Source organism: Lepidothrix coronata, unplaced genomic scaffold, assembly GCF_001604755.1.
Source record: "Lepidothrix coronata isolate B3197 unplaced genomic scaffold, Lepidothrix_coronata-1.0 Scaffold142, whole genome shotgun sequence".
NCBI classification, from domain to species: domain Eukaryota; kingdom Metazoa; phylum Chordata; class Aves; order Passeriformes; family Pipridae; genus Lepidothrix; species Lepidothrix coronata.
In genome coordinates this window covers 2,032,744-2,102,354 of record NW_016690322.1, presented here as the reverse complement: position 1 = coordinate 2,102,354, position 69,611 = coordinate 2,032,744, and the positions used below count along the sequence as shown (strand labels likewise).

Here is a 69,611-nt window from a genome sequence, read left to right as displayed (position 1 = left end):
AGAGTGTCTCATTTTCAAAAATAACGCTGTCACTGCCCAAGTTGTTCCCATAATGGATGTACAACGAAAACAGGAAAGAGCTCCTAAAATTTTGCCCAGCATGTCCTCCGACACCACACTTCAAGCAGGTATGAGATGCTAATTTGGAGTAAAATTAATCCTTTTTAATGATGAAGACCTTGCAATGATGCTCTCGAGCAACTTTTAAGTTAAAGAACCTCCGTAATACAGAGTAAATTTTAAAAAACGCACTTAAGTGACTTTAAACCACCACTATGGGTTTAAGCAAGCCCAAAATACAAAGCACAACAGAAAACTATATTGAAAATAAGTGTTTATTCAAGCAGTAACAGTACAAGACGCCACATAACTTCAAATTACTGTGCATAAGGTAAATATTCAGTAGTTTTGTTGCATTATAGTTTTTGGTGAAAGCAGACATCGTAAGTAAAAAAAATACCTGCTAGTCTATGCCAGTAAGGTTAAAGTACCTTCACAGTGCACACGAATATCACTGTTCATGTTTTATAAAGTTTGGTAAACACCATGGCAATAACAAACATTGCTGACAATCTGCAACCATAACTGTTATCTAAAAATAGTCGGGGCTTTTTTTTTTCTTTTTAATATATACAGTTTAGTCTTATTCTTTCCATTCACAACCTCCTGCTACAACTCCAAGGGTACAAACCACAAAAAAACCCCCAAAAAACCGGAAAATTTCCTCCAAGCCTAACCACCCACAGGCATTTTGGTATGTGGCAGAAGGCACTGAAAGAAATAATTAAATAACGAAAAAAAAGGTAATAAAATGACAATAAAACAAATAACGAAGGTATGGTCTGTGGGAACACACCCCACGCCACGCCGTGAACCGTCCCCACGCTGAGCAGCCCCGCGGCCCCCTCGCCGGACGCCCCCCGCCCGGACCCACCCTCAGCCCCCGCCTCGCCCAGCCCGGCCCCGCCGCCGCCCCCTCAGGGGAGGAAAGGTGGGCGGGAGGGGCCGGCCCGCCGCCGGGGCGCGGTCAGGGCGCGCGTTCCCCGCCCCCGCGGCCCGGACGGGGCCCCGCGGCTGCCGCTCGCCCGCGCCCCGCGCGTCCCGCCGGGACACTCGCCTGGGACGCGCCGCTCAAGGCGCCGCCGCCGCCGCCATTTTCTCGCCTCCCTCACGGGGGAGGCGCCGCGCGCGCGCGGGGCGCGGCCGCCGCCGGGCACGTGACGGGGCCCACCGCCATGTTGGCGCTGCCCGTGAGGGGTCGGCGGTTTGGGAAACGCGGTGTTCTCAATCAAAATAACCTACTCATTTCCCTGTATAACAAAATAGAGACTCTTTCAAGTGCATCTTACATTTAGCAGCTGTTGCTTCGATGCTATGGGCAGCTTCTCGCTCTTAATCGCAGCACAAGCCATCCAACTTTCCTTTTTGAGGCTCTGCTTGCTTCATTCCACCCTTCCTGCCACCTATCAGCTCGAAGCACCATGTGAATATGAGTTAAAACGGTATCTCTGGTCTCTCCTGCATCACTGATATATATATGCACTTTCACAATACTTACAGGGTTTGGATGTATTTGGATGCCTGTGAGAGGTGCCTTCAGGATAAATCCTGTGTAACCTCCCTTGCCCATCACCATAGGTACTGTGGCAGCTGCACTGGGGGATCTCAGAATGGACTTTTGGAATTCCATTTGGAATGGAAGTCCATTTGGCATGGACTGTGTAGGGAGGTGGTGGAGTCACTGTCCCTGGAGGTGTTTAAGGAAAGACCAGACATAGCACTTGGTGCTCTGATCAAGTTGACATGGTGGCTTTCGGTCATCGGTTCAACTCGATGATTGCAGAGGTCCTTTCCAACCTAACTGATCCTGTGATCCTCCTGAAGGGGATGGGGATGTGAGAGCCAGGCTGGGGGATGCCCCAGCAGCTATAGGATCACCGTGAGACAGTGACCAGCTTCATACCAGTGCAGGGAGGTTGTGTTGAGGGGCCCAGTCTCCATCACACCCACAGCTCTGCATGTGGTGCTGTGTGGTCATTCAGGTTACTGTCTGGGGAACAAAATCAGGCTCATTCCCCAGTGTGCAACAAGCCAATAATGACACACTTGAGAGCGACATGGATTATTTATTTCAGAGCTGCCCAAGCCCAGATGCTTGGTGGTATCCCACAAATCCAGCACACCCCACCGGACTTTCCACACAGAAGTTTGGAGTTAGTCACTTGCCAAGCACAGCCCCTCTATTAGAATCAAAGAATCCCAGAATGGCCTGGGTTGGAGGTACCTTAAAGCTCATCTCATTCCACCCCACTGCCATGGGCAGGGACACCTTCCACTAGACCAGGTTGCTCCAAGCCCCATCCAGTCTGGCCTTGGACACTTCCAGGGATGGGACAACCTGTGCTAATGCTTCCCCTCTCTCACAGGGAAGAACTTCCTCCTAATACCCAATGTAAACCTCCTCTTTGTCAGTTTGAAGCAATTCCCCCTTGTCCTGTCACTCCAGGCCCTTGTAAATAGTCTGTGTCTTCCTTGTAGGATCCCTTCAGGCACTGGGAAGCCGCAGTTAGGTCACCCTGGAGCCATCTCTTTCCCAGGCTAAACAATCCCAATTCTCTCAGCCTTTCCTTTTAGAAGAGATGCTCCATCCCTCTGATCATCTTGGTGGCCTCCTCAGGACATTAGGATTCATTATTAATTTCTATAGAAAGTACGTAATCCCAGCTAACTTCTACACATGCTCTAGGGAAGGGTCTGCACCTGGCCAGGGTCTTTTTGACCTGTAGGCATGATTTTTGGTATTACAATAAAGATAGTTCAGCTATAGTATACAGGGACCTTGAGTATTTTGCCAAGTTAGCACTGTATGCATAGACATCAACATCTTGATTTACTGCTTCCTTAAAGCTTGTTGCTTCCAGGATGTCCTTGACTAAGGGATGAATCTGCTGCCTGTCCCACTGATGAGTTCTCCTTTCTTGCTGATTAGGCTTGAAAGTATACAAAGATCTTACATCACAGAACATCCTGACTTCAGATAATTCTAACATATTCCACATTTTGCAACAAAGTGAGCATGGCTGCAGGGACAGGTACTGCAAGGTTCCTGTGGGAGTGGTAGAATTCAGGTATGTGTTGCTTGGGCCTGTGACAAATGAGCTTTATTTCTTTCATGCTTTAGCTACAGTAGGAAAATGGAGGATGTGGTAGATGCTGCTTGGAGAGTGCTGTTGGGAGGTGAATCACAAAATAGTTTGGGTTGGAAGGGATCTTTAAGATCATCCAGTTCCAGCCCCCTGCCATGGACAGGGACACCTTCCTGGTTCCCATGGTTAAGGTCAGGGAATTACCTGCTTATAGTGCTTCTCCATATATGGAATACCTGCTGCTCAAGGACCTCAGCAGCTCCAGCCAGGGCACTGCTGGTGAACTATTAACTTCTCTGAGGAATGTGAAACAGCCTTTTCTCCCTGTTAAGCGAGTTTTTACTTCCTTCCTATATAACACTGCCTCAGAGCTTTCCCTGCTATGGGGAAGACTAACCCTCCCCCTAAATTAACCATGATTCATCAGAATTGAATTATGTCAATAATTCCAGTCTGAAATTAGCAGCTCCTGCATACTACCAGGCATAGATGAGCAAAGCCCAAACTCTGTGAAGACAAGCGGTCGCTCCACCTCACAGACCTAATTAAAATTTTACGTGGGACATCTTGATAAACTCATCCCTCTTCATGAAATATATTTCTGTGATGAAGCAACGTCTTCTGTATCTTAGAATTATGCAACATTATTACACAGCCTTAGGTATACCGGTGTTTCCAAAGCTGTTGTATTCCCAAGGATACAGAAAGAGTGGCTCCGTGCAGTGAAAGGCAGAGAACTGCTACCTCAGACAGGAGTGCTGGTTCATGGCAGTTTAAATATTTTATACAGAACCAGCTGTATGAATGAGAATGAAATGCTTGACCAACTGCTGATTGGACATTTAGCCTCAAGCTGCACCAGGGGAGGTTCAGGTTGGATATCAGGAAGAATTTCTTCATGGGAGGGGTTGTTAGACAATAGAAGAGGCTGCCCAGGGAGGTGGAGACCCAGCAGTAGGCAGAAAACATGTTGGAAGTCTTGGTGCAAGACACGGGTGAGTTCAGGTAGACCAAGGTACTTCCTGTTGTACAAATAAGACTCTGTGGATGCTGGGTGGAGCAAATAACTTGCTTCTGGGGAACAAAGAACTGAACAAATCCCTGCAGGAAGGTCAGGTAGCAAAAAAAAAAGCTGTACTTTGCAACCACAACTAAAGTAAAGAAAATAAGGCTCTAAGTTGTTTTATCACAAACATGAGGAAGAGCCAAGTGCATTGCTTTGGAAGTGCAGCAGCCTGTAACAAAAAGCTGAACTCCAGGGTGCTCCAATACTGATTGTAGGGGGCAGTGGGAAAAAGGAATTGTTTTACTGTTACAGAAGAAAAAAAATGTTCTCATTTTCTTAGGACTGCCGGAAGCATCCCTCAGTTCAGGAAGTGTTGGGCAATAAATGTGTGTTGTCAAAGTTATTGATGTTAAATAGGCAGAGCTGAGAGGAAATGCTGCTTGCAGTGATAAGGTGGCTTATGATTAACAGCTTTAATCAAAATACCTTTTGTTAACCACCCTCTTTACCCTCTCAGTTAAAACAAATCCTTCATGTTACTTTTCTAAAAAAAGTATGTATGGGAATTAAAGCTTTGCCTGAACTGACCATATTGTCTTGTGGGGAGTCCACACTGCATGGAGTCTTGAGAATTCCAACAGAAAACACTTTGGTCAGTGGTAATTGTAAGAAATGCATTGCCATCATTTCTGAACAGCTCCTGCTGCCCATCAGCTCTGCACTGGCTGCTTTTGCCACGGATTTGTGTTAACATCCAGAATTTTCTGTCACCTCTCAAATCAGACTGGGATTAGCCACAACAGTGGAGGAGTCATGGTGTGAACTGATTGCGAAGGAACTTAGTTAGATGTGTCCAATGCTTTTATTCCTGGCATTGGGATGGTAGTGATGGGTTTGGTTTCATGGAACAGCTCAGCTGGAGCCTGGCCCACAGATGGAGAGCTACTTCCAGCCAGTACCTCTATAGGCATTTCTGGCTCTTTCAGCCTTAAAAGAAGAACAACTGCAGAATGGTTTGGGTTGGAGCACTAAAGATCATCTCGTTCCAACCCCCTGCCATGGGCAGGGACACTTTCCATTAGACCAGGATACTCAGAGCTCCATCCACCCTGGCCTTGAACGCTTCCAGGGATGGGGCAGCCACAGCTTCTCTGGGCAACCTGTGCCAGGGGCCTCACATTCCTCGCAGGGTAGAATTTTTTTCCTAATATCTAATCTTAACTCTTTTTCAGTTTAAAGCCAGTACTGTGTGTCCTGTCACTCCATCCCTTGTCCAAAGTCCCTCTCCAGCTCTTTCGGAGCTCCTTTAGGCACTTAAAAGGGCTTTCAGGTCTCCCTGGAGCCTTCTCTTCTCCAGGCTGAACATCCCCAGCTCTCCCAACCTGTCTCCAGAGCAGAGGGGCTCCAGCTCTCGAAGCATCTTCACGATCCTCCTCTGGACTCACTCCAGCAGCTCCACGACCTTCTCGTGTCCAGGATCCCGGAGCTGGAAGTAGCACTGCAGGTGGGATCTCCCCAGAGCAGAGGGGGAGAATCCCTCCCTCGCCTGCTGCCCACGCTGTGGGGATGAGCCCCGTCGGTAACTGGGTAAAACGAGTTTTCCTCCTTAGCTCCCTGTCCCGGCGCTGAACATCCAATACCCCACATCCGGCTGCGCTCCCGCCGCGCCGGCGCCGCGGCCCCGCCATGCCCCGCGCAGGGCCGTACCAAGTGCCGGGGAGTTGTGTGTGGATCGCGGTGCCGGCCCCGCTCCGGGGGCGGCGAAGGGAGCAGAGGGACCGTCCGACGGGTTCGGACCTGCCCGACTGGGAGCGGCGGCTGCGGTGGCTCCGCCACTGCGGCCCCGGTTACCTGCGTGCCGCCACCCCCTCTCCCCCCTCCGCTCCGGCGTGGAACATCCCTCCCCAGAGGTGTGGAGTCCCGCCGGGGAGAGCCCACGCAGCTCGCGAGGGGGGCACACACAGGGCGCTGTCACCCGCATCCCTGTGCAGCAGAGCTGCCGCCCAGCTCCTCTCAGAACGACGCCTCCGGAAAAATCCCACGCTCCCCTCCGGTGCCGCTCCGCGCGGTTCCGGGCTCCCCCCGCCCCGCTTCTCCTGCGCGCTGCCTCCGCCCCCCTCCCGGCACGTAGTGCCGCCCGGCGCGGGCGGGGCGCGCTGAGGCGCGGGGGTCGCGCAGCCGCCGCCGCCCCGGCGCCGCTCCCGGCCTTGGTCCCTCCCTCAGGATCCCCCGGCCCGGCCCGGGGGCGATGCCGACACAGCGGGACGGCACCGCCGGCAGCACCATGTCGGCTCCGGGCGGCCTCGGCGGCAGCCTCGGCGGGGACGGCGCCCACCAGGTCCGGGTGAAAGCCTACTACAAGGGGTGAGTGCGGCGTCGAGCCCCGCGGGCGGGGAGCGGGGTCCGGGGTGCCCGGCACGGGATCCCCCGGACACCCCTGGCTCCAGCCCTGGGTATCCCCTGACTGCAGGGGAGGAGGGAGAGAAGGTAGGATGAACCCTCTACGACCGTCCAGCCGTGTTTACATGGATTTCAAGTGCAGCGCTTGTGTCCGGAGGAACCTCCCCTCCGAATGTTGGGGTCTGGGGGGAGCTGGATCCTCCCTCTTGCTGGGATGGCCTTCCCGATGAACAAGGATGTACCTGAGCAGCCTCTTTGCCCTGCTCACCCTGCTTCCCTTCATCCCCAGGCCCGGCTGGCAGAAACAACTGCATATTCCTTCATAATACACGGCAAAATTCATACTTCGTGCGTTCAGGGTCCAGCTTTTGGTCCTGGTTGCTCTGTATTAGGTGATGTCCAGATCTAGAAAAAGAGGATGTTTGTATTAAAATCTGTTTCATAGGTTTTTAGGCTGTTTCCCAGGGACTGAGTGACTTGCAAGGGAGCCTATGAGTGGTAACTAAGATTATTATTATTATGTACCATCGATTATACTTCTACTGTTAAAAACAAAGCAAAATACTACAGGTCTGCAGAATGGAAATTTGAATTTTGTTGGCCTAATTCAGTGTCTCTCCAGCAATAGCATATCAGGCAGAAGAAATGTTCTGTCCTGGGCTCATGGCCCCCTATTAAATAGTAACAGTTACAGGACTTAAAAAGTTTGAGTGCAAGGGTTGCCAGTGGTTCATTGAGCCATTAAGTCTGAGTGGAGGTGATCTAAGCAGCAAAAAATGTAGATTGCATTTTTGGATTAAGAGTGAACACATGACACTTGACAGCTTCCTTGCAGTTATCTGTGTTCAGCACAAGAAGGGGTGCATTACTTCTTCAGTATTTACTCTCTGCTATCTCTGGCCCTATAATTTTAAGGAGAGGTATAGAAACCACACTGAGCATTTGGCATTTGCTGCTGTGTTTAGTTTCTGGCTTGTGTCTGATTTGGGGCTTTTCTTGCCTGAAGTCTGTAGAAGTTACTCTAGAGACTGGCGTAGTCTGTGGCCTTAAAGGATGTGTGAGACTCTGTCGAAGTAATAGTATGTGAAATTCTCAGCTCTTTGTTTCACAGTCTCTTTAATCTACCTTTTCTTAAGGAAGTGGAGATGCCCCTGGCTATCAGCTGGCAGAAGCATTCATTTGGTCAGACAGTGAACTAAAAGGGGAATTGTTCTGCGTTAAAACCATTTATTTTTCTTCTGCTGGGTCAGTTTTAATCTTGATCATTTTCACGTGCAATCACATGAATTCTTGCTTTAGCAGAGGGAGGCTGTGGAGCAGGAAGGGAGAAAGCAGCTCAAGGGTGTGGGAGTGAGGAAAAAATCTGCTACACTGGGCAGAAATGCTGGCTCATGACCCTGGTAATAATTTCAGAGATATTGGAATGTTTCTTTTGAGCCTTTGACTTTTTCTCTGTTAATGCAGTTATCAGTTTAATAACATCACTGAGTCATGGAGGGTGTTGGTTAACCACTGTGAATACCTACAGACTAACAGGCTGAATGCCTTAGTCATGATTTATTTTGAGATATAAGCAAATTATTCTCTCCACTTTCTTACAACAGAAGGTCTCAAGCCCCTTTTCAGACTCGCGTTATCAAGTGGGTATCAAAGCCAAACACTTTATTTGCACTTACCCTGGAATGACTTGGAGACTGAGGATCTGAATGCTGATATCAAAGGCACCTTTTTCCCCTTTCCTCAAATAAACCATCTCGAGATTAGAGCTGGATCGAGGATTTAATGGGAAATAGTGTTAATCAGGAAATGTTAATCTCTCTTAATTTCATTTTAATAGAAGTATTTAAGTGGGTTGTAGAAGTTATTGGGAAAGTCTTGCTGGGAAGGTCTTTTCATCTTCCAGGAGGAGTTTCTGGGTAAAGAAAAAACCAAAAACCAACAGCCACTTAGAAGCACAGAGTTGTTCTTGAAAGGTTTGTGAATCTGATAGTTGGGATACTTGCCTGGGGAAAAGAGCTGAACCTGAATTCCTAAAACATGGGTCTGGCCAGGAGCCCAATTGCTTTTCTCAGCCAAGACAAAGACTTCACACAGGACCCTTTGAAGAGTCTTTGTTTCATTGAACTGTGCAGTGCTAATTCTTTATCTTAAATTCATGAAAGATGTTAAAACAGGAAGGAAAATTTTCCTGAAAATGAACAGAGATCCTGAGAATAAGGGGGTGGGGATTTCCCGGAGACTTGGGAACTAGGGCAGTGGGTTGAGTCTGTCCACGTATTTCCTTCTCTCGGGTGAACTTTGCTTATCTTTCTCATAGGGCTGGTTGTTTAAAACGCTTAAAATAATGTTACCATTTGTAAAGAGTTAGTGTGATTTGTGCAGTGTGTGTGATAGAGGGTCCTCAGGGAGTTTTTAGGAATTTATTACTCTAAAAGTTTACATAGTTTTTTGTTGATAGAGTGACAAAAGTATAGCAGCTCCATGCTTATGGCACTGATCAGCATCTGTAATTACACCCATTTCAGCTCTCTGATGATATTCAAAGTTTGCCTTTTGTCTTATCTCATTTGTTGTAGATGCTTTTTGTCAGGTCAGCACAAGTTGTTATATCATTAATACATGTTGTAACAGCAGAGAACAGGTGGGAATAACACACTGCTTGTGCTCGAGGAACCCTGTAGAATTCATGCTGTTGATTTAAAAAAAGAAGCAAAACCAATCAAGTATAAGAACCATTTTTCTGTCATGATTAGAAATCCTAGCTTGTATTCTTTCAGTGCCTGACATAGGTTTTACGCTGGTTTTAGCTGTGTAGGCTGTAATGTAGGTTAGATTTTTAATAAAAAAGCAGTTACCAGTGCTCTGCCTGCCTTCAGTTTGACTTGGTTCGAATGAAAAATACTCCTGACAGTCCTCTCATGATACGTGTTAAACTTGCTTCTTTTCTTAATTTTAATGTAGTTGCATGAGTGGGAAAAGAGAGGTGAAAAAAATTGAATTTTAATTCTAAAATCAAAATGTACCTCCATAAGGATTTCCATAAAATTAATTTCTAGAGGATTCTTGAGTTCTTGCATACTTTATTGTTCTTTGTCTTGAATGCTTTCTGACCAATTCTTCAGCATAATGTCTTGGGTTGTCTGTTGATGATCAAGGAGAGTGTTCAGCATAAGAAAGCTTTGGTCTAAGCCTATGGAGACACTTTCATCCCTTCTTGCTGTTTCAACACTGGTTTACTTTTGCAAAAGTACATTTTTTCCTGAAAAACTGATTGTGTGGGATCAGGTATTTGATACCTCAGACCTCCACAGGGGAAAGAAATGCTTTAAATGGTTGTGAGTGTCAGTGCCTGTCCCTTATGGTACAGAAATGACCCTGACACAGCAGAATTCCCCAGGAGTCCTGTGTGGCTTCATTTCAGTGGTCTGTAATTAGACATTATCAAAAGCCTTAATGACTGACCCAGGTGTGTGATAAATATATGGGTATGTAGATAATATGTATAATGTATCTGTATTTCCACATACATAATATGGGATACATTAGGCTGTTTTGCAGATGTTGCTTGTGGAACCTTTTTTATACTTAATATCGTCTTTTTCTTTTAATATTGCTCTGAGCTAGGGTTCTCTGAAACAGTGATCAGTGTTTGGTATAGCAGAGGAGATCTTCCAAATTATCTGATAACTGTCTGATACATGTCCTGTTGGAGTTATTAAGATAGTAATCTAGAGGATTTGCTTAAATTCTAAAATAATTAAACTAGCCTTTATTTGAAGGACTAAAATGTGAATAAACAAAGGAATGGTAAACTTTAGCACCAAATCAGTGGAGCTGCCAAGTAAGCAGTGCCTTATTTCCTTCCCGGAAAAACAGGAAATACAGGTTAAGGCTTTGCCTCCCAACACGGAGCTGCTCTGTGGAGGGTGCCCGTGTGTCTGTGACAGTAACACGCTGTCAGATCCACCTCCGTCAGGGACATAGACGTTGGAATTGGGTTCCCAGTTATTGCTGGTTTTAGGGAGGATGCAAAGCGAGACCTTTGTGTTGCACAGAAGAGTTTGCTGTGTGGAGTGAGCAAGCTGGGGCTTTCAAATGGAGCCTCGTTTGCCCCAAATTGCTGTATTGTGCCTAAATACTGGGCTCCAAATGTTTTGGTTTGCATCTTGTCTCATGTGGAAAGGTGAGGAGCAATTCCTCAACCAAACCATGTAGCAACTTTTTGACTGCTTTATTCAGATTACTGAAGAGGTATGGTGTCTGTCCTGGACACCTCTGTCCTATTTACTGGAGTCTTTCCTGTACCCGAACCAGCTGATCGTGCTCATAAATCCAGAAGCAGACTCGCTGTTCTTCTGGAGTGCTTAGAAACTGCTGCTTGATTTTATTCCTGCTGCTGAACCTGGAGGAGCCTCAGGCCAGCAGTTTGTTTATCGTGTGCTCTCTGCACTCTGGAGCGTCGTTCTGGTTCCCTGACCATAACTGTTACATTAAGTCACCTCCTTGATCCCACTCTGCCCATGCACAAGGTGATTTAAAGACATTTAACTTGCTGCATATGTACACTTCATTCTGGTAGGAAGCTTGATATGAATTTTGACCAGATGAAAACTTTGGTTATTTTTTTTCACCCACCAAACAGTCCTGGGAGCTGGCACCCACTGATGCAAATCCAGCTAGCTGAGGTTTTTATGGGAAAATTAGTCTTGTAGCTCAGACATTGGGTTTAAATGAGGTGTTTGAGGAGGAGTGTGTTGTAAACAACCTTCCACCTTCCTCTGAACTGTATCTCCCGACTCCTTTGTTTAAGGGACTGAACCCTGAGTCACCTGTTCCCCTTTAAGGCCCAGACAGTACCAACACAACTGGTCAGCATTTTATGCTAACATATTAAAAACAGGTTAACTCACTTTTAATCTCAGTTATCACAGAAATACCCATTCTGCTTAACAGATAAATTTGAATTCTAAGTATATGGCTCTCTGTCAGCCTTCCCTTCATAGAGTGAAACACCACTCTTGTTTTAAAGGCACTTTCAATATTTGAAACATCCTCCCAAATCTCCTAGAAAACCTGTTTAATATTTGTCATTAATTTTTTATAACATCTACACAATCAGAAATTAGTCAGAGAAGATGGGTATGTTTTTACATTTTGATATCTAATAACAAAATAACTGTTACAGAGCAAGTAAACCCAAAAATATGTTATTAACAGTATTCAAAACATTTGCAGCATTTCATTCTTGAGTTTCCATTGGTGTAATATATCTGATTTCTCTGTATGGCTAATATCTGCTGCAACTCACTTCATAGTTATTTGAGCATTAAATCTTAGTTTCTCTGAAGCAGATACCTGGAGGATTAAATGTCAAGTAATAAAAATCACTTGGAGCCTGACTTTTCTATAGGAAGGGAACCTCTGTACTTCACTTTAACATTTTGGAGGGAGGCTGCATCAGGGGTGGGTTTTATATTGGTGGCATATGAACAGTGTTAGAGGTGATGGTCAAGTGCTGCATTTTGCAGTGTAATTTCTCAAATCTGTTTTTCTCTTGCTCAGGGACATCATGATAACCTATTTTGAACCTTCCATCTCGTTTGAGGGACTGTGCAGTGAAGTTCGGGACATGTGCTCCTTCGACAACGAGCAGCTGTTCACCATGAAGTGGATTGATGAGGAAGGTAAAGCAATGCTCATCAATATGCTGCTCAACTTTCCAGCTTTTCTTTCCCTTTCATCTTTTCCTTTCCCTCTGCCTTCTTATAGAGCATAGAAATAGTAAATCTGACTCCAAAAATAATGGTTATCCAGTGCCTTTGTAAGTGCAGCTTAATGAAAAGGTGGTTGTTTCACACTGCTGAGTGTGTAACTTTCTCTCTTTTTAAACCAAGTAAGATCTCAGTGAATATCAAAATGTTAATTTAATATTGGGATTTCTTATGAAGGGAACAGAAAGTACTCCCTTATACTGCTGAAGAAGACCATGATTCCCTTTACATCTTACATTTTTGAAAAACAGTTCAACTGACATTGAATTATACAAATAGCAGTATTTGTCTAAAATATTGGTGCAACTTAATATATAGTTGAGTTGTATGTGTAACCAAAAACATTATATCTCGAGTGTTATCAGCTGTTACTTTAACAACCTGAAGTCTATTAACACATAGCTTCTAACAAAACCTTTTCTAAATATTAAAAGGGAAATTACTTGTCTGAATGATGTATAGTTGCTTTTCAAAATGCAATAACAACTTTAGCTGAGAACCTGTCATCTTTAGCACTTACAGTATCCATCTTAAAGTTTACCTTGGATGAAGAAAGTCCGGAGACTGTTCTCCCTGTTCCTTAGGAGATGTCATCCAGTCGAGCTGTATGTGTACAGTAGTATTTTTTTTAAAGGTTATTTGTAGGTCCTATTTTCTCTGTGCAATCAGTTTATTCTGCACATAGTTTTGAGCCCCAGCAAAGACACATCTGGGTTATGGGATGGCTGTGGAGTTGTTTTAGCTGATGCAGTACATAAAGGGCTGCAGTGTGCAGTGATTTGTTGGCCGTGGTTGGTGTTTGCAGGCAGCCATCAGCATAAAAGGTGCTTATAGAACTGTTTCCTCCCTTTCAAAATTGGATGACTGCCAGTTTATTTGGAGCTGAAAGCTAAACATGGACCAGAGCTGATTTTTGGAAGAGCCCTGTAGGCAGGTGTGTTGAAGATTGTGTGGGTTTGGGAGTCTGAGCGGGGTGGGGGTTTTTATTTCCTCTCATTGTGCCACAGTTATTTACACCAGGCAGATGCAGTACAGTAAAATGAAGTGTTTATGACTGATCATACAGCAGAGCTATTGGAGTTGAACATTTACTTCACAGTAAGCTGGCTGTGTTGTTTTATCATGAGGAGGACAATGGACTCCTCACTGCAGAGGAAGAGTCTGCAGTGTCTGTCATAGTAAGAAGTATATATTTTAATAAAAATTTTGTGCTGATTCAATAATTTATTTGAAGTCACAGTTTGTTCTGTCTCAATTTCTGCTCTTTAATTAGACATAAGTTAAGAAAAAAGGAATGCTGCAGTTTGACTGAATTATATTCATATGTTCACAAAGGAATTAATTTTCACGAGCAAGCCGTGTTTGCTTTAATCACTTGACTTACAGTTTAATGTCGGTGGATAAAAAGTTAATTTGGTGATGAGGAGTGTATTTAAAAAAATCCTTCTGTCTTTTTTGTGAGTAATTCTTGCATGAAAAATGCATGGTCTCTTGCCCAGACCCTTGCCTCCTCTCTCTCCACCACTCTGAAGTGTTTTCAGTAGATATTCTTTCTAGAAACCTGCTTTGCTTTCTTGGAAAATTCCTGTATCACATCCTCTTCACTAAAACTGAAGTTTGCTCTTTAATAGTAACATGAGGAAATGTGTGTTGTGGGCTGGTTCGTGTTACACTATTGCTCATGCTTTTTATATTATAAGACAAGATAAGGGATCTAAGGCATCACTGCTTCCTGACTGAACTGCCCGTTCATGTGTGTGACTGAACTGGATTTACCTGGTCAGTAAGGCTTTTATTTGGCATATACTAAGTGTGGTTTTAGCCTTTGCAAGCTGCAAGCATCATGTGTAACTACTCCTGTGTCATAGAGGTAATGGCACACAAAGACAGATCTAATTTAGTTGAGTGGAATCACTTCCAAAATTCTCAGATGCTACTGGAAAATAGAATTAACTTGATTTGTTTTTAGACAAATTTCTATTTTATCTGTATATGACTGATTCATCTTCCCTCTGTCTCCTGAAACATCCTGTGCATGGGCACTGGCCTTGTGTGTGTCCTCAGTCTGTTGTTTCTTGCTGTATAACTCAAAAGTAAATATTTTCCTGTGTGTCCCAGCTGTCTTTGACTGCAATATTTGTACTGCTTGAACTTGTTGAAAGAGATGTCTATCAACTTCTGTTCCTGGTTTGCTTATTCTTGAGACCCTCTTTTGCTTCTGCCAAAAGGAAACACAAAGCTGTTTGTACAGATGTCAAAAACAAATGAAGAAAAACTGGTTTGTTGATTCCAATAGTGAGTCTGAGTAAATAAGTTGTTCCTTCTCTTCCCTGTGCTCTGCACGATGTAAGTTTGTGGAGTGGGTGGGCAGTGGGATGTTCAGGTTGGCCAATTGTAGGGAAATGGATGGGAAATGATGGCAGGTGGCTTCAAAGTCTCATCTGAGGGATTATGATGTGCAGAAAACAATAAAGGCAGAACGCTGCAAATGGACCATTTACATTTATTACTATTTTAGCAATAGAAAAGAATGGACAGAATCACAGAATGGCCTGGGTTGGAAGGGACCCTAAAGTTCATCCAGTTCCACCCCCTGCCGTGGGCAGAGACACCTTCCACTATCCCAGGTTGCTCCAAGCCCTGTCCAACCTGGCCTTGGACACTTCCAGGGATGGGACATCCACAGCTTCTCTGGGCAACCTGTGCCAGGGCCTCCCCACCCTCACAGGGAAGAACTTCTTCCTAATACTCAATTTAAACCTATTCTCTGTCAGTTTGAAGCCATTCCCCCTTGTCCTGTCATTCCAGGCCCTTGTAAATAGTCTCTCTCCATCTTTCTTATGAGCTCCTTCAGGTACTGGGAGGCCACAATAAGGTCACCCCAAAGCTTCTCTTCTCCAGACTGAACAATCCCAACTCTCTCAGCCTTTTCTCACAGCAGAGCTGCTCCATCCCTCTGATCATCTTGGTGGCCTCCTTGGACTTGCTCCAACAGGTCCATGTCCTTCCTGTGCTGGGGGAAGAGACATTAGAAACAAATACATTATGATACATTAGAAACAAAACAAATTAACTGGAAAAACTTCTGTGGGGTGAGTTTAATAGTGAGCTTAAATAGTTAACAGACTGTTGCTCATTAACTTTCAAACCATGGTCTTGACCAAAGACTCAGAGCAGTAAAACCTCCAGAGTGGATCCAGTTCAGCTGAGATGGGAATTGTCCTGCCTTCTTCCAATTTACCACTTAAGGACATGAAAAGTAGTGTTTCTTTTAAAAGTTGGAAGTGTTATATGGCAACAGACTTGCTCTGTGGGGTTTTGGCTAGAAAGAATCTTGTTCTGCTCATGGTGGAGTACAAGCAGGCAGAGATAAATCCCTTGTTCTTGCACAGAACATCTTGTGTAGGTGGAGAGAGGGGGAAAAAATTGAACTAATAACTAGAAATATTTTCTTTCTTTGGGGCAGATGATTGAGATTCAACATTGTTTTAAAAATGTTTCAGTTGTAATTGTAGTATTATTTTGAAAAAGGCTTACTGTTTTAGGGGGACAGTTTTTTTATAATGTTACTAATCTGCATCAGACACCAAAGAAAACACAGTCTTGGCAGAGAAACTCTATCATCAAGTATTTGGCATGTAATTTAACCTGCACCATCTCAAATGGTTGACAAAACTGCAATTGTTTTATAAAAAAGAAGAAACAAAACCAGCCAACCCACACTTTTTTTCCTGCCTTGGTGCCCTTTCTTTAAGGAATTTTATTTCAAAAAAGTGAGAGTGTGAAAGTAGTAGTTAAAAATCAGAGAAATGGGATATTGTGCTTAGATTATGTTATTTGTCAGAAGTTTTCATTGAGGTTTGAGGAGAGACTAGAGGTGTAACTGCTTTTGCACCTCTGGTTAAATTCTTGGCAGTGTTGAAGCAGCTGTGAAAATAGAATTGACTCCATTCTAATTAAAAATCTGCTAAATAAAATGTAATCTCAGAAGGTTTTTAGGTGCAGGACCATAACCTGCACCCCCTGTACTGAGATGATCTATGCCCATGCTTGTAGCAGACCAAACCAGTGATGTTTTGGGATGATGATCTGCTTGCCTCTTGGGAATATCTCATATTTTTATTTCCCCTGAAAGCATTTAATATGAATGTATTTTCAGATGTACTCTCTGAAGAACATTAAAAATAAATACTACCACAATTGAGAATGTTGTTCTGCTTTGTTACAATAATTATCTCAGAACCAACTGTGAGGGAACTGTGGAATGGCACAGAACAAATTGGGATGAGTGCTGTGTTGTTCTGTTATCTTTCCACAGGAGATCCATGTACAGTTTCTTCTCAGCTGGAGTTAGAAGAGGCCTTTCGGTTGTATGAACTAAACAAGGATTCAGAGCTTCTGATTCATGGTAAGGGGAAATTTGCTGTATTGCTGCTCATGTTTGTACCTGTGAAGAGTGGAATTCTGACCTTGCATTATCTGTGCCTTTTGCACGTCCTCCTTGGTTAAAGCCTGTGGTGGAATTGTGTCAGGGGGATGCTGATGACCTTGCATTGTGATTTTAGCTGTTCTTTATTAAATTAAGGGGGGGAAAATAATCTGCTGGTAGTTTATTGATGAAGGACAATCTTCCTGACAGACTTCAAGGTCTCTTCATTCATTCAGCCCAAGTGCCTGCATACACTTGCTGGCAGTGAATGGGAAAAGGGATGCAGTGCAGTTTATTTGTTTGTTTTATTTATTATATTTATTTACTATCCTGCACTTTGTTATTGATGAGTGGTTTAGAGCAGCATCTATATTAGGAAAAAAGTTAATAAGCTCCACTTGTGATGCCAGATGAGTCAAAGGTTTGGCTTTTCTAAAACTAAATGCTTCAGTTTTAAACCCAATACCAGTTTTAAACCCAGTAATATCGTGCCCCTGTTTGATGTGGAATTGTTCAATTTTTATTTTTCAGGGTTATATGCCTATTTTGGCAGCTTCTGCAAAGTATTTTTCTTGTTGTTTGTAAGTTCTTGCAAGTAGAATGTTGATCTTGGTTTACCAGATTAGAGCAGAAGAGCAGGGGATCATTGTGAAGTTTTGTTGTGTTACGTTACAGTGTCTTAACATGCTCCTGCTCTTAAAAGGGTGCAAAAAGTCTAGTTCACCATCAGCCCATTTGAAAGGAAGAGGAAGCTTTTCAGCTTCCCTCAGGGAGTTTTAAAATGTGGAAGAAGAATGTAATCTGTTTGTAGATGTGTTTCACTGGGTTTCTGTATATTACGTTACTTTTTGATCTGCCCTTTCTCCATTTATTTTGGTATTTGATAAGCTTCTGATTAAACTGGCACCAGGGCTGTCTCTCCACAGGTATACTTCTCTTTGACAGTTCTGAAGCTGAATAAACTGTAAAAAATGGGTATTGTTACTAAAGCTAAATGAACTGGAGAAAAAAAGACATATTGTCAACATCATATGTAGCTGTTGGGTCACTGTCATATAATACATTTATAGCATTTGGAAATCTTGACCAACTGTGAAGATTGGTCACATGAGAAACCAGAATCATTATTTTTTTCTGGGTACTTTCTTTAGGAAATAACTTCATTTATTCTGCTTTTTGCTCATATTTCTCGTGTATGTAGGTTTTGTTGAAATGCAGTCAGTGTTGTCCTCCCATATGGCTGAATGCCTTTCAGGAGTGTTGTATTTAACCCAAAGATTTATTTTCTGTCTGAAATAAAAATTCATCAGAAGTTAATGTCTTTGTTGCAGTGTTTCCTTGTGTACCAGAGCGGCCTGGCATGCCTTGTCCAGGAGAAGACAGTAAGTGGGCATTTTATTTGAGAAGTACAGAAAACCAGTTCAGATTTCCTGTTTTAGCAGATTCTGATATTCTATGTTTTGGCATCCCACACTTATGAATATTAATAATGCAAATCTGTATAAATTAAATATTGAAAAGGAATAGAAAGTCTTGCTAAACTTAATGTTGTTTGTCACTTCTGACTCATTGTTAATAAGCATTTCACATTCCTGTTAACTATCCATGTCACTCTGCTTTCCTTGCTTTTGCCTTTTCTATCGTGACGGTTTTTTATCCTATTCCTGTCTTTTTGGGAGTTGACAGATTGCTGGGTGACAAATGTAAGGCTTGTAACCAGTGGTAACCAGTGGTAATGACTTGTGTCACCATTTACAGATCTGTGGTTAATTGATTTAAAATGGATCTTTAGGTACTATCAGGAGGATTCTCTGAAAACCCCTAAGTTATGTTAGCTGATGTTCTAGGCATTAGAGGGGTAATTTCCCCTCAGTCTTAAAGTTTTATAAAAGAGTGTGTATATGTTATGCACACTCACATCTGTCAGCTTGGTGTCCAAGTCTCTGACAAATGTAAATGTGCAGTTAACTTGGGCAGAATGTCTGAAAAAAATGAGGTTGCAGGCTGAATCAGGAAGAGATTTGCAGCTCAGCGTGGTTTTGTATATCTTAGTTTTCAGTTTTGTTTCCTGATATGCCTCAAGTAAGAAAAAATAAAAATAATAATTAAAAAAAAAAACCCAGACAACCAAACAGTGTCAGCTTTAGATCTAAAACACTGGAGGATTTGTCAAGCCATCATATAAATCAGGACATGCTCCCAAAATTCACATCCCTTCCTCCTTCCCCTTCTCCCACCGTTCCTCCCTAAGTTTAGGTAAGGCATGTGCATACTTTGCACACCAGTGTTTGTATTGTTTGGACAGCTTTCCTTCTCTTGACTCACTGTTCCTTTTAATTCTGGAAAATCAAAATCAACTGCATTGAATGGGATATTCTATTTCAAATTTTTCCAGAACTTCAAAAGATACTTGGAACGTTCCTCTGTCTTCCTGTAAGGTGCAGGAGTGAAACTTTACTCTGCAAATCCCTCTACACAGAAAGGTCCATGAGCAGCTGTTGTAGTTCTGTGTTTGTATTTGTATGGAGATAATCCTGTGTTTTTCCTCTTAGAATCCATTTATCGCCGAGGCGCCCGCCGGTGGCGAAAGCTCTATTGTGCAAATGGTCACACTTTCCAAGCCAAACGATTTAACAGGGTGAGACTCTTGTTGGGTACTTAAAGCCATGATACAGGGATGTCTTACTTTCCTAACGATGATGTCACTGCCTTGAAAAGTTGTAAGGTAGTTTTGTTCTCATTTTTGTTGTTTGTCTGTAGGCTTTTGGTAACCCTGTACTTTCAGGAAACTTAATATTAAATTACCAGGAACTTTAAAATAGAAAAACATAAATTGGTTGCAATTTTCTTTACATATACTTTGAAACCATGATATCAATCGTATAAAAGCTCCTGTGTTTCCTTAAAATCTTCCCAGAGGGCAAATTGAGATACTGACATTAGATGTCTGTGAGCTGAAAGTACATTTTCAGTTCTTTAAGTTCTGGGGGTAAAAAGGTCTGAAGTTGCTTATGATGCATAGACTTTTCTTTCATTACTTTGGAGAAACGTCTCAGTTTTCTCTTTTAAAACTGCCTGCTTCTGGTGCCATGTAATCAACTGAAAATAACAAACCATTTGGAATATTTTCAAGAAGCAGTGGTCAAATATAATTAGTGAAGGACCCAGAAGGCTGTCTGCTGTATTCAGAAAAAGACACAGCAGAAAACAAACCCAAAATATTTGAAAAAGTCAGGTCCCTTGACAACTTCAATGATCTTTCCTTCTTCTCTAAGCTTAGTGTATTGTGTGCTTAATGCTTGAGATTGTCTCCACTAAACTTCATCTTGAGCATCCTCATATCTAACTATGGCTTTTGTTTTGTTTTGGTTTTTGACCTCATGCAGGTCAGAGGCTGTCAGGGCACCATAGTTTAATCACTTTCCACTCTTGCCTCTGTAGGCACCCTGTTTTTGTGGATCTTTAGAGTTGTGTTGTGACTGTCAGTGAGTTGTGATCTTCCCATTCCCGTTATCTGGTGGTTTAATGTGTTGAAGCTTTCGCTCTCCTGCCTTCCTCTGTTAAGGACTCCTATGCACAGAGAGATGAGATGCACAGCAAATGAGCTTGGTTACTGAAAATGTGGCTGGATGGTTTTTATGGTTTAGTTTTGCTCTTTAATCAGGGTTGGTTTATGATTGCAGAGAGCTCACTGTGCCATCTGCACTGACCGGATATGGGGCCTGGGGCGCCAGGGCTACAAGTGCATCAACTGCAAACTCCTGGTTCACAAGAAGTGTCACAAGCTTGTCAACAGTGATTGCCGTCACACACTACAGCCAGTGAGTAAAAATCACCCAAGAGGTTGTCTTGAAAAAGCAACAACCAACCAATCAAACAAACAAAAGATTTTATGCTACTGGTTTTCTGACTGCAGCCTGCAAATGATCACAGTAGATGAAACATCATTTTTTATGGTTAATGTGACTTTTGCAGGAAAATTTGGCATTCACTGAGCAGAATTAGTAGCAAGACAGGAGTCTGGTTTTCACATCTGTGTCAAGTATAAGCATACAAGTGACATTTATCTCATCCTTCACGATATCATTACATAGCACATTATTTTACATCTTCAAAGTGAAGTACAGGTAAAATAAATTCTCTAACTGTCAGTTAGATTATTGGATTATTTCCCATTTGCAGAAAAGGAAGATGAAGTTTAGAAGACTTGACTTTTCTCCCAAGAAGTTCAATCATCCTTAGTTCTTAAGTCACCAGAAAATTTTATTACTGCTTCTGGTTTAATAAAGCAGACAGCTACAAGTCTACATTTTGTGAATTCTTTTGACAAATATATGTACTACTGAAGTACTTAAGTTTTCTCACTTCTTATCTACTGTCCTTCTGTCCTATGTTGTACTGAGTTGTCACTTCAACAGCTTCTGGAAATTTTATAATTTCCACAAAATAGGGAAAATAAGGACTGCAGTTGGGGTTTTTTTGTTGTTTAAGGGTTAGAGCAGTAATTATATTGACTAGTCAAGTTAAAAAGTAGCTAGATTGTATTCCTTAGGGATCATTAATTTCATTTATTGACTCTAAAATAATGCTTCTCACACTTGGACAGTTTATTACAAGAATTCTGTGCATATTTGCAGGAGCCAATAATGCCTATGGATCCATCATCAGTGCATTCAGATAATGTAGAATCAGGTAACATCAATAATTTTATTTCTTTAAATTATTGCAACTTGCTGAAACATGAACTTTGAAATAAAATTATTTTAAAAACCCTTCTTTACTTTTTTGTGGAATAAGAAAAGTAAGACAGCTTCTTAATAATCAGGGGGATATAAATATAAAAATTCCAGTTTTTCATATCAGTTTAAGAAACTTGACTAAAACCAGAGAATTTAGGCTGTCAGTTACATTTTTCCATCAGTAAGCTTTAAATGCCCTGATCAAGCAAAAAAAACAACCCTTACCAGCATCAGCAGAGTTTCTACTGGAGTGGTAACCAAACAATTTATTCCTGTAGCAGTCAGAGTGATGGTTCTAATTCAAACCCATCATTTGAATACTTGCCATAGATGCATTTAAATTGTGTATCTGAGTGTGGAAATCTTAGGGCAAAAGAAAATACTTTTGTGCTGCATTGGTCTAATAATTCTTCTTTCACCTCTAGTGATTCCGTACAATCCCTCGAGTCATGAGAGCTTGGACCATGTTGGTGAAGAAAAAGAGGTAAAATAGCTTAACCAGGCTAACTCTGTGCATGGAATATCTCAAGCTGGAAGGGATCCATGAGGATCCTCAGAGATCTTAAAGCCTGTATGTCTCTCAGTTTGTAGATTTTTGGTAATCTAATTTGTCACAAACTGAAAATGAGCACATAAGGCACATTTGGGTTGCTCACTCAGGTGTGTGTGTGTATGGCTTGCTCACTGTTTTGTTTTGAACCTTCACTTGATTTAGAAAGTATTCCAAATTCCTCCAGTCTGGTTTGTTTCTTAGCTACCACCTCTCCTCTGCCTCCTTTTTTCCCCCCTCACGTTCCTTTCCAGGACAGTGCAGTTTTAAGAATAACAACTGTTAATTGAATTACTTGTTTATATTAATTTTGCTCTTCTGTTCGAAATGCCGACTCCCGCAGTTGCTCACATTGGCAAGCTGCTTCCCCATTCCCAAGTGTCTTTATCCACAGGCAATGAGCATCAGGGAAAGCGGCAAAGCTTCCTCCAGCCTGGGCCTTCAGGATTTTGACTTGCTCCGAGTCATTGGAAGAGGCAGCTACGCCAAAGTGCTGCTGGTCCGACTGAAGAAAACCGAGCGCATTTACGCCATGAAAGTGGTGAAGAAAGAGCTCGTCAACGATGATGAGGTGGGCAGGGGGTTTGTCAGTGAATTGGGCAGCTCTTCCCAAGAGCTCCAGTATCCCCCACGAGGTGGGAGCCAGGCTGTGGTCTGCAGCACTCATGGAAAATTAAACATGTACTGTTATACTGCACTATAGAAGGTAAACAAGGCAGGTAACAGATTTTGGGTTCTTCACTGCCAGGCTGGTGGCTCCCAGCCACCCTCCTGTGCCTGTGGTTCTGTCATGGGCCTCATGATTTCTGCTCTCAGTGTCTCCTTCCATACTCAGCACTGTCTGCAGCAGCACTCCTGCAGAATTGAAGTGAATAAGCCTGGATTGATTCCTTATTTTGGAGCAGTATTCTGTATCACTCCTCTTATGTTGGTTTGCTGGGCTGAAATGAAGTGGTGGAGTCTGATTTTCTTATGTTCAAGTCTGGGGTTTTTTTGTCACGAAGGAATCTCCCAATGTTATTTGAATTGCTGTTTAAATCAGACCTCTATCTTAGCAATTTTTGTACCTTGCACAGTGATGAGTGAAAACTTGTCAGTAACTGCAGTGTTAAACTGCTGAAAACCTCCTGTTAGTGAGGATTTCCTTGGGTTTCTTTAGGCTACTCTGAAAAGATTTGAGTGACTGTGACTTGCTGTCCAAGAGGTTTTACATTTATTTCTCAGTCTGCCATTAATTTCTGCTGCACCTCTTGGTGCTACTTTACATTTGTCTGCACCAGTTTATCTTTGATAGATGTTTTCATTCACAAGTGTGGTTACACATTGAGGTTAAAAGTACAGGATGTTCAGGAAAAAAATGGAATGTACTGTATTGTATTGCTTCACATTGCAGAACTATGTAATATTTAATTTCTTGCAAGTAAAATAAGGGCAGCAAAGCACTTGGAAGTCTTTCTGCTAATTGTCATTAATACTTGACGTAAGAAGTGCAACAGTCCTTTTTCTGAATGTCACTTTTCTTCAATAAACAGGATATTGATTGGGTTCAGACAGAGAAACACGTCTTTGAACAGGCTTCAAACCATCCCTTTCTGGTTGGACTGCACTCTTGCTTTCAGACAGAAAGCAGGTAAAGGTCATAAGATAATAAGAAGATAGTCTTATTAAAAAAAAAATCATCCTGTTAGGCCTATTTAAAGCATAAGGTGGTAGGTAGGTAGCAAAAGTCAATGTTTTGTAAATCATTGTAGCATTTTATGAGCCAAATCCTGTGTTCATCTAAGGTTTTCAGATGGGAAAGATGCAAAAGGATATAAAGTACTGTTAGGTGCGATGCGAAGATTTCTGGACAGAAAGAGAAGTGCAGCTAGTGGGGAAAAAAGGCTTGAGAGTATGAGATATAAGGGACCTTGAAATGGGAGGGGAAAAGCGAGAGGAAAACCATAAGTTTAAACAATGAGGAAGTTGGTCTCAAACTTGCCTGGATTCTCTGAAGATGAATCTCCAGGCAAGACTCAGAAAATAGAATCTGAATTTTTAAAAGGAAAGCACAAGTAATAGAGATGAAAATGATTGTTTTCCTACTCTATACAGTAATAACTTTTAAGTACCTATAAAATACAGTTATTGTATATTTAAATAATACTCTTGTTGTTTTGTAAAGGTGACAAGCTAGGGGAGGGAAGTGAGAAGAAAGTATTAACCACAAACAAAGGAGATTAAAGGGGTCAGGAATGAAAATCAGTTTGGGTTTTTTTCCTGGTTTGTGCATAGAAACTGATGTACATCTATTTATGTAGTCACAGATATAATAATGACAAGCACTAGCTCTAATCTAGGAGTATGGAAAGGTTTACCTACTTTCTTTTAACAATAAAGGAATTACCTAGAGAAACTTAGTATACTTTTATATTATATGTAACACTGGAAATTTATTCAAAAGGAGGGGAAGTGGTGAAACCAGCCATATTAGCAGAGAGGTGGGAGGAATGGAATTGGCATTCACTGATACCAGACCTGTAGCATCTCAAACCCCTTTCAACCATGTGCACAATCATTTGTAAGAATCCTGTGTGTTCCAGGTTATTCTTCGTTATAGAATATGTGAATGGAGGAGACCTGATGTTCCATATGCAGAGGCAGAGGAAGCTGCCAGAGGAGCATGCCAGGTGTGTCTCATTCCAGATTTCTTGCATCAAAACAGTGCAGAGATTATGAGGATGAGCCAGCAAATCCTCTCCAGATGTTAAGGATTTAAGCAATGTGGAACTGCATCCTCATTTTGGTGCTGCAAGCCTCCGTAGTTTCATTTCAAGGAGGAACTGTAGTAGGAATCCCTTAGGTATTGTTTGCATTGGCATTACCCTGTATGACTTGAGTGTGATTTTTTTTTTTTCTAGAAAAACAGTTCTGTGGTATTTTTTTACATGTCTAAATCAATGTGTTTCTCTTACAACAACCACTACCAGCTGTCCAGGCAAATGCTGAGTTCTTGGTGCATATGCTTAATCTCAGATGGTGAGATGAAAGGGATGATTGCAGTAGTCATTAATATTAATTAAAAACAAATTTTGAAGTGGATAGAAACATTTGGATGATTATAAACAACTTGCCACTTCTCTGTGGAAAAATAATAGAATACATGGGATTATGTTTCAAAACTATCATACTACCAAGACTTGTGTTATTGTGGGTTGGGTTTTGATCACTTGAGCAATCAATATCTCTTTCTACATCAGGTTTTATTCTGCTGAAATCAGTCTGGCATTGAACTATTTACATGAACGAGGGATAATCTACAGGGATTTAAAACTGGATAATGTGCTGCTAGATTCTGAAGGGCATATCAAACTCACAGATTATGGCATGTGCAAGGTAAGCTTTATTTTCTTGCTAACCAGGAAAATCAACAATTAAGAAGTTGTCATAAATTAAAAGGTGCAGAGACTTAAAAATGTGAAATGTCAAGGTATAGATTTGGACACAGGGCTCATGAGCTGTTTACTCATTTCACTTCCACGCATGGAGAAAAGACAAATGCCAAAGTGCACAGACTACAAGTGTAGGTACTCTTTGTGTTTTCATAAAGCTGCTGGATCAACTTGCCTGGGAGGGATTGACTGAACAGTCAGGGCAGCTGGATTTCAAACAGAGTGAGAGGCTGAAATGTGTCAGTCCCGCTTGGTTCTGTTTGGATCCTGTGACTCTGCCCATTTCCTCTGGAAAAACTGTTGTCACTGCAAAGACTCTGGAGCACAAGTTTGACTTTGCCCTGGAATTGCCGTTATGCTGGTTATTAAGGACATTTAAATGAACTCAAAATTTAAGTTCTTAACAGAGAGGGAGCGTGAGATCTTTGGTTAACTGTAAAGTATTTTCTTCCTGTCTCTTCTCAAAGGAGGGTCTGAGGCCTGGTGACACAACCAGCACATTCTGTGGGACTCCAAACTATATCGCACCTGAAATTCTCCGGGGAGAGGATTATGGTAAATGGAATTTTTCTGGTGCTACTTCATAACTTCCACCTTGTCTCTTACTTCTTACGTGAGTTGCTTAGCAGTAGAAAGTCTAAATCTCCATTAGAAGTCTTAATTCATCATCCTGTCTGAAAAAGTAAATAAAGCCTTCAAAGGAAGAGCAGGAAACATCACACAAAGCAAATGAGAGACTCTGCCTTCCCTGTTTTAAATTCTTTTTGCCAATCTTGAAGAATAGCTTGAGTCTTTCAAATTTATTATTGTTTATAACTATTTTAGATACTACTAATGATATACTTGCAGTCTGGAATTGTGTTTGGCTTTGGAGCTTTACATTTGGCAGCAGTGATAGATTAGATACAAATGCATTGCAAAGGGCCTAGATAGTAGATGTTTGTGTATTTTTTTTTTAATCTACCATTTTATTTCAGTCAAATGTCTCTTTCAGACTGGCTTTAGATCTTCCTTCCTTATCACAAACATTCTAGGCCAGACAGACTGTATCAGTCCCAGCCTGGCTACTGGGATTTTCCTTTAGCAGAGTAGATGTGCTTTGCTCCATGAATGACTGACTTGCTACTGTTAGGAATCACATACTTCCTCCTTGTCCTTATCTCCCTCCCTGGATAACACACTGTTGGTTAGTAATGAGTAGCTTAAATATTATCTAAACCTTTGTTAAGGTCTTAACACCAACCTTTAAACTCTACATTTCCATGTCTCTGTACAGCATCCCCTCCTGTTGTGCACATAATGATCCAAGTAACGTCTGGTACAACCATTATCTCTCCTTTATTCAGCTGATTGGAAAGACTGGCAATACTTACATTTTTTAATTTATTCTTTCTTCTCTGACTGTTTTTAGCCTCAAAAGTGTTGGTATTTTTGTTGTGAAATGTCTCCAGTGGTGTTTTCTCTCTTGAATTCTAGGCTTCAGCGTAGACTGGTGGGCTCTTGGCGTGCTCATGTTTGAGATGATGGCGGGCCGGTCGCCGTTTGACATCGTGGGGAGTTCTGACAATCCTGATCAGAACACAGAAGATTATCTCTTCCAAGGTAAGGACCATAGGTGCTTCTACACTCTACACTTCAGTGCTGTGCTTCTGCTTACCTTTAATCTGACTTCAAAGATGTCAAGGCTGATAGGAACCTTGTTTTCTTGCAGTAATTTTGGAAAAACAGATCCGAATTCCCCGATCCCTCTCTGTTAAAGCAGCAGGTGTTCTAAAGAGTTTCCTTAACAAGGTAAGAGCTAAAGGGGTTTATTGAAGGCTTCTCAAGAGCATCTGGTTTTTTGAATACCTGTTGACTGATGTGCAGCTTATGTACTTTATCTGCCATATAGAGAAACAGAGTAGAAAAGGCGTGAGCCTAAAACAGAATTTTAGTGGGGCTGAACACTTGTTTGAAAACCTGAAGCTTCAGGATCTCAGGTTGGGATTGTAAGGAAATTTCAAAGTGAAAGGCATAGACGTGCTCCAAGTGATTTCTTTAACCTGGGGAACTGAAGAAACTTATCAGATTTATTTTGGTTCTTACAGAAGCAGCTTAACAAATCACTTTAACACCTCCTGATGACTCCAGGGAGGGAATGCAGAGGCAGGATGTGCTCACTGCTTGCTGGGAGCTCTCCAGCCTGAGGGTCAGAAGGTGCTCATTTAGTAGTGGATGAGTCCAAGCACGTGCTGTCCTTCAGTGAGAGTTGCATGAGTAGGAAGAAAGGAACAGGAGAAACCAGATTTGGTTAAATTACTTTAAGAAAATAACACTGCTCACTGCACACTGTTACAGCTCCCTGGTAGGAGAGCTGTACATGGAGGTGGAATTGTCTTGTTAAAATAGCCTTCTTTCCACAGTATTTACGAGTAGCTGCAGTTACTGCCCCAGTGTGACTGCCTGGCATAATCTGCTCAGGGAGGAGCAGGGGAGGGTATGGGTTAGAAATCAAATTAATTAGTAATCTAACCACACCTGCTCTGAAACATGTGGTGTGTTTAAAAAGGTCTGAATACAAATGAAGAAAGATGGCATGGTCGTTCATATAACATTCAGGTAGGGGCTTCCATATATTTGTGCCTATTTCAGACAGTGAATTGGGGCAGTTTCCAAAGTAAATAATGTGAACTTAGTTCTTCAGTGTCCCATGTGACTCTGGTGTTTCATTTCTTGTGGGATTTGTAGCATTTGCATTTCATTCATGGCACCACGAACAGGCCAGGGCACTTATTTAGAAATACTTTCTTCCTTGCACAGGATCCAAAGGAGCGTTTGGGCTGCCATCCTCAAACAGGGTTTGCAGATATCCAGGGACATCCCTTCTTCCGCAATGTGGATTGGGATCTGGTATGTGAGAGCCCACTGGCTTGGCTGATTTTCTTTGCTACAGTAATTGGCTTGAAAACTCATATTGAGCACAAGAGATGACTAAGCTCAAAACCCTTGAGCTCTTAATTTATGTTATACCATGATTGCAATGCAGAATCTTTTAACCCTTTTACACACAGTAAGTGCCAGGAGATTAATAGAATGATTGTAGAAAGTATAAAACGTAGTAGTAACTTCCAGCCTTGTTTAAAAGGAATTCAATAGCTTGTAACTCGTTCTTGGTGTCACTTATTAAGTGCATTTATTCTTAGATGGAGCAAAAACAAGTGGTGCCTCCATTTAAGCCAAATATATCTGGAGAGTTTGGTCTGGATAACTTTGATTCCCAGTTCACCAATGAACCTGTGCAGCTCACTCCAGACGACGAGTAAGTAATGGAGAATTTACAAAGTTCTGATTAAATCAGTGAAGAGGTTGTCAAAATTCATTTACTAGCTGTAGTTGTAGTACATGAAAGGATATTTAAAGCAGTAAATAGCATTTTCTTGTGTTAGTTCAAAGAAAATTCTGTTGTGTGTCCTCATGATAGACATAGTATTTCTGGATTAAGCAATTTACTCTGGCACAATGTAAAAATCAACTAAAAGTGGAAAAGTTGCTATAAAGAATCTTAGTTCAGGAAAAGACAAACAAGTGCTATTTCACAGGTTTTAGTGGTATCATCTGCAAGAAATGAATGTGTGAAGGAAAAGACCTGTTTTGTCAAGTAGTTTCTTTTTGCATTGCTTCAAGCAATGATATTTCTAGAATGTTGGGTTTAAATTGAATTTATCTGAACAAGAGAAGATGCTTGGTTTGGCTTGTTTGGGTATTTTAAATTGTTAGTAGTCAGGTGAGGGTATCCTGGCTGAAAAGCCTTGGTAAAATGCATGATAATGTGGTTGATTTTGGTAGTGGATTTGTGGTTCCTTACTCTGGAGGGGCCCTGATGTGGGATGAGGAGGGAAGGGCCTTTCTGGTTTGATTGAGTCACTGCTGTTCACATTTCAGGAATTTTTCTAGGCTTTTATGTAACATTCATGTAGCACATTAACACAGTGAGCATTAAATGTTACCTGTGCACCTTAATCAGGTCTGAGATCCAGCTTCCTTCTTCATCCCTTTCTAAATGTGGAATGTGCAAATAAAGTGTAGAAAAGTTCCTGATGCAGGTGCAGTATCTGTCACATCTAATGTTTTCAGGTTTTTACAAAACTGACTGTTTAGGGAAAGTTTTAAAACTGCAGACCTTGTAGATTGCTTTGTGTGAGAACATGCAGCCCAGTCACTGCTCCTGAGGGGTTTTGTGTTTCAGTACCATTATAAGGGTTAGAAAAAAAACAGTGGTAACTGTAAAGGTAGGGAAGAACAAAAGAGAGAAGGGAAATGTTCTCAATTGCAATCCACTGTGCAGGTTTAAATTTTAAGTCGAACTATTAGTTAATATTGTTACCTTTTAAATTTTGCCGAACTAATGACTGTTTCTTAATCTTAATAGTGATATTGTGAAGAAGATTGACCAGTCTGAATTTGAAGGCTTTGAATACATAAATCCTCTTTTGATGTCAGCTGAGGAATGTGTCTGAATTCTCCATTTCTGGACTGTGCCAATTGTTACTCTGTTTCTGCATGGATAAACATCTCTCCATTTGGATGCACTTGCATAGAATGAGTAACTGAACATCCTGCCCTTGCCACCAGTGAATTACTCACTAATTTTCTTTTTGTATTAATGTTGTCCACGACAGTTGTTACGCTGAACCTTCAGCTGCCAGATTTAAAATGTTAAACTTTCCAGCAGTTTTGCCAAACTTGAATTTTAACACAGGAGTTGGTCTATGGGGCTCCTGTGCCTGAACAAAGGTGTCTGGCTGTATAGGTTGCCAGTACAGCTTTCTGAGCAAGGAGAGGTTTTTAGTGCTTAATAAACACAAATTGCATCAGGTGATGTAATTAATTATCATTCAAGGATTTCAGGTTTTTCAGCAAGATGAGTAAGAACTTATCACTTCTGTAGTTCTGAATCTCTTCTCTCTAAACATCCGATTTCCCTGTTTTATGCTTAGAGCTATGTTAGTGCCCTTCAGATTGAAATGACAGCAAGGAGAGCAGACACTGCACAGGTCAAGAATGGCTGCTTTCACAGGGTTTATTGATCCTGTCCTGAAGGAGATGATTAACTCAATATTAGAATTGGTAGACTTTGCTCCAGAATTCACACTAGGAATTACATGCTGATGCAGAGAGTGCCTTTCTAGCCTGGCCCTGTCAGCAAGGGTTGGACACGGCATCAAGTGTCAGTTTAAATAAAGAATTCAGTTAACACTTTGAGAAGTTAAAATCTCCACAGCATAATTTAGCGGTAATGGGCAGCTAATACTGACAGATGTAGAGCCTCACACTATTTATTGCTTTTACACTTTCTGTCTTAACTGCATCAGAACTGCACACGGTACAGCTGGGGCCTGGATCAGGGCATTGGTTCCTTTTTGATCTCACTGCCACATTGTTGGGAATGTGTTCCACTTTGCCAGTGGAAAAAGCACATCTAGAATAAAAATAGGTGCTGTCCACAATGACTCCCTTAACTCCTCCCCTTAGAGATGGTGATCTGTAATCACAGTCAAACCTGAAATGTTGGGAGCAGGCTCAAGGAAAGCAATTGAAAGAATGGTTCAAACTAGGACTTAGGAGGTGTGTTTCTTACATTTCATGTTAGTAAGCAGTGTAATATACAGCACAGGTAATTCTTATTTGTAATGTTTAAGCAATAGTTATGAATGTTTTTGGCTGAAGAAATGCCAAATGTACCACTTTTTTTTGTTATTGCTTTTGGGGAAAAGGGATTAAGAGACATTGAAGAAAGGAATCTGTATTATGTAAGAGCTGCAAGACAAGCTAAGTGTCACTGAAAGCAGGTCTGAGTATCTGCAAGCACAAGTTAGCAAACATTACCTGGAGCTTTTACAAAGACTTTCTGCTTGGCCAGTGTCTCTCCTTGAAAATCCTTGTATTGTGACACCGTAAATTCATAGTACAAATCTTCCTGTGTATGTTTGTTCACTTCCATGTGAGCTGCAAGGAGAGAGATTGCACAAATACATGCTGGTGTCATGGTATCATAGTTAGCTCATATTTTTCTTTGCAACATGAATAGGAAACTATACTGGGCTGAGTTTTTAAAACTGGGAAGTGATTTGAGGGGCTTCGGTTTCAGGGAAGTGTTGAACCTCCACACTGTTAAAAATCATGTTCCCTTAAACTCAAGTTGTGTCTTTTCAAATGTAAAATATCAGAGTAAACCTTTTAAAGAGCAGCTAATACCTTCAGCACGCTTATGTCAAGTGAACTGCTTACGTTCAGTTTTAAAATGGTGATTGTTCAGCCTCTGACTCCTGCACCCACATGGCTGGTTTAGACATCAGGGCAGAACTGATATTAAATGCAGAAGCTATTTAAACAAGAAAAGCCTTGTCTCTACAGTGGCTTAGTTTCCTATGGGGTATTAAGGAAAACGGCTTTATGTAAGGAAGGACATTTCTGCCATTTATCACAGAAGAGTAAAGCAAAACTTAATTTTTTTTTTTTTACATAGGTAATGCCACAGAAAAGATACTTTTTCTATTTACATATCTAACCATTAAGAATGTTGCAAAAGTGACAAATATCTTAAATTGCTGTAAATCCATTTTTAAACTTTTATTTTTTCCAAAGTGCCATGATATTAACTGTTATTTTACACTGTTAAGCATATAGCAACTGTCATAAATATTCAGAAGGGACATTGGGTGTAAACAGTCCAGTGCAGTAGGCTTTGTTTTTTGGAGAACGTGTCTGCATCAGAAGCATGATGTATTTATGTGGAGTAACCTCCTTTTTTGTATGTGAGTTGGATTCCTATGGGTGCTCTGCTAGTTAATATTGTCGCTATTATTTTCCTGTTTCATATGGAATATGGTCTTGAATGTTGTTGTGTAATCATTTCCTTTGTTTGTGCACACTTTTTACTTTAAATAAAACATTTATATTAGGCCTCTGTGTGTTAAAATCTCAAACAAATGCTGTGAAATGCTGAGCTTTGCTTGGGATTGACCCTTTTAACTATCCACAACTCACAAGAGCCTTGTTCTAATCTTGTCATTTCTTGTAGAACATTGCTCTGGGATAGACCCCAGCAACCCAAGAAATGCCTTCCTCAGCCTGCATTTCCCAAATGTGTCTGAGAATGCAGGTCCCTCTCCAGCATCATTCCTCATGTTCCTCATGCCCTTTTGGAGAAATAGCGTCCTTGTAGGTTCTGTCTTTCATTCCAACACCAGAGCTGAGACAAAAGCTGTGAGGCTTCAGTGTGCTGTGCAGAGACTGAAAGCTTCAAGGGAAATACAAAATGCGACTCCAGCTTGCTTGTCCAAGGGCCTCTTTCAGCTGGAACTTGTACGACGTCACCTCAGCTGCCAGAGCTGGGATTTGGAGTTCTGAGCAAAGCTCTCGTCTGCTGCACTTATTTCTGCATGATTTCTTTCTTTGTTTCTTCAACTCCTCCCCTGCATTCTCTGAGATTTCTGACACGGGAGGGGGCGAGGGCACTTACCTCATACCCTGCTATGGATGCAGTATTTTAATATATCTGTGTTCCAGTCTCTGTGTATGTTTTAGCAAGAGGAAATCTCTTCAGTCTGGCTGGTTATGCAGAGTGTTACCAGCAGTCCCCGGCGAGTGCTGCAGATGGCTGCATATCTTACATGCTTAACCTCCCCCCACGCACGCTCCTTGTTTCTGTTCAGTTGGGTGCCCAGCTGCTCTCGCCTCAGTCTGAGCAATTGTTTATGCTAAGACACTCTGTAAAAGAAATTAATAGCTTGTATAATCTATATATACACTTGATAACTGCTAAGCGTGCGTCCTCTCTTTGTGCTGGACAGCGTAAGACGTTTAAGCAAGAGACATTTAATCTGAAATTGGCCACAGAATAATGATGTTTTCCTGGGAAGAGGGAGGTGGGGATTGAAGCCCCTTTGAGCAAAAGGGGATTTTACCATATCTTGCATTTTCTTTAGAAGAGTTCCCCCCAGGAACTTATTTTATTTTAATTATCTTATTTTAAGATAGTTTTTTTTCTGCTTGTGATAAAGGGATCTGAACTGCCTACTTGAAGTGTGGGCTCTTACCATTTAATCACCAATAATTAAAGGCAGAGAAGCATCTACCTCCCCTGTCTGGCTTTTGCAGGAGATGGATGGCATAAATAGGACCAGGAGTCTCTTGTATCCACATTTGACTTCTAAACGTGAACAAAGTGCCTGGGTTTACACCTCTTCTGCACTGGGGTAGCACTAAGGTGTAGTTCAAGTTCTTCAGGAGCTTCAGTGTTCTGTACGGGTCTGTTCCCACAACGACTTATCCTGCAGGATGTGGTGCCTGCCAAAATCTATCAACTTTCTGTGCTTAGGGTAAGATAATAGGGCATCTGATACAGTATCTTGTCTGACTTAATGTGGCATAGGAGGTTTCACAACAGTGGTCTGAAGTGTTACAGTTTACTATTAAACATTACTACTGAAGTGATTTAAAAGTGCAGTATAATACCTTAAGAGAAGGCACAGTCTTTAGTTTAGGGTTAAACTGTGCTCTTTAGCATCTTCAGGGAGTGTGTATATGAAAAGTTTGTAACCTTCCCCACAGCCCCAGCACTTGTTGAAAATTCAGAGACTTTAATAGTCAAAAGATTCCTCCTGTGCACTGTTAGTGCACTTTATTACCTCTTGCAAAGGTCTGTAACTCGGGTTTTAGTTGCACAGTGTCTTCAGAACTCCTTTTCACAGTCCACAGTAGAAGTTGTAGGCAGAGTTAACATCTTTTTTTAGACAATCCTCTACCTACAAACTTTGTCTTCCATTGCCTGATTATTGTAGCTCTATAGCAACACTATCATTACAGCACAATAGTTACCAGAATTTGCAACCTGAAATGGAAAATGTGCAGCAGAACTTGAAAAAAAAACCCCAAATTAAACAATGCCACTGACTTTCTAAGCTTCCATTACATCAGTAGGTCTAATAAAAGATGGAATATCTGCCTACGTACATTGCCTTCCTTACAGCCATCGATCAGTCCAGCTCTGGTGTTACACATCTTGCATTTTCTTCAGTAAATTTAAAATGGATTATGATAAAGTGCATTTAGCGGATTGGTATTTGAAAAGAATTTTTTTTTTATCAGGTCCTAAATTCCTAGAGGGTGGAGCAGACAGGAATGTCTAGAAAGTTTGGACAATTCTATCACAGGTCTGGGTCTTTCAGGATCAGCTCCAAAAGCTGGTATATTTAGAAATCTTGTTTTATTCTGCTATTATATATATGTGTATATATTTAAAAATATATAAATATGTTCTGCTATTCATGGCTTTGTATCTCAATAAATAAGTACAGGGTGTTAGTCTTCTTCACAAATGTGTTTGCTTTTTATAAAGCTATTTGTTGTCTTACCTGCAAACATCTTATTGCAGAACAGTAGAGAATTAAACAATTTAAAGAGACAATTGAGATCAAACGTAAGTGCACTTTTGCATGTTCCCTATCCCTGTCCTTGCAGTTCACATTTTCCTGTAAGGCTGGTGCTTGTACTCCTGCAACTGCTTTGCCTCGTGGTGTTTGCTTAACTGTAAATGGAGAGGAAATGCCAATATTTATAAATCCTTCTGCAGAATCACTGTGTGAAGCAATCCTGGAAATGCTGCAGAGGCATTTGTTGTCGCAGCCACAGTGAGATGATGCCTGCACAGCCCTGTGCAATTGTGTTGCTGCAGGCTAGAGGATGGAATTCATGGAAAGCACCACAATACAACTGCCCATTGCTGCACCGTGCTGGATTCAGGTTTATGGTCCAGCATCCATGAAATTTTCTTAAAATACACACTTTGTGGTGACTTTCGAGTGGCTGGAAAGCACAGAGGTGTCAGTCCTGATCATCCTCCAGTTCATGAAACTCGTGGATAGAGCCTGATGTTTTCATACCTACCCTTTTTGGCGATGATTCTGCTGCTGTGGGGGAGTTGCACAGGCAAAGTCTGGCAAAAGGAGCTAGAAAGTACTAGGGTACATGTAAGTAAGGAAATATGCTCTCCTCATAATGGTAGTAGTCATGAAAATAATAAGTACTATTATGGGGAAAGACTGACTCAATCTTTAGTGATTTACAGAAACAAAAAAAGGATAAGTAATAAAGTATTAAAGGAGGTTGGGAGGGATGTATTTCTCCAATGCTTGTGTTCTTCCCCAGTATTAAATCTCAGTTCCAGTTTTTGGGAAGCTTTCCTCTCTGCTTTGGCCTACGTGGAATGAAAGGAATTTATGCCTTCTCTTCCTTCTCTGTTTTCACAGGTAATTCAGAGGTTTACATCCCTCAACAACACTAAGGTTTGGTTTTGGTACCCCTTTGTTTCTAGGAAAGCTGCCTGAGTGCTGCAGTGTGGCAACAGTAAAACAGTGATCCTTGTTACGAGATTTTCTACTGAATGTAAAAATTGAGGTCGTGCTCTATTTCAGTTTTACGATTCCTTCATCTGTACCTGTGTTCTTTAATAATAGAAAGGTGAAGTGGTTTTCTGTAGGTTTTAAAAAATGAATATAATCATTATTGTCTTTGTCATCACAGTTATCATTAAAAGCTCAGGCATTGTTATTTTATACAGTTATTCTAAACCCTATTCTACTGCTTAAACTGTCAAAAATAAATTATTTTTGCAATATAACGCACCACAGGGCCCAAAGATTGCACCAGCTGCTGTGCAAACATGGAATGAGGGATTGCTCCTCCCTACAGATGTGACAATCTAAGATCAGCAAGGGGCAAAACCCACACACAACATCAGTAATCCCAGGTCACTCCTTGCCCAGCCATCATCAGGAGGAAATGTAGATCATAGAATCATGGAATGATTTGGGTTGAAAGGGACCTTAAAGATCACCCAGTACCAAAGATACTGTAGATATTGTTGTAGATATCACAATGGATGTGGTGGTTTACAAAGAAGAGATGACTCATGAAGCAGCTTCAGTGATGCTCAAGGACCCACCGGCAGGCCCTGCCAGCCCAGAGGGAAGCTGAGCATACCAAAGGTGCAAAGTCAAGGATTAAAATGCACCAAACCCCCCTCTCAGCTGATCAACAGTGAGGCAGATTTTGCTGCTCTCTAATAATCCTTCTGGGACAACATTAGGAAACAGCTCAGGAGGGAGCCCTGGCCGTGGGCAGCGCTGGCCAGTGCTAGGCAGTGCCTGGCAGTTGTACAACTGCCCCATTTTCATGTGCTGTGCTTTTGTACTCGCATCAAAATATGTAACTGTGTGGGATGAAAGGCAACGGCAAATTGGATTGTGCCGTAATCCCAGCTGAAGCGCTGTCTTCTCAAAGATGTAAAACAGAAAAGCTTTGGGTTTCTTGCAGGCAGCAGGAATTTGTAATATGTGAACTAGTTGTACAGCGACTAAGCAGTCCCTGAAGAGCATCTTCCCCACCTCTCTGCAGAATTTGATCGTTCCGCTTCCCTAAATGTCTCTTGCACTTCAGCATCTCCTGTGAGCCTGTGACTGGGGGGAGCCGTCTTGTGAGACCGCTCTGGGGACAGACATCATCGCACCCACCCGCCTTCACCACATCTCCGTGTCCCCAGCAGTGGGGGGGCAGAGCAGAGCCCACCCTGCGTGGGGACCCTCGCTGGGAGACAGTCACTGAGGGACAGTCACTGAGGGACCCTCTGTCGGGACAGTCACTGAAAGAGCTTTGCTGGGGGACAGTCGCTGAAGAACCTTCGCTGAGGGACCCTCTATGAGGGATCCTCGCCGAGGGACAGTCCCTGAGGGACTCTCATTGAGGGACACTCACTGGGAGCCCCTCGGTGAGGGCCTCCGCCTGCCGCCGCCGCGCCTCGGGGGAGCGACCCTCCCGACAGCTCCCTGCCGGCGCCGGGGCCTCCTCCTGCCCGGCTTTGCCATGGCCGCTCTCCCTCCCCCTCCGCCGCAGCTGCCGCTCCGTGCCCGTCCCTCCGCCGGCGCCTGTCGAGCTCTGACGGGGGAGAGAGGGCGGCGCGGGGCCGGGTCTGACCCGGGCGGGCTGAGGTGGGGGCGGCGAGCGGACAGAAACAACACTTTTTAATGTCTATTATATTTATATATTTTTTAAATATAATTTTTAACGTATTCTGCCCTCTCCCGCGGGCGGAGGGGGCCGCTCGGGGCTCCCCGGCGCTGAGGCGGCGGCGGCGTCGGCAGGGAGGGGGGGAGGGGCGGGCGGGCGCTCCCGCCGCTGCCCCAGACAGTGGGCGGGGCCGGCGCGCGCCGCCGGCGGGTTCGTGCCCGCGCGCCGCCGCCGCCGCCGTCTCGGTCTCCGCAGTGAGGTCACGGGTGGGCGGCGCGAGCGCGGCGCCTGTTCCGCTCCCCGCGGCCGCCCGAGCCCCCGCGGCGCCGGGTGAGGAGCGGGGAGCGCGCCGGGGACCCGCCGGGAGCGGCGGCGAGCGGGGTGGCCTCGCCGCGGGTGGAGGCGGGGGGGGAGCCAGGGGGAAGGGCGGGAGCGCCCGCGGGGGATGGGAGGGAGCGGCGGCGGCGGCGCGGAGGCGGCGGGGAGAGGGGGACAAGAGGAGCGCGGGGGAAGCGGGCGGCACGGCGGCGGTGCGGGGCGGACAGCGGGGAGCCGGGCAGGGCGGAGGGGAGAGCCCGGCGGCGGGAGGGGGAAGGGCTGAGCCGTGCCCGGAGCGCTGCCGGCGGGGCCGGGGTGAGTCACGGCGCGGGAGGGAGCGGCGGGATGCGGCGTCCCGGGAGGGGCTGGGGGTTCGGGGGCCGGGGACTGAGAGTGGGGTCGGTGCCCGGCCCTGGGCTCGGGGGAGCGCCCGCCCTGCGGGGCGTGCTCGCCGGGAGAGCCGCTCCGGGCCGCCCCTTCCCCCGCCGGCATCGCCCGTCGGCCGGGCTCGTCCCGGGGCTCCGTGAGTCACTGGGAAGGGCACCCTGCCTCTGGCAGCGAACCCCAGGGTGGCTTGGCTTCCAAAGGACCTTAAAGCTCATCTCATTCCACCCCCCTGCCATGGGCAGGGACACCTTCCACTAGCCCAGGTTGCTCCAAGCCCCGTCCAACCTGGTCTTGGTCACTCCCAGGGATGGGGCAGCCACAGCTTCTCTGGGCAACCTGTGCCAGGGCCTCCCCACCCTCCCAGCGAAGGATTTCTTCCTTGTATCAAATTAAACCTCCCTTCTTTCAGCTTAAAGCCGTTCCCCCTTGTCCTGTCACTCCATGCTCCTGTCAAAGGTCCCTCTCCAGCTCTCTCTTTAGGTGCTGAGCAAACCCTGGGATTGCCTGTGACCAACCCCTCTCTCTGTTCACAGGTTATCAGGACGGACTGGCAGAACTCTGCTCTAGCACATGAATTCAGCCCATGGCCTGGATCTCACCTCTACTACTAATAACTCGGGCTGGGAAAATTCTGACACACGCCAGTGACATCTGGGCGAAAGGTGACTCTCTAGGGACGTTTAGCTTTTGCTGTCGATCTGGATCAGCCTTTAGTTTGAGGATTTATTTGTGAACTGCCGTAGTAACTCTCGTGGTGGTGGTGAAATCATAAAGCTGGCAGCACAATAAAGCAAGCCCTTAAGATTGTGTTTGATCTCTGGGAGCTGAAAGTGCTGAATAAAATTTTCGCACAACTTAAAACTGCGTTTTGGATTGGCTGCGTTAAGATTGACGTTCTTCAAGCTGAGCCCATTTTTCTATTTTAATATTTAAATAGAGACTTGTTTGAAAAGACAGTATATTTTTTAAAGGAAAACAATGATCAAGGATGGACATGTATCAGCGCATCGTTTTTTACTAAATTGCTGTACAAGACTACTGTGTAAAATAGGGGGTAGGGTGTGAAGAAAAGCCTTTTGTATAAATATTGCAGTGGGTTTTTTATATTAGAAAATTGAACAAATAACTAAAAAAGTTGTGTAACCTCTCCATTAATAATTTTATGGTGTTACATGCAAAATGGGTTACAGTTTTTACTGTTGCAGGCTGAAGAAGTAACATTTTACTGAAAGGATTGTGAAACTTGTTGTACCTGAGGTAATCCAAGATCACTTGAAACTATTTTTTATATGAACAATCAGGAAAATGCACATTTAAGACTAACTTAATTAAAGTTCTGGTGTTTAGCAATGGAAAGCCCACAGATAAACTTCCCTCTAGGTCTGGTTTCAGACCAGAAAAGGAGCAGGATCCAAGAGGATGGGAGTCCTCCACTGAAAAAAGCAATGACAGAAATGCATGTAAATAACAAAGTGCAGGTTGTAATAAATAAATTGCCAACAATAAAGAAGGAAAACTTGGATGACTATGACGAAAATCCTGTGGAGGCTGATGGGGAATCTGCCAAGCCAAACAGTGCTTCACTATCTGAGCCTTTGAGTTTAAATCCAGGTTTGAAACACACATTGGCACAGTTTCACCTGAGCAGCCAGAGTTCTCTGGGTGGACCGGCAGCTTTTTCAGCTCGTTATTCCCAGGAGACCATGTCACCCACCGTCTTCCTGCCTCTTCCATCGCCACAAGTACTCTCCGGCCCGCTGCTCATTCCTCCGGACAGCTCCACGGAGCTCACCCAGACTCTGCTGGAGGGGGAATCCATCTCTTGTTTTAAAGTCGGGGGAGAAAAAAGACTTTGCCTTCCTCAAGTGTTGAACTCGGTTCTCCGAGACTTCTCACTGCAGCAGATCAACACAGTGTGTGATGAACTCTACATTTACTGCTCACGGTGCACTTCCGACCAGCTCCATATCCTGAAGGTTTTGGGAATTCTTCCGTTCAACGCTCCGTCCTGTGGGCTCATTACGCTGACGGATGCTCAGAGACTATGCAATGCTTTACTGCGCCCTCGCACTTTTCCCCAAAACGGCAGTTTTCTCCCCTGTAAGAACACCTTGGCCCAGCTGAAAGAGACTGGCAGTGCCTTTGAAGTAGAGCATGAATGCCTGGGCAAGTGCCAGGGGCTGTTTGCACCTCAGTTCTACCTTGCGCCGGACGACCCGTGTATCCAGTGTCTGGAATGCTACGGGATGTTCTCGCCCCAGACGTTCGTGATGCATTCGCACAGATCCCCGGACAAGAGGACCTGCCACTGGGGGTTTGAGTCGGCCAAGTGGCACTGCTACCTGCACATTAACCAAAAATACCTGGGAACATCGGAGGAGCGGGAGCTGAAGCATCTCTTGGAGGAAATGAAGGAGAAATTCAGTGAGAAAAATCAGAAAAGGACACGGTCCAAAGTAAGTTCACCTGCTCTGGTAAAACTCCCAAATCTCTTCCTGCTCACACGTAAATACTTGTTTTGGAAGCGCGTTGCTTGGCTTTGCTAAGTGGGAATGCTTGTCACATCAAGCCTAAGTTAAATTTGTGAGAGAGCTTCACCATGGAAATAACATTTCTCATTAAAAGGGGCGGTAATTTCTTTCCTCTTTGGGCTGTAAGTAACCACTCAAGCCGACTTGGCTCTGTTGGTTCTTGTTCTGTTTTGAGGTATTACAGACTCTGTAAAAATCAGGGCCGTTGTGGGAATTTTCATTCTCCCATTTGACCTTTGAGTAGGTTTTATGCGGCGTGTGTTGCAGCAGCTGAGCAAAGCAGAAAGGAGCTTGAAAATCAAGTATTACAAATGAATTCTTCATTTGTTATTTGTGCTCCAGCTCACACACGTGGGCAGGGTGGCGACCTGGCTTGCTGGCCACCCATCTCATGACTTGTGTGCAGGGTAATGGTGCATTGCTAAAGGGCTATTTAGGAGCCCAAAGTCTGCTTGTTCAGCAAGAGCTTTCTGTTTAAACCACTTGTGTAGAGAAATATGCCAAAAAGAGGGGGGTTTTAAGCAGCCCAAGTAATGAGCTGTAGGCCGGTATCTTGACAATGGTTAATAATAGACGTCTTATTTTTTCCTAAAATACTGCTGCAAGTCTGTGCTGTGGTTCAAAAATACAGAGCTTATTTGTCCCTTGGAGAGCTTCTATTTTAAATAATAAGACAAGCACCAGATAAACATTTACATCATAGATGTTTCCATTCGTAGAAAGTACAAGTTTTGGGTATAATTTAAACTTAAAGAGGTCTTTAATGATTTCTGCCCCTTGTCTTTGTTTCTTTTCAGTGTATTTGGTTTTCCGTGTCTGTTTGATGGCTCTTGGTTTGATGATAAATCCATTTTGCCTGTTGGATGTTTTGTGGTGGATTTCAAAATAGCAGCAAGAGCAGCCCAGATGGCTGAGCCCAAAAAGGGGTGCTATAAGCTGACACCTTTTGACATAAATTCCTGAAAAGTTAGTGTTGCAGGAAGGCTTGCTGTAGTAACAGGTACTGTTACAGTGGTGTCAGTCTACAAGAAGGGGTTTTAGCAGCAAATTCCTATGGAAGTCTGCAGTATGGCACACTTCCATGTGCTGAATTAGTTGAAGATGCAGTCTCCTAGAAAGGAGACTTTGCATTTCAACTGATAAAGACCTGTCAGTCTTTATCCCTGCAAAGCCAGTGTAGGAAATAAACTACAACATGGTGGAAATAGTCTTCCATATTCATACCTATAAATGCTGCTTCCCTTTCCACAGTAGCAGATTTCAGACCATGAGATCTTTCGGTTTCTTGTGCACAGACAAAAAAAGCCATCTGAAATTGGCAGTAGCAGTCATTTGGACTGGACTGGTGCAAATGAAATACAGAAACTTTCTGCAGTCTTCCGTTGCAGACCTGTGTAATTCTTTCTTACAAAGCATCGTATGAAACCAGAGTGAGAAGCTGTGAAAACGTGAACAAAATTAAGTGATGGGGGAGGATTTTTTCTTGGTTTCTTTTTTTTTTTTTTTTTTTTTTTTATATTCATCTGGAAAGTATAAAAGATTAGAATAGTTTAAGAGGGCAGTGTTGGAGCACAGCCTCTGTTTCCTTGTCCTGGGGAAGCTTGGGCTGCTTCAGTCGTCTTTTCATGGAATCATCGAATGGTTTGGAAGGGACCTTAAAGCTCATCTCGTTCCACCCCCTGCCATGGGCAGGGACACCTTCCACTAGACCAGGTTGCTCCAAGCCCGGTCCAGCCTGGCCTTGAACGCTTCCAGAAATGGGGCAGCCAGTTTCTTTCCCTCGTTTCTCTGGTGTGAGAGAAGTATTAGGTACAACATGTAGACATTCCCTTTCCTTATACTCCTAAGGGAATTTATTTGCAAGATGTTCCATTTGCCGTTCTGTCACCTCTTTCCCACCTTTGCTGAGTCAGTGCTCTGAAGTGCCAATGCATCTTTGTTATCTTGGAGGGCCCAGGAAGAACAGTTGCCCTTGGCCAGATCTTTATCAATCTAGTAATAATAAATCAGTTCATTCCCATGGCCTTTGGAGCATCTTAGACCCCATGCCTCGCCTTTCTCCTTAACGTTTCACTCTGAGTTTATTCACCTCACAGTGCATAAATATTCTGCTTCAGTATTTTAAGAGCAGGCAAAGTACTCAGGAGGTTAATTCCTTTCTGTTCTTTGTGCTAGTAAGAAATCTGTAAGCTGTGTGCTTGATTATCATAGTTTTCTGTGGAGTTCTAGACTGCAGTGCCACATCCACCTGCTCTTCATGGAACAGCTGTCACTGAGTCTGTGCTGATCTCTGCGCTCACAGATCCTCGTTTCCTTTGACTTTGCGACAGCTTCTGACCTCTCTGCATTAAAACTTTGTCTTGCTTCTCAGACTAATTCCTTGAGTTGGTCACAGTGTGTGGGGAAAAGCTCAGTGTGAAGAGTTAATATTGCTTCTAAGTATTTTGTAAATCCTGTCTCTGCTGAAACTAGTGGCTTAATGATTAGACTGAAAAAACTACTTTCCTATATATTATTTTTCCTTGGAGAACAGCTTTGTCCAACTAGCTTAGAAGAAAAATAAGACATATTTCTTGTAGCCCTTTCAAACAGTTTGGGTATAACTAATTCAATGTGTTTACAGAATTATTTAAGAGCATCTAAAATAAACAAATTGTTGGGTAATGAAATAATATACATATGTGTATATATATAAGTAGATGCTTTATTTTATTAACCTGTATGTGGAGGGAAGAATCCTGTTAGAAAATGACTTCATGTTTATGGTTACATTGCATTTTCTTTCATGAGTAAAAATTTGATTGCATGCTGTGAAATTTATTTGCAAAATGCACATTAACGGGTGGACAGTAAAGTTGGTTTCCATTTGAAATAGGTTAAAAAAACGTAAAAATCTGACTTAATAACTGGAAAATAGAGGTTACATGATAGGTAATCTCATATGTAAATATATAAACATGTTAAAATGTGAATTGTAAAATATGGACAAGTGTGGTTCAGGACAAAATCAGATTGCTGCATACTAGCTGCTGTATAAGTAGATTATATGTGATTATTTAAATTACTCGAATGATCTGAGTAAGTAGAAAAGACTTCACAAGTGTCAGGATGAGGCCAATTTTTCTAGAGATTATTCAAGTCTTTGTTGTTTAAAGGCTTGATTATGAATTTTCTACTCTGGAGCTCTGCTTCCTTGTGCCCTCCCTCCTTTCTGTCTGCATTGGAACTGACTTGAGGAACTGCAGGGGTGGAGTTAAATTTCAGTTTCATTGTGAGAGCTGAGTTTAGGGGGCTGGAAGTTGTGATCAGAATGAAATAGGTGGGATTTGGTCCCTCATGTTGGATTCCAATCATGTGGGATTCTGCAGACCATGGCACAGACAATCCTGGTGTCATTGGGTGCTCTCTGACTGCCAGGGATGGAGCTCTGTGATAGTTTATTTCAGGGTGTGTAGTTATAAACTTTTCTGATGATATAGCACACAAGGAGTGATATCCTTTGCTTCACTTGTATTTTTCCCTTTCCTTCACTTATTAAATTGTCTTTATCTTGTCCTGGGAACTTTCTTGTCCTTGTCCCCATCTCGCTGGGGGTGGTGCTGAGGGAGTGGCTGTGTGGGTGTTTGACAGCTGCCTGGGGTCAGCCAACCACACCCTACCCAAAAACCCACATCCCAGGGCTGTTTTAACACAGTGAAATTAAGAACCAATTTCTTACCTACAAGTCTTGCTTAAATATATGATGAGACACCTTTCCCTTGAAATTACCAGCAACTTTGCAGGGGAGCACGAAGGATCACGAGTAACTTTGATTAAAGTGTGATTCCAAAAATATTTTTTGAGACACACAGAACAGGAATTGCTATCCAAAGGGAGAATGCACAGAAGTTTTTAAGATTATGTATTCTGATGCACCTGAGTTAATTTTGTTTGTTACTGCAAAGGGAATGGAGTTGTCATGTTACTGCGAGCAGCTCTGCCTGCTTCTACAATAAAAATTCATGATTGAATAAAATTCAGTCCCTGGAACACCATCAAATTGTTCCTTTTTATTTTGTAATAAAGTATCTCACAGGTTCTTAGTCTGTGTAGAGATACTTTATTGCAAAAGGCTCCCACAACCTTTTGGGAATCCTAGTTTCTGCTTTCTATTTCTCCCAAACTTGTTTAATGTTCCTCTGGCAGAGTTCTGGGAACTCAGCAGAGCTTTTAGATAGGTTTGTAAAGAGATTTTCTTTTAATTTCATTGCTATTTTGCCCATAATGGGATATTGGAGATCGAGGAAACTTCTGTGGCTTGGCCTCACCCTGAAGCTCTGCCAAAGACACCCCACTTCCCATACTCCAGTTTCTCTGGTGTGTCTGTATTAATGGTGTAAATGCCATTCCTCTGAGGAGTGCTTATGAAAATGTAAATAACATGTACCCATGTTCCAATTACCAATTTATTTTCTTTTCTTTAGGCAGAGCCACAGCAGAACCTGGAATTATCGCAGTGGTATCCAGTTATAAAGCAAGAAGCAGAAACTGATCCTCAACCACCCTCCTTTTTCCATCCCAGGTAACCGAATTTCCTGGTTAAAAGTATAAGTACTTTCAAATATTTAAATATTTTTGGCTATTTAAGTATAATTCAAACTGAAAAAAAAGGTATTTGCAACCTGAACTGTTAAGGAAGCTCTAAAGGGATCACACAGGGATAATTGAACTCTAACTTTTTATGCATTTCTTAATGTCAATACTAATGAACTGCTTGTGAGTAGTTTTTGGTACAGGACTCAAGCTGTGATCTGTGAGTGTTCTTCAGTAGGCAATACTATTGAAATGTAATTAAAATTTCACTTTTCAGAGTAGAAATGACAGAAGATAATTTTTGACCTTTCACATTATAGTACAATGCGTGCTCCTGGAAAGCTGCACTTACCATGAAGGCAACTTAATTTTCTTCCAGAAAAGACTTGTAAAAGGTGTTTGAAGGCTTTCTTCCACAGTGGAGCAATGGCTGCAGCTGAGTTGTCTGTTGAGTAGTTTCCTGTTTTGAGAAACCGAGTGCATTTCCTTAACTTCTCACACAGTTTGTCAACTGCTTCAGTGAGGGAAACAGTTTTTCTTGACTTCCCGTGTGCCTTCACCCCCTGTGGTTACACAGGGGGGATTTGGGTCAGAGCAGACCCTTTTGGTTAACAGCAGGCAGCAAAGCAGCAAACACATCAGACTGGTTCCCACACAGGCACGAGAGTGGGAGCACTCGTGTGATGGTCCCTCACATTCCCATTTCTGTCAGTGCCTTCCTTCAGACCCAGGAGAAAGGGCAGTGGTGGAGACAGCAATGTTGACTCCAGCATCAGGACACTGGTTGTCTTGGCAGTGACCTGGACACATCTGGGACTCTCTTCCCTCTGTACTACCCAAAAGCTGAGTGGTGAGGTTGGAGTAGTACACGGGGATGCTCTTGGGAGCCCAGGAAAATCCAAACAGGCCGCTCAGTGTATGTGGAAAAGAAGGTCCAGCATTGGTCTGGGACATACCCCAGCACTGTCAGGATGCAGCTTTGCTGTTTAAGATGCTCATTCCCACTTCACTGATCACTTCTCCATCCTCCACTGCTAATATAAGTATAAGGATTATGAAAATGCTAGAGAGTCTGGATTTAGTGGCATTCTAATTTCACTCTTTGCATTTAAATGAAGACTTCATATGATTTTCTGTATGTTTTTTTTTTTTTTAATCAGCCATGTTTGGAAAATCCTCTTGTTTGATAGCCTCAAAACCTTATCTAGATTATCTACTCAGTAAAGATTAAGTGGATCGTTAGGATTTCCTTTTGCATAGGAAAAATTTTAAAAGGGCGTGCTTATTTTTTACAGTTTGAACTCATGTTAAATTAAATTTACTGCTCTGTACCAGCCATCATTTATTATGTCTTACCTTTCACTATGAATTTTACTCTTCTGCTGTTTCAGTTACTACCTGTATATGTGTGATAAAGTGGTTGCCCCGAATGTATCTCTTGCATCACAATATAAGGATGTTGCAAAAACAACAGTCAAAGCTTCAGAAGTAATTAAATCCTCACCTGGGCAGTCGGAGAAGAAGCTCAGCAGTGGAAAGCACAAAAAGGCTGCCTCCTATCCAGAGGTTTCTCTTGAAGAACAGGAAAAAATTGACTTGAAAAGTGGTGTGGAGCAGCATAAACGTTTAGGTGAGTAGTCAGAATCATGTCTAAGTCTTTGATTTTTATAGCACAGAATTTTGGAAATTCTGAGCAAGAACTTTGTGACGTCACCTCAGGTTTCCAAAAATTCCTTGCCCCTTTTTGTTATCTTACTTTTCTTTCCCTTTTTTTTTTTTTCCCCCACTCTGGGAGTTGAATTTCCTGTGGTTATTATGCTGTGTTCTTCTTTTCTGTGTAGATTCACCTGTGGTGCTGACTCGTCCTGCGAGAGGTGGGAAATCCGAACGCGTTTCTTCCAAACTCACCAGAGACTCTGCCCGTGCCGAAGGGGGGGGTGATGCACGGACCTTGTCCCCCACGCTCATGAAGGACATCAGTTGTGAAGACGACAAGGGAAAGATCATGGAAGAAGTGATGAAAACCTACATCAAACAGCAGGAAAAGCTGAACACCATTTTGCGGAGGAAGCAGCAGCTCCAAATGGTACAGTGCCAGTCTGAGAGCGCTTCACCTCTGACACCAGAGAGCTGCTGGGAGCTGGCTGGCCCCAGAGTCAATAGCACAGATTACATTCATTTAGGAACAGCAAAACACACAGATCATCTTTCCCTCAGCTTGAATCCAGACACCAGATCTTTAGTATCCCTTACGCTCAGGAGGTTTGAGCCCGCTAATAATTGGTGTCTTCAGTTTGCAGCTGCTGGGTCCAAGCAGCTCCTGCTTTTGCTGTATCCTCTCAAATTTCTCAGTTTTAAGGGTTTTAAAGAGGTGACATCAATATTCTAGGAATGGTCTTATCACTGCCCTGTACAAAAAAAGAACACCACCCTCCTATTTCAGTTTGCTGAGGCTTGTGTTTAGGGATTTTAGTTTTAGCCCTTTTGTAATAATGGATGATTTCAGAGGCTGGTGTTTCCTTGGGACATTTCTGTTTTCTGAATTAAGTTAAATACTGTCTTTGCTTCTTACATTCATGGAACAGACCTAATATTTTATTTTAATTTATTTTAGTTTAGTTTAAATGCTAATCTCAGATTCTATGAGTTCAGGTAGGGCCCTAAAGCTACTACCTTTAAGTTGTTCTGCTCTTGGAGGTAATAAGGTCTTTAAAAATATCAAAATGCTAGTGGAGAAAGAAGCTAAACACATTTATTCTGTTTTCTGATTATGCACTTCTTACAACTTCAGAGTATATTTTAGTAAACCAGGTTTTTTTACTTTTCTGGTCTTAGAAAAAAAGGTGTATGTGATCTTGATTTTTCTTTACAGGAAGTGGAAATGTTAAGTAACTCTAAAGCTATGAAGGAACTGACTGAAGAGCAGCAGAATTTACAGAAAGAACTAGAGTGTTTGCAAGCAGATCATGCTCAAAGAATGGAAGAGTTTTATTTTGAGCAGAGAGACTTGGAGAAGAAACTGGACCAAGTGATGAAGCAAAAGTGTAGCTGTGACTCCAATCTGGAAAAAGACAAAGAAGCTGAATATGCAGCACAGGTGAGAAGGGAAGGTTTGTTTCCAACCAAGCAGTATTTAGTTATCAGGAAATGGTGAAGCTGTTGCTCAGGCACTTAAGGGTTTCATTTTCTCTGGGTGTTTTGACACCACAGACAAATACCAAAATAGGTCACAGTGACAGCAATATTTATTTCCCTGTCCCTTGATTGAAACTGGGGTAGAATGCAACTTAAAGAAACACATGATGTTATTGATGAAATATTAATCTTAAACATGAGGTCTGTTATATCCTCATTTAGAACAAACTGTTCTGAATGTATATGGGCTTACCAGTGGTATAGATTTAAACAATCTCATTTTATTTCTTTGAATAAGCTATTCATCTTCCTTTTATGCTAAAAAGAAAAATCCAGACCTCTAAACCATGGTTTTGTCAGATTAGCAGCATAACTTGCTGCTGTTTCTGTTCCTCAGTGGTAGAATCTTCTGCACTATCTGCTGAGCCCCTTCTGTGCTGTAGCAGAGCATTTGGCCAAGAGTTCTCTTGGAAATGAAAATGATATTTGTGTCTCTCATTCCTGCCCCTTGGATTCATATGGCAAAACCTGTGGAGTTGTTGTTTTTTCCTTTCACTTTCCTTTCAGCTTTTACTATTGTCCCTTTATGTTGGAGGGTATTCATGTCATTCCAGTGGGACAAAATATAGCCAGTGCCAAAGGGAATCCTGGAATACCCTTTTAAAAATCAGCTGCAGTTATGATCAAATGTATAGTGATGTATTTTGCACCATGTCACAGAAAACTGGTCCTAACAGACTCATTTTTAAAGTGAACAAAATCGAAAACTTGAGCTCAGCAAAGTTTTGTGGTCACTTATTTGTTCCTGACTGTGTATATTTCCCGTTCTTACTGACTCAAAGTGAGAAACAGGCAGTACTTGAGAGACAGGTTTTGGTATTTTTGGTGAGTAGGGCAGAGACCAGCATCGTAAATCCTTCTCACGAATTTAATTTCATGACATCCCACTCCACTGATTCCTGGCCTTTGCTGCCAGAAATAATCCTCCCTGACTAAGGCCTGATTTACTAAACATCTGGTACAAGCCCTATTAGTGCAAGTAACAACGTGTTCTAATTCAAGAAGATAATCATGTATAGCACGTTTTATGTGGCTTGTGCAACTTTCTTTCTTTAGAGGGTAAAAACCATGGATTGTTCCCCCAAGTTCTGACTTCTTTTGAAGTTAGACTTTGAAAACTAAATACATTCCTTGTGTAAAAGTTTACTCTGATATTACCTGTGTGGTAGAGCTATTCACAACATATAATTTGAACATTTTTCTTCACTTATCACATCTTATAGTAGATTTTGGTTCCAAGAAGCATCAGGTTTAAACAGAGGTCCTGGGAACAGGGAACTTCCCCAAGCCTTAATCCAGTGTCTTCCTGAAGCAGTTGCCCAGGCTGCCTTTTTTGTCAGAGAACTGTGGACTGGGAGGAACCCTCTGAGTGCATTAAGCAAAATTAATAGTTTGGGATTTGTTACTTGCTTAAAAGTCTCTTTTTCTTTTTAGGCCTGTCTAGGCACTGCCTTCTGCCCATTTTTGGCTTCTTTATTAAATTGGCTTGTTTATTGTCTACTTTAATTGTTGCTTCACCCTGTCAATCACAGCAGGGCAGAATAACCAGTACTGGAACCTTTCTTTAGAGCTGGAAATCAAAACTCAGCCAGAGAAATGTGTATGTGGGACGTGCTGCAACATGCAGGCAGTGGGCACTGTTGTGCTGCAGCACTTCACTGAATCCAAGTCGTGGAGTCAGAGGACTTGCATTAACAGCCTATTACTGTATTCCAAAGATGAAGAAGGTACTTTATTTCTGTGTTTAAACATAAAATATTTCACAGAAACATTTGAGTGGACTCAGGTTTACGTTTGAACATGCACACATGGTTATGGTCAAGATTTTCTAAATGTCATTTCTGGTAATTCTGTTTCATTTATACTAAAGGGTATCAGAAAGCAGTGTTGGTGGGTTTGTTTGCTCTAGAAATGCATTCAGGTATTGAAATAAAGAAGTAACATTTTGTCAGGTCGGAGAAATGAACCTGGGAAATGAAAAGTGCAGTTTGTCCTGGGATTTGTGAAACATCTGATGCAGACATCATCCTAATCTCCCCAACAGATTATATGTATTGTCAATGCGGTCTAGCGTGACAGGTCCTATAACTACAACTTATATGTATTTAAAAATTAGATTTTCTCATTTTTGCTAAAATGTGCTCTGCCTCTCTGTCTCTCCTGTTTCACAGCTGGCAGAACTGAGACAGAGGTTGGATCATGCAGAGGCAGATAGACAAGAGCTTCAGGATGAACTGAGACAGGAACGAGAGGCACGGGAGAAGTTAGAGATGATGATAAAGGAATTGAAGCTACAGATCCTGAAATCTTCAAAAAATGGGAAAGGAAAATAGAAATCGGAAGAGGAAGCACAACTGCCTCCTTCAAACAGGGTGTTTTGGTTTTTAATGAGTTGTGAACAATTTCTGTGTGCTGAGAAAAAGTGTTCTCTACAGGTTTCTGTTTCCCAGACAGGTCCAGATGAAGATATACATAGATATAAATAACTAGAGATAGATAGACATTTTTAGATTTTCCTAACCAATGAAAATCTGCATTGATTTGTACTGGTGTTTTTCTCAAACAATGAAAAATATGAAACCCTTGGTTTAGAGTGACCAGTTTCTATCTATTTCTAACACAGTCTTAAGGACTCGACACCTTTTAACACTGTCTGTTAAAACATGTGTGGGTATCTTTATTTTGCTATCAATTGCACATCCAGTTATACAAGTACATTAAGAACATTCTGACTTCTTCAAAGTCAAAAATACTTTGGGTTTCAGTGAGAATTAAATGTTCTTGAACTGAGGAAAGTAAAGGCAGCTTTTCATCTGTTAGGTAATGCTCAAAATTGCCACAATGACTGATGATTGAGCCTCAAAAGTGATTTACCAGCATGAGTTTTCCCTATAATTTCATTGTGTGAAGTCAGGCTGATCTTTTCAGTATTGTCTATTTAACAGCTCGTTATCAATCTAAAGAGTGCTTGAGCCAGCACTTACCTGCTGTGCTGGAAGAAGAAAACATTGGGATTTTTTTAATTAATTAAAAAATTTACAATTACAGTGGAATCTTTGGAAGTTAAAAATTCACAAGTTTTCTTCTGTTTTCTTCTATGTAGTAGGTGTGAAAGAAACATTAATAAAAGGCTTAAAGGTGGGGCTATTTCTTCTAGAAACTGAGAAAGCTTGACTTAACTGTTTTCGAGATTCTAATGCTTTCAAGAAAAATATTTATTAAGGAATATGTGTTAATTTCTTTAGCACCCTAAGCCTCCACACTTTGAGCTTCTTGCCGACTTGTGGGTTTTTCTTTCATTACATAGAACAGGCCTTAACTGACATTGTGATCATAGCTTAAAAAATAAAATTCTGAGGTATGGCACTTTGAAAAAATCATTTTGATAGTCTCTGTATTTGACTGGCATGGTAGGGTTACCATGAGTTAAGAAATACAGCATGTTTGTTAAGCTATAACGTTGGGAAATGTGTAATTGTACAGAATTACTGTTTTATGTATATATAATGTTTGAGTACTTCTGAAGTCTGGTTCCTGGTGGATTAAATGCATGGCTACAGAGTTGGATGAAGAAATACTTTATTTGCACTTCTCTCCAAAAAGTTGGATACAGCTGGCAGATGTCAGCTGATCATGTCAGTGATAGGAATCTTTTCGTAATTGTAGTATTTCACTACATATTTTAACTTGTGCTTTAGCTTCTTTTTTTAAGGTACTTAGGTTTAATATCCTCTTAATAATTCAGTTAATTTTGGATGAAGCCACTAGGAAAAGCCTACGTCGATTAATTTTTTTCCCCGAACTTGTAAAACTGAAAACTTTTGAGCTCTTTTTTGTTTCTATTTTAGTGGTATAACAAGACTGAATATCACAGAGAAAGATGAAATTGCACATATCTTTAAATTGGATGAGAAATGAGGTGGTAAATTAAATGTCACGGAGTCATAGGATGATTTTTTTATAACTATGTACAATTTTGTTTATGAACTCTGTTTCATAGTTACACTGACAATTAAAGCAGGATTGATGAAAAATTATCAATTTTCTTTGTCAGTGTCGATCAGAATCATAGAATGATTTGGATTGGAAGGGGCCTTAAAGATGATCTGGAACCACCCCCCTGCCAGAAAAGAAAACCCAGATTATATTTTCCCCTTCTTCAACTCCATCTCCAAATTCTTGCATTAAAAAAAAAAAAATAAAAAAGGAAAGGCCTGTCTTTGCAGCGTGGTTTGGAGGGGAAGGTGCTGACTAAATAGTTCTGGCTGTGTATGCAGCACTTGTTTTAAAAACACTGTAAATGTTTTATTGTACCAACCACCAAACCCAGGGATGGCAGGAGAGGAGGCAGGAATATTGATCAAAGTGTGATGATTAGGGAATGGAGCAAGTTGTCCAACTTGCTTGGCAGATCCTGTGTTGGATTAGCTGGATGGGCAAGGGAAAAAGGTGTTATTAAAGGATGGAGAGATGCATTTCTAGTTGCTTTTCAGTGTCAGTGTTTGGACCCAGACTTGTTGGGTTGTCAGTGTAGATAAATAAGGCCACCAGCTCGTTTAATACAGCTGCAGTGACTAATTCACACAGTATTTATAGCTTAGCTGTTGAATGTATGGAATCCTCCTGGGATTATTATATTAGAACACTGTATATTCCGTTTCCATGCAGGTCTTGTCTCTGTTTTGTGACTTCTGCTCAAATCTCCCCTTTTGCCAGCGGTTGATGTCCAGCAGCACTTGGTGGACTGCTGGAGGCTCTTAAAATGCTGGTGTCTGTCCTTTGTTCTAATATTTTCACTGTTGCAAGAATTCCAGCAGCTGTAGGATGTTTTACCAATTCCAACTGCAGATGAGGCCTCCTGATCGTTTTCAAACATCTGGCTGATAAAGCTAATGGGACGTTTCTTAAAATGACTTTAAAAGTAGCTTTGTAAATATTCCATTTAGTTAACCTAAAGTTAGAATGCATTTTAAATTATTGTAATCCTCTTAAAATTCTTAAATACTACTTTCAGGCTCTTGGCGTAACATAATTTTCATACGCGTAGACTTAATTTTATACTGATTTTCAGTAATAATGTATACATAAATGTGCCATAGACTTTTGTGTGTTCACAGTCTTCGAAAGATAGTTTTTTAGTAAATTGTAAATAGTACTGTATAAGTTCTAGAACAAATATATGTTGACTTTCTTTTTTTTTTTTTGCCCCTACCTTATGCTAGTTCTATTGAATGGTTTATTTTGCAGCCTGGTTTAGGAACTTGGAATGCACACTTGAGGGCACTCACTTAAGTGCACACTTAATGGTAGAAACTAATTCTGTCATCAGGTCCTTGCTTTTAGTCATAGCATGCTCATTTTATGTATTGTTATTTGTTTTTCCTTCAGCTGTTGCTTGCTGGTCTTTCAGGCAGGAAGTCATGTTCCTAGATACTTGTGACATGAAGCCTGTAGGAAAAAAAAAAAATCCTAAAATTGCCCCTAATTTGAAAGTTGGATTATTAAACACCTAGGGCAAGATTGAAGTTGCCTAGTGCACCTTTTGGAACAAAGTAAGTAGGATTCAAGGTGAATACCTAGTTTGCTCCTATACCTTTTTAAAAGAGAACTTTCACGTGCTTTGTGTACTTTAATCAACAAAATGTAAGAGCTTAGAGAGTAAAACTCTTGTAATTTTGGCAGTCTAGAAACACCCTCACTCACAGTATAACCAGGTATCCCTCAACGAAAGAGATTTGTATCTAAATCTCCAGATTTAAGTCCGTGTTTTAGGTTGTTATAAAGCATATCGTTCAGTTTGAGCATTTAGATGAATGTAGTTATGTTTCACCTTCTTAAACTAATTTTATTCTATATTTAATATATTGATAGCTTAGGTGTAAAACCATTTGTACATAGTAAAGGCATAATGGAATTAGTGAAGTAGGAAAAGTTGGGTGGGAGCATAAAGCTACTGGTGGCCTGGAAAAAAAATAAGTCTTGGCCCGTATTTTAGAAGTCACAATGTTTTATTCATACATCTTGTTTTATATCGGGGAGGGGATAGCTAGAATGTGTTATGAAATTTTTGGAAACCTTTCCTAGCATTAGTCAGGAGGTTGGCCTTGCAGTGCTGTCATGGTCAGCTACCTAGAATTCACTTGTTTGTAGAGTATATATTTTGATTGTCGGTAAAGATAACAACTTTGTATTTTTTCTGCACTTAATTTGTGTAATTAATCCACACAACAGAGTTTTCTATAACATGGTGAAGTCGACAAAAGACGTAATTTCTCCTACCTGTTAATCTGTGCTTGCAATATTTCAGTAATTTTATTTAAGCCATCAATAGGAAGCAGCAGAAAGCTGCAAATTTCAATTTTTTTTTTTTGCTCATTACATTTGTAGTGTGCCTGTTCATCAGTTTTCTTTACAGAAAGCTTGTAGAATTTTCTATTTGCTGCATATATCTATTTAAAAAAATGCAGTCATTTTTTAGCTTTTGTGAAAGCAGTTATTGCTTACAAATTGCACGATGATTTTCTAGTGTGTCTCCATTACTTAGCAAATTGGTTTTTTTCAGGGTTAGTGGTTCAGTTGGAAAACGCTTGAAAAACGAGTTTTAAGCACTTCATCAAGCACAGCAAACACGGTATAAAACTTTGCTATTTGAAAATGGATTAAATGTAACAATACCAATTGAATTTTTTTTTTTCTTCTAAGAGATACCTCACTTAAAGGAAAGCACAGCTGTACTGTATTTAAACTAATTCTAGGAAATAATAAAAAAGTTGGTCTGAAATATTTCGTTGCCATCAGCGTTGCTTTCTGTGATTGACAAAACGTTTTTGTGTTTTCATCCTCGCTCTCCAAAGTATTTTTTGCTGTTGACATGCCAGTATAATTCTCTCAAATGACAGAAAGTAGCTGCAAAACAACCGAGTCCGTGTGAGCTCGAGGCAACAGGTTGAATGACTATTCTGAAACCGTAGGAAAAACGATCCGTGCATTCAACAATTTTTAATACTTTGCCAATGATGTACAGTCTTATTGTCAGCGTTGCTGTGGTTGCATTACATGACACACAGAACTGTCCTCTACCTCACGTGAGATTTAACAGATATTTTATATGGTTTTAGTAAACAAGATGCATCTATCTGGTCACTTAGTTTACAAATTTTGAATTATATTTATTGAAACATGACATACTGTGCTCTTAGCTTATACCTCAATTGTATTTTGTGCTGTTATCCATTTCCATGCCTTGTAAATACCTGTATAGATCGTGGATTCAAAAGCAAATAAAGAACTGTAATGTCAGAACACTTTGTCTCTGTCGTATTTTTGAACACCGACTTCTAAACTTGACTCTTTGAAGGTGTTTAACACGAGGACAGAGCCTTCCTTGCTTTGATTACAGCAAATTAAAACCTGATTATGCTGAAATTTGTTAGCAGAACTCCCGTGGCCTGCAGCAGGTCCCCACTTCTCTAGAGGGTGTTTTTAGCAAAATCTACAAGATCAAAGCTCTCCCTCCCCATGACTCCACTTCCTAAAGCTCTTATGGCTCTGTCAAAGTATTGACAGTAAGATTTCTGTGTATCTTGGCATAAATTTGGGGTTTATACCTGTAAATACAACCACTTGATTGCTTGGCAAGTTCTGTGGTGCTCAATTTTGTCACCACTCAGCTGCTCAAGCAATGTTTGAGTTGTTCACACCTCTCTTCAAGAGCTCAATAATGCATGAGGTTAAAACCACACATTACCAGAATAAATGCTGAGTTTATACAAAGTTAAAATCAGAAATGAGAATTTTACTGTGTTTCCTGAAAAAATGGTTACTGCTGATGGGAAATGTTTCCTAGAGCAACTCTTGGGAGTTCTCAGTTTTTGTAAACCACGTGATTGTGTTGCTTAACACAAGTTTTGTGTCCTATCAGAGAGCTTAAATAGCAGAAAAATCAGAATAGGAGAGGGAAAGAGCAGTTGAGATGAAAAAAGGGAGCAGTTCCTCTAAGCTGTATATGAATGAGTCTTCCATTTACCTTGAGCTTCCACCACTTATAACAATAAACTGTATTCTGTTTGTCACTTAAAAACACCCTGTATTGTAGTAAAATAAAACTTTTGGCACAAGTAATATTTTGGAGGTTTTCCGGGTGATTTTATGCATCCTGAGAGTTTTTTCTAGGCAGATAAGAAAGCACATTCACATACACACACTTTGGTATTTTTTCCTCTCCTCAAATCAGTGCAAAAATGCTTTGTCCTTGTTTTAAGGAACTGTTCTTGCATATAGGAAATCCTGATGATGATTCAGGTTATTGCAAACCCTTAATGCTACCATGTACTTGCCCATGTTTTACAGCTGAGGAGAGAAAGGGGTGGTATGAGCCAGGATAAATTGATATTTTCATGAGCTCAACCTTCAGTATAGAAGAAAATTAATAACAAGCTGTACCACTTAAACCTGCTTTTATTCTGCATCCTATCTTGCATTTTCATACTGCTGTGTTTCTAAATAAGGAGCAACTGGAGGGCTGAAGATGTAAAGAAGAAGTTCAAGGTGAGTCATCTGGATGAGAAAGAGCCATGGGGTGTTGATAGCTTGGCTATGACTAATTGCAGCTCCTGTCTTTTGTCAGAGAGAACAATGAGGATCAAACAGAAACTGTGTGAGTGAAGGGTGAAAAGTTTGATCTTTAAGGAGTTCACACTTGCTGAAATAAATGTGTGTGCAGCAGTGTCTTTTAAAAGGGTAACTTTTAAGACTGTGGCCCAAAGTGATTCAGTTTCTTTGGCATATTGCTGGGAAGTCATTCTTATTTCTTATTTTATTGATCTTGTAAATCATTGTTCACTTGTCTCATAGTAACTTATACTCACTTAACTACTGATGGCGTGATTTATAAGACAGATAAAATTCTGTCTCTATCGACATTAGTGAAATAATTCACACTGTGCCCTGCGGGCTCCAGCTCCAGTACTATTGAATAGTGTTAGTTACCAAAGTGTAAAATTTATTCCTTGCCTGTTTAGCTGCTGCACAGTCCCTGATAAATACATTTGTGAAGGAAAACATGGAGTTAAGAAGGTTTTGTGGTTAAGGAAGATGTAACTGTAGGAGACCAAATTACAGAAGGATGTGTTTGCAACCTGCAAATTAATACCTTGCAGCATTTTTAAAATACTTTTATTGTGCATTAGGATGCACCTGCACTATCACTGTGTAAAATGCCTCTAACCTCAGCCTTGGGATGAAATTTGTAACCTCATCTCCTTCCAAATTCAGGAGGTGACACGTGATCCATCCAAAGCAAATGTGCAGTCCAAGAAGTGGAACAACACTAGTTTCACTCAAGAGAAGACAAGTTTATCTACTGAATAATAGATAAACGGGGATATTGTTTGGAGAAAGATTAAATCTATCTAGAATTGAACTCTAGGCAACATAAAAATGGTGGTTGGATGTAAGAACAACATGCTCCACTAGAAGTGGGTGCAGTAGAGGAGTAAGTTATGTAGGTAGCTGGAATAGCATCAGGAAAGTCAATTTTTCGCAAAAATACCATAAACCAGGTATCACAAAAAAACAAGGAGTAACCAACAATATAAAACAAATGTAAAAACAACTATTAAACTTCTATTTATTATAAAAGTTTCTCTTTAAAGATAATTTTCAGCTATTTATGTAGTAACTCCAATGTGTGGATGAAGCTTCGTGACAAAACTGTGCCCTCAATGTCCTTGAATTTTGAATCTAAGGAACAGGTGACAGATGAGGTTTAGGATGCTCTTGTTCATGTTTTTCACTTTATTTGCTAAAAAATGGGAAAAAATACCACTGGACGAAAGAGGGTGAAGAGCAGGATATATTTCATTCCCGACACCTTAATCGCAGAGTGGAGCTTCCAGTATTTCTCACTAACAGCTCTAGGAGTGAATTAAATCCATTGTAGTGTCATTTTTTCGCCTCTTTTCCCTCCCCGTGCACCACAGACAGATCTCCACTAGTGGTCTCTCCAGGCACGTGGCATCTGCCGAGATCCAAACCTTCCCCTGGCAAACCCAGCAGCGCTGGAGGAGGATGCACAGTGAGGAAATATCCTTAGGAGTGTGTTGGCACGCGATAACTCATTTATGTGTTGTGAAAATACAAAGCAACGTTAGGAAAATATCCTGCCTGCCTGCTTTTCCTGATGCAGAACGAGCTGCAAAATTTCCCTTCTTTTGTCATTTTGAAGCAGGCTGTTCCTGTTCTATTAAATACACTAAAATTCATATAATAAATTGACTCAGACTAAAAGTCTCAGTTAAAATCTGCTTATTCTATTTTGAGCGTTCAAAAGTGGAAATAAGATGCTGTAAAAAATACAGATATTTAAGACTCGGTGACTGTTAGTTAATACTTCTGAAAACCCGGGTGCACCAGAGAATGCAGTGATGGGTCTTTTATATTTTTACAATTACTGAAAACACCCAAGAGTGATTTTGTCCCTTTACTGCAGCCGTGCTGATGGCTTTGGTGAGATGATCAGTTCCACCTCTCCAGTAACACTGTCCACCACGTTTCTTCCCTCATCATTCCATGAGGAGGTACCAGTGTGACCATTTGTCTTCAGCTCACAAACACTGCCTTAATTTTTCTCCGTCGATGCTGAATTTTGAATAGTCAGGCTGTTTGCATTTGAATAAACCCCTCTGGTTTGTTTTTCAGGCACGGCTGGGTGTGATTGTGCATCTCCTCCTCTCCACACCCTCCTTCCCCTCGGACGCTCTGGATGAACTGGCAGAAGTTGGGGCTCCCCGCTCGCTCCTCCCATGTGTTGTGGGGCTGGAGGCAGCTCTGACCCCTCCCAGGGAGGGAGCTGGGCAGAGGCAGCCGAGTTCTTTCAGCAGAGCCTGATCAGGGACCTCATCCTGCCAAACCCCATCCCTCCTGCTCCCAGCAGCCGGGATCTCGCCGGGCGGCTTCGCTGAACCCCTGTGGGCACTGTCCTGTCCAGCTCGACCCACCAAGGGACAGAGATGGTGGCCACCTGCCTGCACCTGGCTGGATTTGTCTGCAGTTTTATAGGGTGGATTGGGGTGGTTGTGGCGACGGCCACCAACGACTGGGTGGTGACCTGCGGCTACACCATCACCACCTGCAGGAAGATGGATGAGCTGGGATCCAAGGGGCTGTGGGCAGACTGTGTCATGGCAACAGGTCTCTATCACTGCAAGCCCCTCGTGGACATCCTCATACTGCCAGGTAAGTGTGTCCCATCCTCCCCCTTCCACCCAGAGTGAAGGGTGAAGCCTTGCCCGGAGCAGCTCAGGTCCTGCTGCCAGAGGAGCTCGTGGTGAAGCTCCTTCAGCTTCATCAGCACAAGAGATGGTCCATTAAATACCCTAAAGAATGTGAATGATAGCTCTTAACAGGATTCCTATTGATTTATACCTGGTTTTAATCATACCCAGGTATCGTGTTATCTGTGGCTACGAAAATCCAGTTAATGTTTAATCATTGCTCTGAGTAAAAGCTCACTGTTCCTCTCATATCCTGTCTCTAGATTGCACTGCAAAACATACAGAGCACACTGAGGTGTAATAGAGTATTTCAAGAGGATGGTGAACTATTACAAACGTTAAGGCTCAATTCCTTAAAGTGATTTGGAGCACAATGAATCTTTCAGCATCTATTATTAATGCTCCTATGGCTTTTAATCTTTTGGAAGATCATCATTAGTCTTGATGGTCTTGTGCTTCCCTCAGGTTCTAAGGCAAGACAGAACTTTTACACAGCAAACAGATGTAACTATATTTAACTTGTCTTGATGTTTTTTAATGATACAGCAATTTTCACCTAGTTTATTACAAAGCAAAAATTAAACAAGGTGTTTAATTAGCATTTTGAGCTAATTAAACCTGCCAAAGTCTAGTGAGGTCTGGTCCCTGTAAGTTTAGTTTGTGATCTCTGTTAACTCTGAAGTGCTTCATTCTCCTGTGCTTTAAATTGCAATTCCTATATCATGTCAGAGATGCCTCTCCCAAAGCTGACAGCATAGAAATTACTATTCTTCGTCATTTTCTTTCATGTTTCTTGGTTTATTTGTTTAAACTGATGTGAAAATTATTTTACCAGAGGTAAAAGGGATTGTTCCTGACTTTCTCTCTGTTACAGAGCTTGGTCTGTGTCACACAGTGCTCAGCAATATTGAGTCTCTCAGATTCACTCCTGTTCTCCCTTTCTCTCTGTGTGTGTATACTTTTATTTTAGAGGGTTTGCCTTTCTTATTACTCCTGTTGTTAAATCTGATCCAGCAGAGAAGTCAGTGTTTGTCCCAAAGAAACTTTATTGAATGCAACTCAATAAATAGGTAAATGAGTCTCACATTAGCAGAGAGTAAGGCTTCCCTCCAGCAGAAACAAATTACAAACCGAGATGTTTCTGCTTGTAGCCTGTTTGATACCCATAGCTTGCCATGAGAGGGAAATTTATCCTGGTGAAATTTATCCTGGTGTGCCCAAGAGTCTTTCATGGTCTGAATCAAGTCTTTAAAATTAATTGTTGGTATTCTCGTTTAATTGGAAGTGATTGCACAGAAACCTCACTTGGCACTGCCATCACCTTTGTTTAAGGCCTTGTTTTACGCCCTGAATTCCTCAGGTAACTTTTTTTGTTAAGTTTCCTCTTGAAAAAAAATCAAGCAAATATTCAATATACGGAGAGTCTGCATTTCCAGGAACAGTAAGTCCTCGTTCCTGGTGCCATACCCGTGTGTCAGTGGGACATGCTTGAGGCTCCAGTGTGCTGTTGTTTTTTGAGGCATCATGAAACCCTGTGTCTGTATCTGGCAGCTTTGTTATTGAGAGGGTACAAGGAGCCAGCACACCCGCTGAGACTGTCTCAGAGCTGGAGGAGGTCACCAGATACTGGGGCAAATCTGACACTGGTTCGTTTTCTTTTGCATGCAAGTAATGACCTGCTTTAATGTGTTTATAAGTAAATTTTATATAGTATATATACATTGTATCTAAAATAAATAAAATTTATATATACAGTCTACATATAAATATTTTTAAAATCATATATTAGGATACACAGACCCTCCCAGAGTGGCAGAAATGCCACAGTCCTGCCCAGCACACCCACAGCCCCTGTTTCCCTGTTGTTTCTTGCTGCCTTGTGTACAGGGACAGGCAGGAGAGGAGTGGGAGATGATGAAAAGCCAGGAGATCCTGTGATGTCTGTAGGGACCCAAAGGACTAACGTGGCCCTCAGTTATGGCAACTCAGGCAGCTCTGCAGAGTACAGTCACTTCTCCCTAAGGAAGGGCTGTGCCAGTGGTCAGCTCAAGCCATGGATCTCCTCTGAAACCCCACAACCAGGCTGAGCTCCAGGGGTGCAGCGCTGGCATGTGGTTGAGGAATGTCCCTCCTCCTCCTCCTCCTCCTCCCAGGTCAACGTTGCTCAGCACCTCAGGGCAGCTCCTCGTAGTATTCCACAGACCTGAGAGTTTCACTAGTGGGTCTTCCACTATTCAGCCCTCTGAATGATGGAGATTCTTTAAAACTTTAAATGCCTGTGTTTAACCTTGAAGACTGCAAATTCTTGTTATTTAATCAAAGCTCTTGCTATAGAAAAGCTATAGGAAAACTCCTTCCTAGCCATTTCTTCTACTTTCCCTTCCCATATTTTCCAGCTCCATGATTTCTCAGTGTCTTGCTGGGAAGAGCTTGTGTTTTTCAGGCAATGCTATTTGTTTGTTGGAAAATTCTGAGCCTGCACATCCTGTACTCATGCACTGCCCACTGCACTGTGGCCTCACTGGCTCACGCCTGGCACAGGTTTAATGTTTACGTGAGGGATGATCCCATCTCCCATACTCCATGCAAGTCTCGGGATCTAATCAAACAGGAGCCTTTCTCCAAAGGTCTCTTTCTCTTGTGCCAAATAACCCAAATCCTCTTTTCTTGCCTTGCCAACAGGGTATGTCCAAGCATGTCGAGCACTGATGATCGCTGCCTCCGTCCTGGGCCTTCCCGCCATATTCCTGCTGATAACGGTCCTGCCCTGCATCCGGATGGGCCACGAGCCTGGAGCAGCCAAGTACCGGCGGTCCCAGCTGGGAGGGATCCTCATCATCCTCCTGGGTAAGGCACCTGCTGCGTATGGAGAGCTGGAGCTCTTCCCCTGCTCCAGGATGGCACGGTGTGGGCTGGCTGAGCGTGTTCACCTGGAAGGACGTTTGTCCAGGTTGGGCTGACTCTGGAGCTCTCCAGCATCCCTGCAGTCTGTGGGGTGGACAAAAGGCACAGACAGGAGTGGGGGGACAAAGACAGGAGGCAGGGAGTGAAGCAGGGTGAGGGAGGAGGGATGGGAATCCCCCTGTCTCTGTCCTGTGAGTCCTCAGGCACGGCCTGCAGGCACTGGTTTTGCTGGTTCGCTGTTGAAGCCACGTTATTTTTGGAAAAAGGTCTAAACTACCAAGCTGCTTCCAGGGAATGGATGACCTCCAAATTTTGACAGGGCATTGCAAATGCAACAGGGTGAAATAAAGGGAGGTGTGTGGGAAGGGAAAGCCCCTACTGAGCGAGTGCTGGTCCTGTGGAAGCAGTAGGGGAAGGAGCACAGAGCGGGCATGGACATGGGAAGAGGGCTGGTGTGTCTCCTGTGTCTCCCAACCCCCTCTGACCAGCCTAGTCCTTGGCCTCCAAGTTCCCCTGGGAATTTCTTCCCGCCCTCAGTGCTTGTGGAGGAGATTGTTTTGAGCAGCACAGACTGTGGAGCTCATTGTCCCCCATGCAACACCTGCATGTTCTTGAAGCCTCGTCATCTCAGCAACAGCCTGCGGTGCCTTGTTTTCACCCGTCTGTGTGGCAGAGGAGGAGGGGGGAGGGAAAGTGGCCTCTTTGTGTGGCTCTGCTGGTCACTGGCAGCCAGCACTGACATCATGCCCGTCTTCTTTCTTCTTCTTCTCCTTATTTTTTTTCAAGTGGGCACTGAATATAGGCTGCACACTCAGAAGGGATGTCCCCTGGGTGCTCCTTCTATGCAAGTGATCCCTACTCTGGCCCCCTGTGGTTAGTACAAGTCCATACATCCCAATCTAAGGGATTGAGTCCAAGGGGCACTATTAGTATCTGTAGGGTTTAGGGGCACATTATCGTGGTTGGAAGTCCTAAAATCAGCTTTATAGGGCCTGTTTTGAACATCCTAATCATAAAGAGCCACATTAGGGAGCTGTTAGAATGCAATTTTCATCCCTGTCCCAAAACCTTGAGTCACAGATTCGGGCTCAACAAAATGAAAGAATAAGTGGGGTTATTTTCTGCCTGTGAGTGAAACTTCAGTGCTGGAGGAGTCTGCCCAGGATGAGGAGGCCCAGCAGAGCTGAACTTTGTCACAAAAGCCAGGAGTTTCTGATTCTAGCCAAGGAGAACCATGCTGCAGGTCAGCCCTGCTTCTGTGGCTGCAGACATGGAGGCAGGAGGATTGACCCTAAAAATCCCAAAGGGCAATGGGTTGACAGGACCAGAACAGATGTGGCAAATTGCAGTGATAATATTGGATAATGCTGCATTAGAACAAGTGAAACCCCATATGCTGCAGTGTCACACCAGGATTTGGGTCTGCTGTGCCACTATCCTGTCTTGGTCGTGCTGTGGTGGGACACCAGGGAGGAGAATAGATGTGCAAGGATGATGGAGAGTTGTGGTGCTCCATAAGCCAGGCTCCCCTCTCCCTCTGAACATGGTTTTCCCACTAGGTAGATCCTGTGAGGAAAGGAAATGTTTTTTTAAGAAAAAACAAACCAACCCACATTTACTTTTATAAAGCCTAAATTCTCCCAGGCTGATCAGCAAGACAGTCCATTTGGAAGAAGAATAATATACAGAGCTTTGGACTTTGACATAGTTTAGGTTGATGAATTATCTGTTACTTGCAAAATGAGGTGTTACCATTTCAGAGCATTTAACAAGCACAGATCAGGCCTTGAGAGATATAATACCGACTTAAAATCCATTATATTCTAGAAGTAACATGCTCTGGACTGTTCTTATTTCCCCCTGGCCACTGAACTCTCACTTGTGGTTTCCAGAACCTCACAGGCTCCAGACGTTTCCTCTTAGGAGAGAGCAAGTTCCAGAGCTCTGGCTAAAAGAAAACAACCCCCAAAACACTCCTCAACCCAGCAGAAATGGGGAGTGGGAATGCAATCAGGGAAACGGGCCCCATGGCAAACTTCGCTTCCTTGGGGAAGGGATGGCAGTTTGTCACTGACATTTATTACAAGGGAAAATAGGGGTTGAAACACAGCATGGAGCAAAAAAAAAAAAAAAAATTATATATATAAGAAGTTGAAAACTTGCCAGGAAAACAATGGGCTCAGATATTCCATTGATTTTTCTGTCCACTGATAATCGCAGGCTGCAGAGTGCAACCTGTGTACACACCCTCCTATCCTGTTGCTGATGTGTTTATGGCTTGGCTTGATCCTATCTGACTGAGAGAATTGATTTATAGTTGAAAACAACCATCAGCAGAGGTTTGCTCTGAGCTGGCATGAAAACATTTCATAGGCTGGTGTTGATGGAAAAACCCTGGCCCAGCCCGTGTTGTTGATACTAATCTGGGGTCCCCTTGCTGGTAACCAAAGGGGCATCTTCCTAATGGAGGAGAGAGACTGAGACACTGGAAAACACAGTGAAATATATATCAGTTAATGGGAATTGCTACTACAAAATGACCTGTCAGCTATTGTGTACTAAACAAAGGATGTTAATGAGCTTTTCTGGACACTGCCTGAGTTTTACTTATAAAACCATACGTATCAAGAGAAAAAGATTACCTTGAGCATAGAACAAAAAAATTGTGGATATCTATTATTTCAACCACATGCTTTGAAAGAGAAATCTGTGTGACTTTGAGTCAGCAACTCAGAGTAGTTAAATTTAGCTGTGAAAAAAACCTTCTTTATTCTGTAGAAAGCCTTAACTTACTGTTAAGGAATTTGGCAGGGACTCACTGTCCCTTGAGTAGAGTAATCCTGCTCCCTCTCCCCCAGCTCTCCAAGTACCCTCTGTGCTTCTTGTTTCTGTTCACTTCCATCTGACTCAAATATTCCTGTAATGTAGAATATTAAGAGTTTCAGCTCAGCAGACTGAGCTACTGCAAGTTCACAGTCAAAAAAGGACTTGGAAATGCTGGGAGCTGGGATGTCTCCCTGTGGATTCACAGGAATCTGGTGGAGCAAGGACATTCATGCTGTGCAGAGCTGAGATGTTTTAGGTAGAGGCAGCGGCTTTTACAGGATTGCCTGCTCCAGGTGCAAAAAGCAGGCAAGCTTTCCATACATGTGTGCTCCAAAACATGCCTGTTTTTTCAGCTAACCTGGTTGTTCTAATAGAAAATATTCCTTCTGTTTGTTGAAGGACTTCCTTTTCTCCTAGGCTATATTGGCTACAGCAGCTCTACTGTCTGAAGACTTTCTTATTTAGAGAGAGGCAAAGGGTGTCTCAGCAGTAACAGAAGAGAAGGGATAATAACTTCCATCTGCACTCCTTTTCCATGCAGGCTACTTGAAATTTGCCCTAAAATGCCTTTTTCAATCCCTTTGGTTTCCTTGTCAAATCACCTGGTTTTTTTCAGCCTTTCCCTATGATACAACTAGACCAATATTTGAGTCCATGGAGAGGTATTCCAATTGCTGACTGTCCTTTTCCCATCTCCTCTGAGGATTTACAGCCCAACCTCATCTGTGCAGAGCAATGAAACCCAGTCCTGTTCCAGGGCATCCCTCTTGCTCAGCAACAGGGTCACTGGTGACTGATGGCAGCTGGTGGCCTCCAAAGGCAGAGAGGTCAAAAGGACCCATGCAAAGTCCTTGACTTGTGTTTCACAGCTTTCTGGTATTGTCAGCACTAAAATAAGATGGGTTTACATGTAGTGGAGCCACACACACAAGAGATGCCATTGTGTGAGCATCCCTGAGAGCTCTTCTCACCCCAGTGCAAGTGTTTTCCTTGCTCCTGTGTTGTGGGGGAGGGTCTGGGTAGATAAGGCTCTTATAGTCTATAGACAAAAATATATATATTTATATATATTTACTACTGACAGAAAAAAGAAAAGATGATTGTGTTTTTTCGGACAACAAAGCAGCTTTGTTTCCAGAGCCCATTAGAATGCTTTGTGGATTCCCAACTGATACATTTTTGTTTTAAAGCATTGGAAGCTCATGAGCTGTTTGCAGGACTGCTCCACACGCAGGAGAAATGCTCTTTCCCCTCCCTGCCTTCTCCAAAAATTCCTTCCAAAGCTGCGGGGCCCTTGCTTTGAGGAGGCCCAAAATTATTACTGGCTTCATTAGCATCCTTCAAATGTTCTTCTCTCTTCCATAAGAAAATATTTTCTCTCACAATAACTGCAGCTTTGGGGATGGGTTTTCTGCTGTACTGGCCAGGAGCTATGGTTTGTTCTCTGCTTTAACTAAACAATTTTATTTTTAATTTCACCCCCTTCTTTTTCCCTCTTGCAACCTTAACTTTCTGACACTGCCTCCAGATACCTTTTAACACGGTCGGTGGAATCTGTAACGCTGCCACAGACCTGTTATTGTTTTGCTCTCATTCTCTGATAGCCACAAGGATGGAGTCCTGCACAGCTTGTCCCAGAGGCAAGTAAATATTGACACATTAATTCTTCTCAGATGTACAGGCCATCAAGGAGTATTGTTTTAGGACCTGCTCCTGGGAGGTGATTAACACCATCAACTCCCGTTGCCCTCGGTGCATGCGGGGACTCTGTGGGGACTGTCTCCCTCACATGTCACCTCACAGCACCGCTGAACCAGCATTCCTGCTTTCTGTGGGAAAAAAACTATGCAATTTCAAGTAAAATGCAAATCCTACGGTCATTTTCTGACCCGTTGTACGCTCTAGGTAGACTCCTGTTTAGACCCTCCAGGTCCCACTTCTGTTCAACTCAGTAAGTTTCTGGACAGCCTTGCCAGGTTTGACCCCATCACTTGATAGAAATTTTCCATAGGGAAGCAGAATCTGCTTTCCAGGGTTGTGAGACATTTTCTTCTCCATAAAAAAATCCTGATAACGCTGAACTGCTGCTCATTTCGTCTCTGCCCATTTTCTGCTCCTATTTCATAAGGCCCTACTCTGCCTTGCCGGGATATTTTGGTGACATTTGTGTGACCATTTAGTAGAGCCACTGCAATGATGTGGATTGACATGGGCTGAGGACACAGCACATGGGTCCATGCAGAAATAGTGATTTAAATCAGGTGATTCTGGGCCACTGATTTTACTCTCTCACTAATGCATACAGCTTTTGTGGTCTCACTTCATATTTAACCTATTCCTAATTCTGCAGCCCTCCAGAGCATCAGTTGCAGGGATGACTCTAATTCTTCCTCCTTAAAAATAATTCTAGGGGAACAAATCTTTTTCCCTTCTCATAAACATATCAGATTGTGTCAGGCAGCAGTTGTTTTTTCTTCTTGTCTGCTGGCTCCTGAGAGAGATGGCTGTTCTCTCTCGCTCCCTCTCTCATGAGGCCTCCGGCTCGGAGACCTCTTGGAGGGATGGACTTCGTCTCTGTCCCCTGTCCTACAGAGCCTTCCTTCCCTTTTGGCATGCTGTGTGTCCCGTGGTGGGGTTCCATGCTGGGGTCCCCTCCAGTTTGGAACCCTGACTCTTTCCTCCCCCTCTCTCCCCAGCCATGTGCGGTGTCGTCGCGACGATCTGGTTCCCGGTGTGCGCCCACCGCGAGACCACCATCATGAGCTTCGGCTACTCCCTGTACACGGGCTGGATCGGCTCTGCCCTCTGCCTCTTCGGTGGCTGTGTCATCGTCTGCTGCTCAGGAGATGCCCAGACGTTCGGTGAGAACCGCTTCTACTACGGCTCGGGGTCCAGCTCCCCCACCCACGCCAAGAGCGCGCACGTGTAACCGCCCCAGGGATGCCCCACGGCTGCCGTCGGATGCTTTGGCTGGTGGGTTTGTGTGCCCTGGGTTTGCTCCTACTGACACACACGGCTGTCAGGCTCCCAGGGGGAGATTTAGAAAAAGCAGCACAAATGTCTGGTAGTTTGAAGCATTATTCCCCCCCCATCTGTTCCCCCTTTCTCTAGAAAGACAGCTCCAACCAGCCCTACCTCTTAGTCCCTCCCCAGTTTGTCCTTGACTGCCTGCCCTGTCTTCTTGCAGCCAGGATGACTCAGATGGTTTGGGGTTGTCATGTGGGTTTTAGGGTTTTTAGTTTATTTTCTAGCTCCCCTGATTATAGGAGAGTTTAAAGCAATAAAACAGAAATGAGAGAGACACTTTCCCATTGTTAGAAGGACTCTGACAGCTTCTCCCCCCACCTCACTGTTTCCTTTCCCCTGCTCAAGGTCTCGGCTCTGGCACAGTTGGGGAGAGAGGATAGGGAGGAAGGCTGTCCTCTCCCACCGGGCGAATGTTTCTCTTTTGGAACAAGAGGAGGGGACTTTTCTGCCTTTCTCTGTAAATACTTTTGTATCAGTTTCATCATTTTAGTAACAGTATTTCCCCCACCCCCACAGTCATCAGTATGAAGGAAACCGAACCCAAAGGTCCTAATGACGCGGTAGATAACAGTGCCTTTTCAAATAGTTATAAATGACTTTGGGGGCTCTTATCCCCACCCTCTGGTTTAGTTTCTTATCTTTCTTTTGTACAGACCAGTTACTAAAAATGTATTTTTACATTTTTTTAAACTCCTCGCTTTCCTCCTCTAAGTTTGTGTTCTGTATTTCCTCGTTAAAGCACCACATTTTAACATGCAGTATAATGTACCTGTTACAATACAATTCTGGTGAGTACTGATGATGCCTTTGTACTTTCAGTGAAATACTGTACAATAAATAACAGAGTACCTGCAACCTCTGACTTCATTTTTTTCCTTCCTTCCTGTGTGTTTCCATAGCTAGTTTTTCCATGACAGGAGTTTCCCAATGATTTTGAATATTTTTTTTTTTTGGTAGCAGTTCAGGATGAAAAATTCTGCTCTGCTGTGGCATTAAGTGGGGAATATTTAAAATCTGAGTAATCTTCCTGCACAAAACTGACCGTTATCTTATTCATTGGC

At 42.4% G+C, this 69,611-nt stretch overlaps 4 protein-coding genes across 13 annotated transcripts in view; 3 read left to right on the top strand and 1 right to left on the bottom strand.

Moving 5' to 3' along the window:
- PHC3 (polyhomeotic homolog 3) overlaps positions 1–1,183 on the bottom strand; it is a 22,256-nt gene extending 21,073 nt beyond the window's left edge. For all 4 annotated transcript variants that reach the window (XM_017827756.1, XM_017827757.1, XM_017827758.1 and 1 more), the window contains exon 1: positions 1,118–1,183. The gene's annotated coding sequence lies outside the window, so the exon portion shown is untranslated. The remainder of the gene's footprint in view (positions 1–1,117) is intronic.
- Positions 1,184–6,384: 5,201 nt separating this feature from the next.
- Positions 6,385–30,040, top strand: PRKCI (protein kinase C iota). 3 transcript variants are annotated; one of them, XM_017827734.1, is made up of 18 exons: positions 6,386–6,516; positions 12,115–12,236; positions 16,642–16,731; positions 18,084–18,134; positions 19,305–19,390; positions 20,436–20,573; positions 21,390–21,444; positions 21,917–21,975; positions 22,436–22,612; positions 23,574–23,671; positions 24,624–24,710; positions 25,281–25,416; positions 25,940–26,027; positions 26,949–27,074; positions 27,184–27,263; positions 28,272–28,361; positions 28,655–28,770; positions 29,881–30,040. In XM_017827734.1, the coding sequence occupies exons 1-18, from the start codon at positions 6,401–6,403 to the stop codon at positions 29,966–29,968; spliced, it is 1,803 nt and encodes a 600-aa protein (XP_017683223.1). In that variant the 5' UTR covers positions 6,386–6,400; the 3' UTR covers positions 29,969–30,040. The 3 variants fall into 3 exon arrangements, with proteins under 3 accessions (XP_017683226.1, XP_017683223.1, XP_017683225.1); XM_017827736.1 differs by lacking the exon at positions 6,386–6,516 and adding an exon at positions 10,975–11,081; XM_017827737.1 differs by lacking the exon at positions 19,305–19,390 and having other exon boundaries at positions 6,385–6,516.
- Positions 30,041–37,793: 7,753 nt separating this feature from the next.
- Positions 37,794–55,822, top strand: SKIL (SKI-like proto-oncogene). Of its 3 annotated transcripts, none has more exons than XM_017827761.1 (7): positions 37,794–37,847; positions 38,756–40,678; positions 45,217–45,314; positions 46,717–46,955; positions 47,167–47,411; positions 48,198–48,422; positions 50,692–55,822. In XM_017827761.1, the coding sequence occupies exons 2-7, from the start codon at positions 39,572–39,574 to the stop codon at positions 50,851–50,853; spliced, it is 2,076 nt and encodes a 691-aa protein (XP_017683250.1). In that variant the 5' UTR covers positions 37,794–37,847; positions 38,756–39,571; the 3' UTR covers positions 50,854–55,822. The 3 variants fall into 3 exon arrangements, with proteins under 3 accessions (XP_017683250.1, XP_017683252.1, XP_017683251.1); XM_017827763.1 differs by lacking the exon at positions 37,794–37,847 and adding an exon at positions 38,115–38,150; XM_017827762.1 differs by lacking the exon at positions 37,794–37,847 and having other exon boundaries at positions 38,373–40,678.
- A 3,459-nt stretch (positions 55,823–59,281) lies between these two features.
- On the top strand, positions 59,282–69,405 carry CLDN11 (claudin 11). 3 transcript variants are annotated; one of them, XM_017827769.1, is made up of 4 exons: positions 59,282–59,755; positions 62,476–62,640; positions 68,220–68,384; positions 68,896–69,405. In XM_017827769.1, the coding sequence occupies exons 1-4, from the start codon at positions 59,530–59,532 to the stop codon at positions 68,928–68,930; spliced, it is 591 nt and encodes a 196-aa protein (XP_017683258.1). In that variant the 5' UTR covers positions 59,282–59,529; the 3' UTR covers positions 68,931–69,405. The 3 variants fall into 3 exon arrangements, with proteins under 3 accessions (XP_017683258.1, XP_017683257.1, XP_017683256.1); XM_017827768.1 differs by having other exon boundaries at positions 59,283–59,755; positions 68,220–68,496; XM_017827767.1 differs by having other exon boundaries at positions 59,284–59,755; positions 68,220–69,405.
- The last annotated feature ends 206 nt before the right edge of the window (positions 69,406–69,611 follow it).

Excerpts from the sequence above, each read along its gene's own strand:
- CLDN11 (XM_017827768.1), top strand. The coding sequence starts at position 59,530 with ATGGTGGCCACCTGCCTGCACCTGGCTGGATTTGTCTGCAGTTTTATA. Across the intron at positions 59,756-62,475 it reads GGACATCCTCATACTGCCAG|GGTATGTCCAAGCATGTCGA; the intron begins GTAAGTGTGTCC and ends CCTTGCCAACAG. Across the intron at positions 62,641-68,219 it reads GATCCTCATCATCCTCCTGG|CCATGTGCGGTGTCGTCGCG; the intron begins GTAAGGCACCTG and ends CTCTCTCCCCAG.
- PRKCI (XM_017827734.1), top strand. The coding sequence starts at position 6,401 with ATGCCGACACAGCGGGACGGCACCGCCGGCAGCACCATGTCGGCTCCG. Across the intron at positions 6,517-12,114 it reads GTGAAAGCCTACTACAAGGG|GGACATCATGATAACCTATT; the intron begins GTGAGTGCGGCG and ends TCTCTTGCTCAG. Across the intron at positions 24,711-25,280 it reads CTGCCAGAGGAGCATGCCAG|GTTTTATTCTGCTGAAATCA; the intron begins GTGTGTCTCATT and ends TTTCTACATCAG.
- SKIL (XM_017827761.1), top strand. The coding sequence starts at position 39,572 with ATGGAAAGCCCACAGATAAACTTCCCTCTAGGTCTGGTTTCAGACCAG. Across the intron at positions 40,679-45,216 it reads AGAAAAGGACACGGTCCAAA|GCAGAGCCACAGCAGAACCT; the intron begins GTAAGTTCACCT and ends TCTTTTCTTTAG. Across the intron at positions 46,956-47,166 it reads GGAGCAGCATAAACGTTTAG|ATTCACCTGTGGTGCTGACT; the intron begins GTGAGTAGTCAG and ends TTTTCTGTGTAG.